At 43.8% G+C, this 61,041-nt stretch overlaps 2 protein-coding genes and 1 non-coding gene across 3 annotated transcripts in view; 2 read left to right on the top strand and 1 right to left on the bottom strand.

The window, feature by feature from the left end:
* Nucleotides 1–4,856: 4,856 nt before the first annotated feature.
* Nucleotides 4,857–38,377, top strand: LOC139159807 (zinc finger protein 354A-like). Its single transcript, XM_070737204.1, has 10 exons — nucleotides 4,857–4,971; nucleotides 7,044–7,123; nucleotides 8,637–8,837; nucleotides 14,288–14,310; nucleotides 18,178–18,290; nucleotides 21,504–21,554; nucleotides 24,580–24,668; nucleotides 26,513–26,636; nucleotides 30,539–30,655; nucleotides 35,905–38,377. The coding sequence occupies exons 2-10, from the start codon at nucleotides 7,085–7,087 to the stop codon at nucleotides 37,737–37,739; spliced, it is 2,592 nt and encodes an 863-aa protein (XP_070593305.1). The 5' UTR covers nucleotides 4,857–4,971; nucleotides 7,044–7,084; the 3' UTR covers nucleotides 37,740–38,377.
* Nucleotides 38,378–48,264: 9,887 nt separating this feature from the next.
* On the top strand, nucleotides 48,265–48,337 carry TRNAV-CAC (transfer RNA valine (anticodon CAC)). The gene has a single exon. It is a non-coding gene; the product is annotated as a tRNA-Val (tRNA).
* Nucleotides 48,338–58,291: 9,954 nt separating this feature from the next.
* The window catches only part of LOC139159826 (zinc finger and SCAN domain-containing protein 2-like), a 6,659-nt gene continuing 3,909 nt past the window's right edge, over nucleotides 58,292–61,041 (bottom strand). The window contains exon 2 of the mRNA XM_070737235.1: nucleotides 58,292–59,975. Coding sequence (XP_070593336.1) covers nucleotides 58,489–59,975 — 1,487 coding nt within the window. The 3' untranslated portion in view covers nucleotides 58,292–58,488. The remainder of the gene's footprint in view (nucleotides 59,976–61,041) is intronic.

The following is a 61,041-nucleotide window of genomic DNA, read 5'->3' as shown; positions in this document are numbered from 1 at the left end:
TGTATGCCGCCCCTCTCCGTAGACTCAGGGCGGCTCACAACAGTGATAAAAACAATATATAATGACAAATCTAATAGTTAGAATCTAAAATAACAATAGTACATTTAAAAAGTCTAAAAAGCAAGGAACCCCAATATATAAAAACATGCATACAGTCATATCATGCACAAAAACTACATAGGCAGGGGGAGATGTCTCAGTTCCCCCACACTTGACGACAGAGGTGGGTTTTAAGGAGTTTACGAAAGGCAAGGAGGGTGGGGGCAGTTCTAATCTCTGGAGGGAGCTGATTCCAGAGGGTTGGAGCCGCCACAGAGAAGGCTCTTCCCCTGGGTCCCGCCAGACGACATTGTTTAAACACGATCATGTTTAATCTTTCTTTGTAGCCAGCCGTCATTTTATTTCAAGTGTGGCATTTTTTTCCCTCCCGGCTTGGAACTGGATTAGATTTTTCTTCCAAAAAGTGCAAACGTCTCCTTTCCTGTTGCAGATAAATTAGCTAAAAAGGTTTCTATACTTAATTACCAGCCTTACCATTTGGGGACAGAAGGCCAAGACTGGCCAGTAAGACTTTCCTGAAGGCCTCTGTAGCCAATAACAGAGCTCTGGGTCGATCTGGAGCTCTGTTATCGGCTGCAGAGGCCTCTGGGAAAGCCTTGCCAGCTGCAGAAGAAATGGACAGAGGTACAGTATGTGTTAGGAATCTGTCCATAACTGTTGGGTTGGCAATATATTGGCTGCAGGTGTTGCAGACTGCCACAAGAGGGAGCTAGAGTCCATAGCTTATTTCTCTGAATCACCAGCTCTGTTTCTCTTTGTCTAAATTACTCACTGTTAGGTTTGTTCTGTGTTGTAGTTCTATATTATAGCTAAAATGTGTTTAAGCTTGATATCTTTGTTTGCTGACTATGACAAAGACAACTGGTAAAAAATACTTGGTAATATTTGTATTGTTATTCTGATATCATGTGTATGACTTTAGACTTGTTTATCTGAATATGTCATTTCTCAAAATAAACTTTAATTCAAGTTAATGTAACTGTGTGGCTAAGTAGTTGTTTACAATTAATCTCAATCTAAACATTTCTGTGTGTGCACAACTTTAATAAACAAGGATTACTCTGCTCATACATTAACAGTATGCAGAGATTGCAATTCTCTGAAGGTAAGTAGAAGGGTAGCCCCACCCTTTACATCCCCAACCTAGTTTATTTTTTACCCATGCACCCCGGAGTGGGAGGGGTCTTAATTCGGATTTATTTTGGGGGGTTAAGGCTTATACTGGGAACATATGTAAAAATCAAGCTAGGACTTACTTTCTGAGAAGGTCGTATATTTAGGGAAATATGGTATTTTAGTAATGAACCACCTTTTGGGAGGATCATCCTCTACCAGGGCTGTGAATATTTTATTTCTTCTTGTGTATTGCTGTTAATGATCATGTGCCTTCGCTTCCCAAATGTATATAAGTGCCGCATGAGTCTTAGTGATCAGTCAGGTCCCACAAAATCGACCTTCTCCAGGTCCCATCATTTGGCGGGGCCTACAGCTCATCTGTTTGGAACCCATATCACATCTCAGACATGAACACCCTTGAAAATGTCCAAAGATACTTCACCAGAAGAGCCATTCACTCCTCCACTCGAAAGAGAATACCCTACGAGACTAGACTTTCAATCCTGGGCCTAGAAAGCCTAGAACTAAGACGCCTTAAACAAGATCTAAGTATTGCCCACAAGATCATATGCTGCAACGTCCTGCCTGTCAGCGACTACTTCAGCTTCAACCACAACAACACAAGAGCACACAACAGATTCAAGCTTAATATTAACCGCTCCAAACTTGACTGTAAAAAATATGACTTCAGTAACCGAGTTGTCGAAGCGTGGAACTCATTACCGGACTCCATAGTGTCATCCCCAAACCCCAAACACTTTACCCTTAGATTATAGAAACATAGAAGTCTGACGGCAGAAAAAGACCTCATGGTCCATCTAGTCTGCCCTTATACTATTTTCTGTATTTTATCTTAGGATGGATATATGTTTATCCCAGGCATGTTTAAATTTAGTTATTGTGGATTTATCTACCACGTCTGCTGGAAGTTTGTTCCAAGGATCTACTACTCTTTCAGTAAAATAATATTTTCTCATGTTGCTTTTGATCTTTCCCCCAACTAACTTCAGATAGATAACTTTATTATCTACGGTTGACCTATCCAGATTCCTAAGAGGTCAGTAAGGGGCGAGTACAAGTGCACTAGACTAGAGTGCCTTCTGTCCCCTGTCCTATTGCTCTCCTATATCTCCTATACCTTTCTTCTATTCCTATATCTTCTCTTCTATTCTTTCATAGATACATTTTACTATGAGTATCTCCTCTATAACCTTCATCATGTATTTTACTATTTGTATATAGATGTATATATATATATCCACTAAAACTCTCATTGTGTATTGGACAAAATAAATAAAATAAAAAAATAAAAAGAGCATTATTTGTGTGGGGAGGGGCAGCCCTCTGGAATCAGCTCCCCCTGGAGATTCCTACCGCCCCCACCCTCCTAGCCTTCTGTAAGAACTTGAAAACCCATTTATGTCGCCAGGCTTGGGGTCACTAGGCCCCAGTTCCCGACCGACAAATGTGATGCTTGCTGCTGTCTGAATGTGAATGAATGGTTTTTAATGTTTTGGGGTTTTAGAGTACAGTAGTTAATAATATTAATGGGATTCTAGGTTTGATGTTGTATACTGTTTTCTATTGTGTTGTGAGCCACCCCAAGTCTTCGGAGAGAGGCCACATACAAATCCAATTAATAAATAAAACAAATAAGTAAAAGTTATGTGTGTATCAGGGGCTCTCGGGTTTGGTGACATCATCCCGAGAACGCACCTCTTTGTGCTGTGCGGAATAAACAGGCTGCAGTTTCCCACCTTGTGTGATAATCGGCTACTATGCACCGGAGAAAACCAAATTCAGCATTTGGCTGTGCCAATTCATGGTCTGGCTATCCCGTTGGAAGGAAAATCACATCTGTTTGCAAGGCGGGTTTACTTTTTAAAATGCCAGACAAAGGCAGTTGCTCGAAACAGAAGAGAACGTTAATTCAGAAGTTAATTCAGAAAGCACGATAGAGGCAGAGTGCCGGATCGGAGGTGGCTACAGGAGTCAAATTTCCTTAGGTAATTCCCTTGTTCTTTGAAAGCCGGTGAAATTTAAGAATTCTTGGGAAAGGTAATTGGCTAGTTATTTAAAAAGGCGACACTCTTAGGGACAGACATTCTGGCCAGGTGTAGTTTTCCCACTTATTTCCTATGTAATTAGAATATAAAATAGAAGTGATTATCTCATAAAGGAAAGGCTCTTTTCTTGATTAAGGGGTGGAAAATCCGTCAACGTTGAATGGAATATTCACTTGAACAGGCTGGCACCTTTTGGGCAATCCTTTTGTCAAGTTTGTTCCCTTTATGTAATTTAATTCTTAACTTTTTATTTTGAGCTGGAAATGATGGGAAGTTTAAACAAAGTGGGACAGAAGAAAAACTGATTGTTGGGGGAGGTTCCTTCTTTCTTTCTTTCCTTCCTTCTTTCTTTCCTCTCTCCTTCCTTTCTTTCTCTCCTCCTTTTTCTTCCTCTCTCCCTCCCTCATTCCCTTCCTTCCTTCCTTCCTTCCTTTCTTTCTTTTATAGAAACATAGAAATAGAATACCCTACGAGACTAGACTTTCAATCCTGGGCCTAGAAAGCTTAGAACTAAGACGCCTTAAACAAGATCTAAGTATGGCCCACAAGATCATATGCTGCAATGTCCTGCCTGTCGGCGACTACTTCAGCTTCAACCACAAAAACATAAGAGCATACAACAGATTTAAACTTAATATTAACCGCTCCAAGCTTGACTGTAAAAAATATGACTTCAGTAACCGAGTTGTCGAAGCGTGGAACTCATTACTGGACTCCATAGTGTCATCCCCAAACCCCCAACACTTTACCCTTAGATTATCTATGGTTGACCTATCCAGAGGTCAGTAACGGGCGAGTACAAGTGCACTAGAATGCCTTCGGTCCCCTGTCCTATTGCTCTCCTATATCTCCTATACCTTTCTTCTATTCCTATGTCTCTTCTTCTATTCTTTCTTAGATATATTTTACTATGAGTATCTCCTCTATAACGTTCATCGTGTATTTTACTATGTACATACCCATTAAAACCCTCACTGTGTATTGGACAAATCAATCAATAAATAAAAATTTTGGACAGAGAGGATCAGTAGTGAGTTCAACAACAACAACCACAACAGAGTTGAAACGGACCTTGGAGGTCTTCTAGTCCAGCAGGGGGCATAAATCTAAATCCTTCCACTCCCCATCATCAGTCAGGGCTGAAGAAGCTTCTTGGATGAGGAGCAAAACGTCTTCATAGAAAAAAAGAAACTAAAAAGTCCAGTTTCCTCTGGGGCGGGGGGGAGCGGCTTTGGGATACCCTTAGACTATCCATGGTTGACCTCACCAAGAGGTCAGTAACGGGCGTACATAAGTGCACCAGAGTGCCCTTCCGTCCCCTGTCCTATTGTCTCTCCTATATCTCCTATATCTTCTCTTCTATACCTATATCTTTTCCTGCTATTCTCTCATAGTTATATTTTACTCCTTTATTTTCTCCTCCATTCCCCCTTTAATACATTCTATCTGATTATATCCTCTATAACCCTCGCTGTGTATTATTGTGTCTTGGACAAAAAAACAAATATTGGTTGAGCTTTCCCTCTGGCCACCAGAGGGCGGAATAAAAAAATCACTACATCATTCTTTGGTCCTCTCTGTCTCCCTCTCCTCTATGGTGCCTTTACTGAGATTCCTGTCAGTTTTGCAAGGAGTTTGCAAGCTGCATCCGTTGTTTGCTGCCAGTTATCTGTTTCCATTGTCAAAGTGAGCAGGCATCCCACCGTGGAGGGAAGAGACTCAGAAAAGGGTATTTTTTTTCCTCTCTCTCTCTCTCCCTCTCTCTCTCTCTCTCTCCCTTGTTTTCTTTTTAAAACCGCGCCTCTTTTTTCTTTTCTTTTCACGTGCTGTGGCTCCCTCCAGACAGGTAGCGGCATTGTTTGGAGATTTATTCCTGATCAGAAAATTGAAGGTGATGCAGTTGGAGCCTCTGAACGGCTCTTAGAAAGAACTCTCTTTTTTTTGTTAATTCGAAGGATGGAAATCAAAGCATAATCTCTCTCTCTTTTTAAATGAAGTTTCTAGTCCTTCAGGTGGCTCTGGGTCTGATAAGCGGGGCTGTCTGCTGGTAATGGATATCCCTATGTGCTCCTGTTATTTTATTTTTTAAAATTTATTTATTTTGTCCAATACACAATAATACACAATGAAGGTTATAAAGGATATATTAGAGAAGAAATACGAAATATAGGAGAGACTATAGGGCAGGGGATGGAAGGCACTCTAGTGCTCTTATGTACGCCCCTTACTGACCTCTTAGGAATCTGGAGAGGTCAACCATGGATAGTCTAAGGGGAAAATGTTGGGGGTTAGGGGATGATACTACGGAGTCCGGTAATGAGTTCCACACTTCAACAATTCGATTACTAAAGTCATATTTTTTATAGTCAAGTTTGGAGCAGTTAATATTAAGTTTGAATTTGTTGTGTGCTCTTGTGTTGTTGTGGTTGACGTTGAAGTAGTCTTTGACAGGCAGGACATTGCAGCATATGATCTTGTGGGCAATACTTAGCTCATGTTTAAGGCGTCGTAGTTCTAAGCTTTCTAGGCCCAAGATTGTAAGTCTAGTTTCGTAGGGAATTCTGTTTCGGGTAGAGGAGTGAAGGGCTCTTCTGGTGAAGTATCTTTGGACAATTTCGAGGGTGTTAATGTCAGAAATGTGGTATTTTTTCTCATGTTGCTTTTGATCTTTCCCCCAACTAACTTCAGATTGTGTCCCCTTGTTCTTGTGTTCACTTTCCTATTAAAAACACTTCCCTCCTGAACCTTATTTAACCCTTTAACATATTTAAATGTTTTGATCATGTCCCCCCTTTTCCTTCTGTCCTCCAGACTATACAGATTGAGTCCATTAAGTCTTTCCTGATATGTTTTATGCTTAAGACCTTCCACCATTCTTGTAGCCCGTCTTTGGACCCGTTCAATTTTGTCAATATCTTTTTGTAGGTGAGGTCCCCAGAACTGAACACAGTATTCCAAATGGGGTCTCCCCAGCTTTATTTAGTTTTTATAGTTAACTATAAAAACTATTGTTGAAGGAACAGCTTTGTCACTAGGCCTGTTGGGATCGATCCCCCTGGGTCCATTTTCTGCCCAGAACACACAATTTGCTAGTCGGTGTGTGTTTCATTGGGCGTGGCACACACCAGGTGCGAACCCAGCTTTCGGCGACAACATTTCAAAGGGGAAAAATAAAAAATCAGGGCCTCATCTGTTTGGTGATTTAAGGATACAGGAAGAATCCCTGTTAAATCTGGATAAAGGCCAAAGTAATCCACCTTTCTTTGTTTTTTTTTCCCTTGCAAGATCTAATCTGAATCAGTCACCAAAAGTTTATTCTTCCAAACTTTCAGGTTCATTTATTTATTTGTTTTATTATTAGTGATTTAGAATATAGATTACAATGATAACAAGAATAAAAAGCAATAAAAATACCTTTGATAACCCCATAAAAAAAACCATACATACTTTCAGTCACTCATGGCTGGACCAAGGTGACAACTTAACGACCCCAGGTCTTAACGGCTTTCTGGTAGGCCAGGGATAGTGCGGATCTCCGGCGACGGTTGGTTCCAGAGCATTGGAGCCACCACAGAGAAGGCCCTTCCCTGTGGTCCCGCCAGCCAACACTGGTTTCATACTGGAGCTTATCATAAGAGAACTTCTCTCTCCGTCTCTTTCCAGAAAATAGCATTGGACTGTTCTGTGCATTGTTTTAATTTTTCAGAAGCCAAGAGGGTTTCCTTTTAAAATAGTTATTTTAATAAGAGCATTCAACTGGGGTGTGTTAAAGATCTTTAACTTTTTCGCGTTTTGTCCTAGATACTCAAGTGCTACGAGAGAATGTGAAAAAGAGCTGAGAAATGAATTTCCCTTATCTAAGGAAAAGCGAGGATTTGCTGGTAAGATCTGCCATAGCATTGTGAGTTTTGATCTTCTCTTCTTTGAATTTTTTTACAACCTTCTCATTGCAAGACTGCCCTTCGAAGTGGCTATTTGTCCAAAATTTGCTATGCGGTGCGTAAAAAATCATTTTTGAATTCAGAAAGTGCTTCATTCAAAAATGGGGAAGTACCAGCATGAATTTGGTTTAATGTTGTCTATATTGCACAAGGCTGGTTAAATCCAGGGGTTTTTTCCCCCAAGATGCAGAGAAAGAATGAATATTTGGTGGGGGGGGGAGCAATTTTCTATCCAATATACCAGAGGTGGGCAATTAATTTTGCCATGGGGCCGCATGAGAAATTGGGATGGTTTTAGAGGGCCGGATTAATATAATGAACTTAGTTCTACCCAATACTGTACTCTATATTATTGGGTGGAACTGAGTTAATTATATTATCATTATAAATTATAATTATATATTATATTATATTTATATAATTATATATTATAATTATATTATAATTATAAATTAATTGCCCACCCCTTCCTTCCTTCCTTCCTTCCTTCCTTCCTTCCTTCCTTCCTTCCTTCCTTCCTTCCTTCCTTCCTTCTCCAGATGGAGAGAAGCTTCTGTCTCTCTGATTTTCTCTGCCTTTTATTTCTGCTTTTGGGCAGTTCTTTACTTCTCTTTCAAAATATTCCTTTTAGGTGCCTCTCTTCAACTGACCTACATTGTCAATTGAGAAAATATAGTGGAGGCTTTGCCTGAAAGTAGCTTTGGATTCCTTTTCTTTCTCCTTTTTTCCCCCTGAGAGGTGGGGTGGGAGGTTTGCTTTAAATTTCTTGGAAAGGTCAATGAAACCAATGAACAATTTAAAAATGAGCATTTATTTATTTATTTGAGAGTCCAAAAATGGTCCAAACTTAGCAACTTTAAGACTTGTGGACTTCAACTCCCAGAATTCTTGGCGTTTATTTATTTATTTATTTATTTATTGATTGGTTGATTGATTGATTGGATTTGTATGCCGCCCCTCTCCAGAGACTCGGGGCGGCTAACAGCAATAATAAAACAGCATATAATAATAATCCAATACTAAAAACAGTTAAGAACCCATTATTATAAAAACCAAACATACATACAGACATACCATGCATAAATTGTAAAGGCCTAGGGGGAAAGAGTATCTCAATTCCCCCATGCCTGGCGGCAGAGGTGGGTTTTAAGCAGCTTACGAAAGGCAAGGAGGGTGGGGGCAATTCTAATCTCCGGGGGGAGTTGGTTCCAGAGGCCCGGGGCCGCCACAGAGAAGGCTCTTCCCCTGGGTCCCGCCAAGTGACATTGTTTAGTCGACGGGACCCGGAGAAGACCCGGTCCGGTGCCATGAAGGGCTTTATAGGTCATAACCAACACTTTGAATTGTGACCGGAAACTGATTGGCAACCAATGCAGACAAAGTCCACAAGTTGCCATGTTCAGCAACCCCCGGACTAGAGTAACGCAATGTTGTGCCGTTGTGACCTTTGCAGAGAAAAACTGAATCGGAGCGGGAGACAATTGTCTGGGAATGGAAAGAGCTGCAGAGATTTCTCCGAGATCAAGAAGAGGTCTTGTTAAAGCATTTGGAAGAGCTGGAGAAGGACATCATCGTGAGGCGAGATGAACACCTGTCAATCAATGGCCACGGCGAAACCTGCCAGGGGGGAAGAGGAAAGGAGCCTCTGTCAAAGGTGAGAACTTAAAACCAGCTTCGAAAAATCCCAACGTGATTTTTGGCCTTCTTGATTTCAACTCAAAAAGGTCTACCTGCTAGAATATGACCTAGAATGAAAAGGCATGAGAGACAATAAATACAGTGATGCCTCATCTTACAAACGCCTCGTCATACAAACTTTTTGAGATACAAATCCAGGGTTTAAGATTTTTTTGCCTCTTCTTACAAACTGTTTTCACCTTACAAACCCACCGCCGCCGCTGGGATGCCCCGCCTTCGGACTTCCATTGCCAGTGAAGCATCCGTTTTTGTGCTGCTAGGATTCCCATGAGGCTCCCCTCCATGGGAAACCCCACCTCCGGACTTCCATGTTTTTGTGATGCTGCAGGGGAATCCCAGCAGCACAAAAATGGGCGCTTCGCTGGCAATGGAGGTGGGGTTTCCCAGCGAGGGGAGCCTCAGTGAAATCGCAGCATCGCAAAAACACGGAAGTCCGGAGGTGGGGTTTCCCATGGAGGGGAGCCTCAGGGGATCCCAGCAGCACAAAAATGGGCGCTTCAGCTGGCAAAAGGGTTGAATTTTGGGCTTGCACGCATTAATCGCTTTTCCATTGATTCCTATGGAAAACATTGTTTCGTCTTACAAACTTTTCACCTTAAGAACCTCGTCCCGGAACCAATTAAGTTTGTAAGACAAGGTATCACTGTATTGTGGAATTTAAGCTATAGCGAGACAAAACGAGGTTGGAAGAGGCAGCATCAGATGAGTAACATATACCTGGAGTAAAGAGTTATATGGACAGAAAAGATATAAACATAAGAATTATAGGAGAGGCACCGTTAGATTAAAAATGTATGGCATAAACTTTCATTTCGATGTGGATTTGTGAAAAATTGTTATGATGTTTAAAGAAAAAAAAACCTAAAAATTTAATTAAGAAAATGTAGGGCATATATCAGTGATGGCGAACCTATGGCACGGGTTCCACAGGTGGCACACGGAGCCATATCTGCTGGCACGTGAGCCGTTGCCCTAGCTCAGCTCCAACATTCATGTGTGTGCCCTCCAGCTGATTTTTGGCTCTGGGAGGGCATTTTTGGTTTGCAGAGAGCCTCCGGGGGGATGGGTGAGGGCGTTTTTACTCTCCCCCAGCTCCAGGGAAGCCTTTGGAGACTGAGGAGGGCGAAACATGAGCTTACTGAGCCCACCAGAAGTTGGGAAACAGGCCATTTCTGGCCTCCAGAGGAATTCTGGGGAGTGGGGGAAGCTGTTTTTACCCTCCCCATAGAAACATAGAAACATAGAAGTCTGACGGCAGAAAAAGACCTCATGGTCCATCTAGTCTGCCCTTATACTATTTCCTGTATTTTATCTTACAGTGGATATATGTTTATCCCAGGCATGTTTAAATTCAGTTACTGTGGATTTACCAACCACGTCTGCTGGAAGTTTGTTCCAAGGATCTACTACTCTTTCAGTGAAATCATATTTTCTCACGTTGCTTTTGATCTTTCCCCCAACTAACTTCAGATTGTGTCCCCTTGTTCTTGTGTTCACTTTCCTATTAAAAACACTTCCCTCCTGAACCTTATTTAACCCTTTAACATATTTAAATGTTTCGATCACGTCCCCCCTTTTCCTTCTGTCCTCCAGACTATACAGATTGAGTCCATTAAGTCTTTCCTGATACGTTTTATGCTTAAGACCTTCCACCATTCTTGTAGCCCATCTTTGGACCCGTTCAATTTGGTCAATATCTTTTTGTAGGTGAGGTCTCCAGAACTGAACACAGTATTCCAAATGGGGTCTCACCAGCACTCTATATAGCGGGATCATAATCTCCCTCTTCCTGCTTGTTATACCTCTAGCTATGCAAGCATCCTACTTGCTTTTCCTACTGCCCGACCACACTGCTCACCCATTTTGAGACTGTCAGAAATCACTACCCCTAAATCCTTCTCTTCTGAAGTTTTTGCTAACACAGAACTGCCAATGCAATACTCAGATTGAGGATTCCTTTTCCCCAAGTGCATTATTTTACATTTGGAAACATTAAACTGCAGTTTCCATTGCTTTGACCATTTATCTAGTAAAGCTAAATCATTTACCATATTACAGACCCCTCCAAACATTGAATTATGGGTGTGGGCACTCGCGCATGCCCGATAGCGTGCGCACACTATTTCAGCACCCAAAGAAAAAAAGATTCACCACCACTGGAATATATCATCAGTTGTCAGGCCCAAAGTCATTATGTGAAGTCAAAGGTTGGGCTGACACAGTTTGGTAGTGTTAGAGGAACGGGGGGAGTGAGAGAGAGAGAGATGGCACCACACATTCCTTTCTGCAGATGCCATAGTAACGAACACAGGAAGGAATCAGGAATCCTGCATAAGATTGGTCGTCATGACTGCACTTGTGGGTGTGGGGACGTGAGATGGGGTTTTGACCCGGATGTAATCTAAGGGACTCAGAGTTGGAATTGTTGTCAGCGAACCAATTAGCATCTGAGAAATAAATTACTTCCATGCCTGTGCTTCTCACAAGGGTATGATTTATTAACAGCCATATCTGGATTCGACTTGAATCATTGGATTACATCCGGGTCAAAACCCCATATCGCATCCCCACACCCACAAGTGCAGTCATGAGGACCAATATATATATATCACATGTTTTTGCTGAATTTTTAAAATTAAGGGAGACTAGGATAGCGCTATTTCAGCCTTGTTCTGGCCTCATCAGCTAGCCACACCCTTACTGGGATTTGATCCAGCAGCTTCTGCCTTGTAAGGCAGAGAATTAACCTCTAGGCCACCAGACCTGATCCCTTCATCTCTGTACCAGGGAGGGGCTATATGTTTTTTTATGTCGGATCATCCTGGTATATTGAAGGAACGTCACAGCTCCTTTTTGCCTCTAGGCCCAACCCAGGGCCATTTCAAGGCAGTTAATTTATTCATAGCCGACAACTATATTCTGTATGTATCACATGTTTTTTGCTGAATTTTTAAAATTAAGGGAGACTAGGATAGCGCTATTTCAGCCTTGTTCTGGCCTCATCAGCTACCCATACCCTTACTGGGATTTGATCCTGGGGCTTCTGCCTTGTAAGGCAGAGAAATAACCTCTAGGCCAGTGTTTCCCAGCCAGGTGTGCCGCGGAGCTCCTAGGGAAGCTCCAGCTGGGCTGGGCGCTGCCGATGCCGGGGCGGGCTTTCCCGAAACGGACGGAGAATGCCCTCTCTCGCAGCCCCCTGGCTGGGAGCGCTTTCGCCCCCCCCCCCTCTCTCGCGCGCGCCGCTCCCCTTTTCTCTCAGCCCTCCCTGGCTTCGCTTCTCAATCCCTCCCTCCTTCCGTCTTTCCTTCCCCTCAGCCGTTCTGTCTGGGGGTCTCCCGCTCTTCCCTTCCCCGCCTCCCAGGCTTTGCCTTCACCACCCCCACCCCCTTTTTGGTTGGCAAGGAGTCCTTTGCCGCATCCTGCAGTTCGCACTCGGCTCGAGGCCACTTTCCCTGGCTGCTCTCTTTCTTTCTCTCTCTCTCCCGTGAGCCGGGGGAAGGAAAAAACAAACAAACAAAAACTTCTTGCAACGGGCCCGCGCGCGTGCTCGTGCCCGCGCTCGTCCCTTCAGCAGCGAGGGAGGGAAGTCAGAGGGCGAGGGAGCGAGCGAGCGAGCGCTCTTGTCCTCGGTACCCTCTGCAGCCTTCCTTCCTTCTTCTTTGCCGCCGCTGAGGGACGGAGAGAAGGATAGAAAGGAAAGAGGGAGGGAGAGATAGAAAGGAAAGAGGGAGGGAGGAAAGAGGGAGGGAGAGATAGAAAGAAAATAGATAGAAAGGAAAGAGGGAGGGAGAGATAGAAAGAAAATAGATAGAAAGGAAAGAGGGAGGGAGAGATAGAAAGGAAAGAGGGAGGGAGAGATAGAAAGGAAAGAGGGAGGGAGGGAAGAGGGAGGGAGAGATACAATGGAAAGAGGGAGGGAGAGATAGAAAGAAAATAGAAAGGAAAGAGGGAGGGAGGAAAGAGGGAGGGAGAGAGAAAAAAAATAGATAGAAAGGAAAGAGGGAGGGAGGAAAGAGGGAGGGAGAGATAGAAAGGAAAGAGGGAGGGAGAGATAGAAAGGAAAGAGGGAGGGAGGAAAGAGGGAGGGAGAGATACAATGGAAAGAGGGAGGGAGAGATAGAAAGGAAAGAGGGAGGGAGAGATAGAAAGAAAAGAGATAGAAAGGAAAGAGGGAGGGAGGAAAGAGGGAGGGAGAGATAGAAAGGAAAGAGGGAGGGAGGAAAGAGGGAGGGAGAGATAGAAAGAAAATAGATAGAAAGGAAAGAGGGAGGGAGGAAAGAGGGAGGGAGAGATAGAAAGGAAAGAGGGAGGGAGGAAAGAGGGAGGGAGAGATAGAAAGAAAATAGATAGAAAGGAAGGAGGGAGAGATAGAAAGGAAAGAGGGAGGGAGAGATACAATGGAAAGAGGGAGGGAGGAAAGAGGGAGGGAGAAATAGAGTGAAATGGAAGAAGAGATTTTTTTGTCCAAACTTTTCTTTAGCCCCCCCCCCCGCCTGAGAGAGAGAGAAAGAGAGACATAGCAAGAGAGAGAGAGAGAAAGAAAGAAAGAGATAGCAAGAGAGAGAGAGAGAAAGAGATAGCAAGAGAGAGAGAGAGAGACAGAGAAAGAGAGAGAGAGAGAGAGAGAGAGAAAGAAAGAGACAGCAAGAGAGACAGAGAAAGAGAGAAAGAGAGAGAATGAAAGAGAGATAGCAAGAGAGGCAGAGAGAGCGCAAGGGAGAGAGAAAGACATAGAGGGAGGGAAGGAGGGAGAGAGAAAGAGAGCAAAAAAGAGAGGAAGAAAGAAAGAGGGATGGAGAGAGAGAAAGAAGGGAAGGAAGGAATAGAGAGAAAGAGGGAGGGAGAAATAGAGTGAAATGGAGGAAGAGATATTTTTTTTGTCCAAACTTTTCTTTAGCCCCCCCCCCCCGCGCCCCCCCCTGTCCCCCCGTTCAGTGTTCCCCAGGATTTTGAAAATATGAATAATGTGCCGCGGCTCAAAAAAGGTTGGGAAACACTGCTCTAGGCCACCAGATCTGATCCCTTCAGCTTCAGGAAAGAACAGTGGAGAAATAACTAAAATTCAAGCAAAGCAACACGTCAAATAAAATAATTAATATTAAGTGGCAAAGGAAAATTCTCTGATCAAACACTCAAAAAAAGAAGTGGGGAAGCTTTTGTTTCCCAAATGTTGTATGTATATGTTTTGTTTATAATTTACTGATATGTCATATTTATTGTATTGTGTTTGTTTTTGTTTTTGGGGTTTGTTTGTTTTTTTCCTTTTCTGTTTATTTGTTGTTTGCTTTATTATCTATGAAAAATAATTTTAAAATAAAATAAAAAAAGAAAAGAATCCAAATTATTCCCAGAAGACCGTCGTGCCTGATACATTTTTCTTTCTTCCTTTTTTTTTTTTTGCTGCAGAGTCGCAGAAGAACAACCAAAGGGTATGTTTATATAATTGTGTCGGTGTATTCTATTCATTGGGTTGACCTCGGAATGATTCCTGAACTTTTATGTCATGACATTTGAAACATAGATTAGATTGGTCTGCTTTTAATTCCGTTTTTCCTGTTTTTCAATGTACAGTATTGTTAGCAACCAGGATAGGCAAGCATATTGTCCTCCTTTTCCTCTTCCTCTTCCTCTTTTAACAACTCCATAATTCCTTGCGGGATGGAGTCTGGGCAAGTGTTTACTGCCTGCATGATCTTCCTGTCGCCAATGTGGAGGGGTCTTTTTCCCTCAAGCAGATATATTCTCAGTTTGCCCCCCAGAGAGAGCAATATCTGCCTCTATCTAGGATTCAACTCACAACCTCCTGATTGTGAGGCGAGAGCTTAACCTCTAGGCCACCGCACCACTAATATAGGCAAAGCGTATAAATAAATTTCATAAAACAATAAAAGGGAAGTAAGAAGGAAATCTCCCAGGCCGAAAAAATATTCAGTGACAAATGCTCTCCAGGGTCTTTGCTCTGAATGGGCAGCCATTTTTATTATAGGAACAAAATGGAGTCACCTGAGGGAACTAAGAAGGAAATCTCCCAGGCCGAAAAAATATTCATGACAAATGCTCTCCAGGGTCTTTGCTCTGAATGGGCAGCCATTTTTATTATAGGAACAAAATGGAGTCACCTGAGGGAACTAAGAAGGAAATCTCCCAGGCCGAAAAAATATTCAGTGACAAATGCTCTCCAGGGTCTTTGCTCTGAATGGGCAGCCATTTTTATTATAGGAACAAAATGGAGTCACCTGAGGGAACTAAGAAGGAAATCTCGCAGGCCGAAAAAATATTCATGACAAATGCTCTCCAGGGTCTTTGCTCTGAATGGGCAGCCATTTTTATTATAGGAACAAAATGGAGTCACCTGAGGGAACTAAGAAGGAAATCTCGCAGGCCGAAAAAATATTCATGACAAATGCTCTCCAGGGTCTTTGCTCTGAATGGGCAGCCATTTTTATTATAGGAACAAAATGGAGTCACCTGAGGGAACTAAGAAGGAAATCTCCCAGGCCGAAAAAATATTCATGACAAATGCTCTCCAGGGTCTTTGCTCTGAATGGGCAGCCATTTTTATTATAGGAACAAAATGGAGTCACCTGAGGGAACTAAGAAGGAAATCTCGCAGGCCGAAAAAATATTCATGACAAATGCTCTCCAGGGTCTTTGCTCTGAATGGGCAGCCATTTTTATCACAGGAACAAAATGGAGTCACCTGAGGGAACTAAGAAGGAAATCTCGCAGGCCGAAAAAATATTCAGTGACGAATCCTCTCCAGGGTCTTTGCTCTGAATGGGCAGCCATTTTTATTATAGGAACAAAATGGAGTCACCTGAGGGAACTAAGAAGGAAATCTCGCAGGCCGAAAAAATATTCATGACAAATGCTCTCCAGGGTCTTTGCTCTGAATGGGCAGCCATTTTTATTATAGGAACAAAATGGAGTCACCTGAGGGAACTAAGAAGGAAATCTCGCAGGCCGAAAAAATATTCAGTGACCAATGCTCTCCAGGGTCTTTGCTCTGAATGGGCAGCCATTTTTATCACAGGAACAAAATGGAGTCACCTGAGTGAAGCGAAGAGCACACGATTGTGAGAATAATTCCTACAGTTTAGAAGTATTGATATTCACCCTTCTAAGTAGCATTAAGTAAACATAATGACCCATATACAGGCCGTTCTCAGCCTCTGACCACAATTATGCCCAAAAATTCCGTCATTAAGCAAGACCGCGAAGCGAATTTGTCCCTTTTTTACAATCTTTCTCGCCACAGTTGTTAAGTGAACCGTTGTAGTTGTTAAGTCTGTAACATGGTTTGTGAAGTGAATCCGGCTTCCCTGTTTGACTTTGCTTGTCAGAAGGTCAAAAAAGGGGGTCGCGCGACACAGCAAATGGTCAGAAATGTGAGTCGGTTGCCAAGCGCCTGAATTTTGATCATGTGAACACGGGGATGCTGCAGTGGTCGTAAATGTAGAACAAAAACTGTCGTTAAGTCACTTTTTTCAGTGCTGCTGTAACCTTGAATGGTCACCAAATGAATGGTTGTAAGTTGAGGACTATTTGTATTCTTTTGGCAAAAGAATATTTTATTGTATTTCTTTTGTTAACTGTACTTTTTTATTTTATTGTAAGCCACCCTGAGTCGTTCGGGATATTGGGTGGCATAGAAGTCATATAAATGAATAAGAGAGCCGGGGTGGCGCAGCAGGTATAGTGCAGTACTGCAGGCCACTAAAGCTGACTGTAGATCTGCAGATCAGCGGTTCAAATCTCATCACCGGCTCAAGGTTGACTCAGCCTTCCAAGGTGGGTAAAATGAGGACCCGGATTGTGGGGGCAATTTATTTATTTATTTTATTTATTTATTAGATTTGTATACCGCCCCTCTCCATAGACTCGGGGTGGCTCACAGCATACAATAAGACAATTCATAACAAATCTAATAAATTTAAAAAACATTTTTAAAAAACCCCATTATTAAAGCAGACATACACACAGACACACCATACATAAATTATATAGGCGGGGGGGGGAGGGGGAATGCCTCAATTCCCCCATGCCTGATGGCAGAGGTGAGTTTTAAGGAGCTTACGGAAGGCAAGGAGGGTGGGGGCAGTTCTAATCTCTGGGGGGAGCTGGTTCCAGAGAGTCTGGGCCGCCACAGAGAAGGCTCTTCCCCTGGGACCCGCCAGACGACATTGTTTAGTCCAGTGTTTTTCAACCAGTGTGCCGCGAGACATGGTCAGGTGTGCCGCGAAGAAGGAAGCTCAGGTTCTGGTCTCGCAACATTTTGCTGAGAGTGAGAGAGAGAGAGAAAGAAAGAGAGAGAAAGAGAGTGTGAGAGAGAGAGAAAGCAAGAGAGAGAAAGGAAAGAGAGAGAAAGCAAGAGTGAGAGAGAAAGAAAGCAAGAGAGAGAAAGAAGAGAGAAAGAGAGAAAGCAAGAGTGAGAGAAAAAGAAAGCAAGAGAGAGAGAGAGACAGAAAAGGAGAGGAAGGGAGAGAGAGAGAGAAATGAACAAAAAGGGGAGGAAAAAACAGAAATGAGAAAATGATTGAGACAGAGAATGAGAAGAAAGACAGAGAAACAAAAGAGAGGGAGAAGTGACTCTTGATTTAAAGCATATGATAAAAAGCACCCAAAGAATAAGAGAGAGAAAAAACCCAGCCCTCACCTGTTTTTGGAAATGGTTCAAGAGTGTGTATACACACACACACACACACACACACAAGGGTGGGGAGGAGACAGAGATGAAAAGAGAGATGAGAGTGTCTTAGGGTGTCATTTTGTGTCATTTTGGTTTGTGGTGTGCCCCAGGATTTTGTAAATGTAAAAAATGTGCCGTGGCTCAAAAAAGGTTGAAAATCACTGGTTTAGTCGACGGGACCTGAAGAATATGCTGGCTCTGTTAAAAAGTGCTATTGCTAACATGTAAGCCGCCCTGAGTATGTATGTATGTATGTATGTATGTATGTATGTATGTATGTATGTATGTATGAATAAAATAAATAAATAAATAAATAAATAAAATAAAATAAAATAAATAACATTAAATAACATTAAATAACATTAAATAACATTAAATAACATTAAATAAAATAAAATAAATAAAATAAATAAATATTTCATGCTTGCATACAGAATGTTATTGTGTGGTGATGAATCTGGTGTAGGCCGGATTTGAGTTTATTAGAGAGTCAAAATAGATAAGAAATAACAACTAGGAAATCAGGACTAGATGGAAATCAGATAAAGGCCATTGTCTCAATCCTAAAAGGCCTCATATCTCCCCCCCCCCCTTTTTTTATCAACAGGAAGAATGGAGCACATTATAAGTGTGAGAGAGATTTCATGGAGATGGAGTACAGGTTCAAGCGTTTTTCAAGAAAGAGGATGGAACTAAAAGAGGTTGTGTGCACATTTAAAGGTGAGTTCAGATGGAGAGAATAGAACAGAACAGAATAGGAGAATGAATGGAATAGTTGAAAGGGACCTTGGAGGTCTTCTAGTCCAACCCCCTGCTTAGGCAGGAAACCCTACACCACTTCAGACAAATGGTTATTCGACATCTTCTTGAAAACTTGCACTGTTGAATCATTCACAACTTCTGGAGGAAAGCTATTCCACTGATTAACTGTTCTAATTGTCAGGAAATTTCTCCTTAGTTGCTTCTCTCCTTGTTTAGTTCCTTTTTTTTGTGTCCTGCCCTCAGGTGCTTTGGATAATAGCTTGATTCCCTGTTCTTTGTGGCAACCCCTGAGATATTGGAAGACTGTTATCATGTCTCCTCTGGTCCTTCTTTTCATTAAACTAGACCAGGTGTAGGCAAAGTTGGCTCTTCTATGACATGTGGACTTCAATTCCCAGAATTCCTGAGCTACCATGATTGGCTCAGGAATTCTGGGAGTTGAAGTCCACAAGTCATAGAAGAACCAACTTTGCTTACCCCTGAACTAAACATACCCAGTTCCTGCAACCATTCTTCATATGTTTTAGCCTCCAGTCCCCTAATCATCTTTGTCGCTCTTCTCTGCACTTTTTCTAGCATCTCAGCATCCTTTTTGCATCGTGGTGACCAAAACTAAATGCAGAATTCCAAATGTGGACTTACCAAGGCCTTATAAAGTGGTATTAGCACCTTGCGTGATCTTGATTCCATCCTTATGTTAATGCAGCCTAGAACTGTGTTGGCTGTTTTGGCAGCTGCTGCACACTGCTGGCTCATATTTAAGTGGTTGTCCACTAGGACTCGAAGGTCCCTCTCACAGTTTGTTCTGTCGAGCTCTCTGGTAGAATCCTCCCGAAAATGCACAGATACAATTTCAGACACACACACGTTTGAAAATTCAAAACAATGTTCTTTATACCGAAAATTCAAATAAACGAAGCACTCTTTTTGTATAGCAAAGAGCACTTGTCTCCAAACAAACTGGTAATTTGTACAAGTCCCTTATCAGTTCTGTGATACTTAGCTTGCAGCTGTGAGGCAATTCACAGTCCTTCTTCTTTCACAAAGTGAAACACACTTTGCTCTGGTTTAGTTTCAAAGCGGGGGGAAATCAGCACACAAAGGTCAAAGTCAGCAAAGCAGGCACGAAACACAAGGATCGGATAATCCTCCACAATGGCCAAACCCACAGGCTGCTATTTATAGCAGCCTCACTAATTACCACTGCCCCACCCAACCACAGGTGGCCTCATTTTCTTTGATAATAATCTCTCAGTTGTTGTTGTTGCCTATGCATCGCTCTCTGCATGCGTCGCTGTATCCTTAACTCTTGTTCTGAATCCAAGGAGGAGCTAGATAATTGATCTCCTTCTGAGCTGTCTGCCACACTCTCCTCCTCCCTGTCACTCATGTCTTCTTGGTCAGAGGAGCCTTCATCAGCAGAGTCTACCGGGGGCAAAACAGGCCTGCAGCATGGGGATGTCTCCCCTACACCCACAGTTCTTGGGGCAGGAGCTGGGTCAGAACTAACCACAACACAGTTACTGTTAGTTTAGGAGCAGAAAGAGACGGGTTTGGTCCCTTCATAGCCATAGAAACTCCTGGGTAATTTGAGGCCAATCCGCTCCCTTTCCGTCCAAACTTCAGGGTCTGGTAGAGAGGAAGAGGGTTGGGCTAAGAGTGGGGAGACCCAGGTTTTCATTTCTCCCTCAGACATTGAAGCTTCAAGGGGGAGTTAGAGCTGGTCTCCACCCCCCCCTCCATCTAAGCCCAGGAGCCCTTACGATTAGTTGTAATGTCTTAATGACTTATGACCACGACCGAGCCCAAAACATAGATTGCTAAGCAAGACATTCATAAAGGAGTTTTGCTTCATTATACTACCTTTCTTTGCGCAGTTATTAAGTTCTCGCTGCAGTTGTTAAGTGGTCTTTCAGTGAATCCAACCTCCCCATTGACTTTGCTTGTTGGAAGGTCGCACAAAGGGATCACAAGCTGTTTGTTTGTTTGTTTGTTTGTTTGTTTGTTTGTTAATTAATTAATTAATTAATAAGATTTGTATGCTGCCCCTCTCCGTAGACTCGGGGCGGCTAACAACAGTAAAAAGACAATATGAACAAATCTAATATTAAAAGTAATGTAAAAAAAACCCAATTTAAGAAACCAATCATACATATGGACATATCATGCCTAAATTTTATAAGCCTAGGGGGAAGGGAATATCTCAATTCCCCCATGCTTGGATGACAGAGGTGGGTTTTAAGGAGCTTACGAAAGGCAAGGAGGGTGGGGGCAACTCTGATATCTGGGGGGAGTTGGTTCCAGAGGGTCGGGGCCGCCACAGAGAAGGCTCTTTCCCTGGGTCCCGCCAAACGACATTGTTTAATCGACGGGACCTGGAGAAGGCTCATTCTGTGGGACCTAACCGGTCGCTGGGATTCGTGCGGCAGAAGACGGTCCCAGAGATATTCTGGTCCGATGCCATGAAGGGCTTTATAGGTCATAACTAACACTTTGAATTGTGACCGGAAACTGATCGGCAACCAATGTAGACTGCGGAGTGTTAGTGTGACATGGGCATATTTAGGAAGGCCCATGATAGCTCTCAGAGCTACATTCTGCACGATCTGAAGTTTCCGAACACTTTTCAAAGGCAGCCCCATATAGAGAGCGTTGCAGTAATCGAACCTCGAGGTGATGAGGGCATGAGTGACTGTGAGCAATGACTCCCTGTCCAAATAGGGCCGCAACTGGTGCACCAGGCGACTTATGACCACACCCGAGCCCAAAACATAGGTTGCTACGCAAGACATTCATAAAGGAGTTTTGCTTCATTGTACTACCTTTCTTTGCGCAGTTATTAAGCTCTCGCTGCATTTGTTAAGTGGTCTTTCAGTGAATCCAACTTCCCCATTGACTTTGCATGTCGGAAGGTCGCACAAAGGGATCACAAGCTGTTGCAACTCTCGTAAGTGTGAGTCAGTTGCAAGCGTCTGAATTTTGACCACATCACGGTGGAGATACAGCAATGATCGTAAGTGTGGAAAAACAGTTGTAAGTCACTGTTTCTGTGTCCCTAGGTAATTTTGACCGGTCACTAAATGAACTGTTTATAAGTCAAGGACTACCTGTAGACACCCTGTAAGCTTAAAACATTCTTACTTTTCTCCTCTTCTCTTTCTCCCCTTTCAGAACTGCTGAAGCTGGAAATGGAGGAAGAGGCAGATGAATACGTTATACCAGGTAAAACTGTATGAACCCACTTAAAAACACACACACACACAAATTTATTTCTTGTCAGGGTTGGGCTGGTTATAGAGACGTCAGAAAGTGAAAATGCAAGGTGGAGAGTTCCAGGAAAGTTCTTCTCCCCCATTCCTCCAAATGTTCAAGGCTGGATGTTTCTTTTGTGATTGTCGATACCGTGTTTCCCCAAAATAAGATGCATGCGCGGAAGCAAATGTATTGGCAAAAACCACTGGAATCTTGCTCTCTCATGCATCCTCACGTGAGATTTGGCTTGCTGTGTCAGGAATTAAAAATCCCTAGGTAATATCATAATGCAGAAATTAGGCCTCGGGTAAGAATGCTGAGTCATTCGGGGCAGTTGAGCATGCAGCAACCTAGCAATTATGGGAAAAGTATTTAACTAGGCAAGAGCTCTCTTTGTCTGTTCGCTGTTAGCTGTGTGCTGTTACTGTTCTTGAGAAGTGTTGTGTTTGGGCCTGGGCCAGCCGTTGCTCCCACAGATGGGAGAGACACGGCACAAAGTGAATGAGAAAGCCTGGCTGACAGCCAGGAAAATGTGGCAGACAGCCAGGAAGACGTGGCAGACAGCCAGGAGGACGAGGCCACTGGTATGCAGGATTCAGCAGACAGCCCAGGGGATTTGGCATGCAGTCCCTCAGACAGTCTTTCGTCCCTGGATTCTTCTGCAGATCAATATATTGATCTGCGTAGCCAAAGAGCTATGCAAAGAAGGGATCGATTGAAGGAGTATTACAAGTCATCATAGGAGCACCTGGGCTGGGTGTGATTCTTATACTAAGGGCTGGGTGTGGTTCCCTTAATGAGGACTAAAGGTATAAAAGGGAACAAAGGCCTAAGGCAAACTGTGGCTGTTTATCTGTGTTATTTTGTGGTTCCTGCTCTGAAGTTTCTGTTCCGTGCCGTTGGAGTTTTCAACCCAGCTTTTTCAGACAAGAGGGAGGTGAAACCTCTGGGACTTGCTGTTTGCTCCAAAGATTCAAAAGGACTCCTGAAACGTCTTTGCTCATTCCAGGTTGTCTTTCTTTGTTTTTTCCTGTGTTTTTGTATGCAGTTGAAGTAAGCCTTGCACTATCATTGTTTTCGGACACTAAGAACTGTTTTGAGTAACCCTTTTTTGTTTGTTTAATACAAGTTTGCTGATTAGCAGAGCACGTGTGTGTTTAATTTCTTTTCCTTGGACTGTTACGCATTGCCTGAGCCCAGTCAGGCAGAATAAGAAGTGTGCTCTGAAGAAGCTGTAATGCTGTATAAGTTGGTTCCTGTGAGTTATTGAACTAAGATAGTTGTAGCAAGGTACTAGTAAGATACTAGTTCGTTGTATGTATGGTATAGATAGTAGCAGTAGTATAAAGAAGTAAATATATTTTTCCACAACTTCCTACTGCGGCTGTGTTTCATTGAAGACTTCAACTCCATTTCTACTGGTCTGTGGCTGGCTGGATGGTTGGGTTGGTGGGTTGGCTGGACTGGTTTGCTGCTTGGGCACAAACTGGCTAATCTCCGCAAATGCAGCCCTGATATGCTGCACATGCGCAGAAGCCAAATCTCTGGGCGACGGCTTCCGAGGGCGCTCCAGTAGAAGGTAAGTCAAGCGGCCCATCACCGCACGGCTGCCTTTGTTGTCCCCAAGCGGACTCAGCCTGGATGTATGGGGCATGTCCCTCCCTTTCCCCGGAAAATGGCGGGGGCATTGATCCCTCTAACGTTAGACAACGACGCGTGGTAATTGGAAACTGCTGCGCTCCGTTCTCTAGTCACATGCGCAGGGACGCAGTTGTGCAGCCTCTGATATTAGAAAATGGTGTGCAGCAGTTGGAAGTTGTGCAGTTCTGTCATTATGTGACCGTGCAGCCGCGCAGCTTAGAGGGAACGTTGCTGGGGGGAGGGCGCATGCCCTGAAAAGTCCTGTTGGGCTTAATATCAGGACATGTCCTATTTTCAGGAAAACACGGTATTTTGTCCCATCCCGTGCCCTCCTCTAACAACTTTTTTTTAGTCTTTTCTATCCCTGTGTTGCAATGGGCTGCTCCTGGATGGATGAGTGCAGAGTGAACTGACAGATAAATGGAATGAATTTCTGAAGATTATTATTATTATTATTATGTCAATACAACTCAGCAAACGAGATCACTATGCTGGATTTCGTATTTCATCACCAGTCGGGTGCTTCCCAAGCACCTAGGACTGCGTGATGTAGCGGCGAATTATGTTTGCCAATCCCAGTAAAGTGGCCTTTTGCAATTGACAGATGGAGATTTTGTCAATTCCGATGGTTTTCAAATGTCCGTTGAGATCCTTTGGCACTGCGCCCAGCGTGCCAAGTAACACTGGGACCACTTTCACGGGCTTATGCCAGAGTTGTTGCAGTTCGATTTTTAGATCTTCATATTTCACTAATTTCTCTAGCTGCTTCTCCTCAATTCTGCTGTCTCCTGGGATTGCGATGTCGATGATCTATACTTTCTTTTTCTCCACGATCACAATGTCTGGTGTGTTATGCTTCAGAATTCGGTCAGTCTGAAGACGGAAGTCCCACAGTAGTTTTGCTTGCTCATTTTCGACCACTTTTTCGGGCTCATGATCCCACCAGTTCTTTGCCACTGGTAAATGGTAGTTCTGGCACAAGTTCCAATGGACATGTGGACATGTGCCACAGCATCATGTCTATGCTTGTAGTCAGTCTGTGCGATCTTTTTGCAGCAGCTGAGTATGTGATCGATTGTTTCATCTGTTTCTTTACAGAGTCTGCACTTTGGATCGTCTGTTGATTTTTCAATTCTGGCTTTGACAGCATTTGTTCTAATGGCCTGTTCTTCTGCCGCCAGTATTAGTCCTTCTGTCTCCTTTTTCTTCTTCTTCTTCTTCTTCTTCTTCTTCTTCTTCTTCTTCTTCTTCTTCTTCTTCTTCTTCTTCATATTGTTATTATTATTATTAATAATTAGATTTGTATGCCGCCCTTCTCCGAAGACTCCGAACATTGTCTGCTTTTTTTCCGCAGGAGCCCAAGAAAAATCCACAGGGTACTTTCGCTTTCTCCAGTCCTGCAGAAGAACTGGAGGGAGACTGGCTTTGACAAAGGAGGCTCAGGTGAGGGGCATTCCAGGTGAGAAAGGGGAGGAGCCAATGATTGCGAAGAATGAATATTGGGATGGCTGGCAGATCTAGGGTGGCGGCCAAATCAAAATTGCAGGAAGTCTTAGACTCACAGCAGTTCAATTCAATTTCAATTCAATTTATTACATTTGTATGCCACCCTCTCCGAAGACTCGGGGCGGCTCACAACAATAATAAAAACAATATTCCAGCGAAAACAAATCTAATATTAAAAAGCACATAAAACCCTATCCTATTTAAAAAAGCAAACAACATATACACACCCAAACATAAATATTTTTAAAAAGCCTGGGGGAAAGGTGTCTCAACTCCCCCACGCTTGGCGGTATAGATGGGTCTTGAGTAATTTACGAAAGACAAGGAGTGGGGGGGCAGTTCTAATCTCCGGGGGGAGTTGATTCCAGAGGGCCGGGGCTGCCACAGAGAAGGCTCTTCCCCTGGGGCCCGCCAAATCTTCATTTAGTGAAGGTTACCTTGGCCTGAAAAAAAGTTATTTATGGCTTTATTTCACACTTAACGACCATTGCGGCATTCCCCATGATCACGTGATCAGAATTTGGGTGCTTGGCAACTGATTCATTCTTATGATGGTTGAGGGTCACGGGATTTAGCTTTTGCGACTTTCTGACAAGTGACGTCAGTAGGGCAGCCAAATTTACTCATGACTAACTTAACTGAAGCGATTCACTTAACAGCTGTGGCAAGAAAAGTCGTAAAATGTTTTGCTTAGCAGCCTAAATTTTGGGCTCAATTATGGTCGTAACTTGAGGACTCCCTGTAAATAAGTATATGGATATGCAGGGGCAGGCTACCAATCCCAGTGATACCAGAAACTGCAGTTTAATGTTTCCAAATGTAAAATAACGCACTTGGGGAAAAGGAATCCTCAATGTGAGTATTGTATTGGCAGTTCTGTGTTAGCAAAAACTTCAAAAATTTAACATATTTAAATGTTTCGATCATGTCCCCCCTTTCCCTTCTGTCCTCCAGACTATACAGATTGAGTTCATTAAGTCTTTCCTGATACGTTTTATGCTTAAGACCTTCCACCATTCTTGTAGCCCGTCAATTTTGTCAATATCTTTTTGTAGGTGAGGTCTCCAGAACTGAACACAGTATTCCAAATGTGGTCTCACCAGCGCTCTTTACAATCTCCCTCTTCCTGTTTGTTATACCCCTAGCTATGCAGCCAAGCATCCTACTTGCTTTCCCTACCACCTGACCACAATGTTCATCCATTATGAGACTGTCAGAAATCACTACCCCTAAATCCTTTTCTTCTGAAGTTTTTGCTAACACAGAACTGCCAATACAATACTCAGATTGAGGATTCCTTTTCCCCAAGTGCATTATTTTACATTTGGAAACATTAAACTGCAGTTTCCATTGCTTTGACCATTTATCTAGTAAAGCTAAATCATTTACCGTATTACAGACCCCTCCAGGAATATCAACCCTATTGCACATTTTAGAGTCATCGGCAAATAGACAAACCTTCCCTACCAAACCTTCCCCTATGTCACTCACAAACATATTAAAAAGAATAGGACCCAGAACAGACCCTTGTGGCACACTGCTTGTAACCTGTCTCTGCTCAGAATACTCGCCATTAACAATAACTTGCCACAGTTGTTAAGCGAATCCGGCTTCCCGGTGGACTTTGCTTGTCCAGAAGGTCACAAAAGGCGATCGATCACCTTGCTTGCCTCTGATTGACCACCTGTCTCACTCTATCGCATAGAACAGGTGTTTCTTTCGTTTGAATGACTCCTGCAGTATTTTGCCTGTTGAATAATCTTCTGGTTGCTTCCTTCTAGCCCGTGTCCTTCGAGGAGGTCTCTTTCTGCTTCTCCCCGGGTGAATGGTCCCTCTTGGGCCCCAGTCAGAGAGTCTTGTACGAGGAAGTGATGCAGGAGAATTATGAAAACGTGACCTCTCTCGGTAAGTATCTCTAGGTTTTGTTTCTTCTGCTAGAACCTTCCAGATATGCTGCAACGTCCTGCCTGTCGGCGACTACTTCAGCTTCAACCACAACAACACAAGAGCACACAACAGATTTAAACTTAATATTAACCGCTCCAAACTTGACTGTAAAAAATATGACTTCAGTAACCGAGTTGTCGAAGCGTGGAACTCATTACCGGACTCCATAGTGTCATCCCCAAACCCCCAACACTTTACCCTTACATTATATACGGTTGACCTATCCAGATTCCTAAGAGGTCAGTAAGGGGCGAGTACACGTGCACTAGAGTGCCTTCCGTCCCCTGTCCTATTGCTCTCCTATATCTCCTATACCTTTCTTCTATTCCTATATCTCTTCTTCTATTCTTTCATTGATATGTTCTATTACTATACCTTCTTTTCTATTATTTCTTAGATATATTTCACTATGAGTATCTCCTCTATAACCTTCATCATGTATTTTACTATGTGTATATAGATATACAGTATACCCACTAAAACCCTCATTGTGTATTGGACAAAATAAATAAATAAAATAAAATAAATAGATATACTGACCCCTCGTACCCTGGACACAAACTGTTTCAACTGCTACCCTCAAAACGTCGCTACAGAGCACTGCACACCAAGACAACTAGACACAAGATCAGTTTTTCCCCCGAACACCATCACTCTGCTAAACAAATAATTCCCTCAACACTGTCAGACTTTTTACTAAATTTGCACTTCTATTTCTACTAGTTTTTCTCATCATTCCTATCATCCTTTTCCTCCCACTTAGGACTCTATGACTGTCACTTGTTGCTTGTATCCTAAGATTTTTATTAATATTGGTTGTTTCTTCATTGCTTATTTGACCCCTATGACAATCATTAAGTGTTGTACCACATGATTCTTGACAAATGAATCTTTTTCTTTTATGTACGTTGAGAGCATATGCACCAAGACAAATTCCTTATGTGTCCAATCACACTTGGCCAATAAAATTCTATTAGAATAGAATAGAATAGAATAGAATAGAATAGAATAGATGTTGGGTTGCAGCCATCCAATTATCGGCTGGGGATTATGAAATGTCTTGGAAGTTGCTTGACTGACTCATAGAATCTTCTTCATGGGGACCTTGAAGGCCTTCTAGTCCAACCCTTTAACCAACCCTTTGACCTTGGGCCCTGTAGAGAATTAACCCCCAGTCTTTAAAATGAGTTTTATTGTTTATTCCTATTTTTAATACATTAAATCTGTTAATGAAAATCCATTTAATTTCTTCCCTCTTTTCTATTTGTATTGTTTTCTTGTAGCTCTGGTTTCTCTTACTACCCTTATTTTTTGTTGCCCTGTCGCCTTTTTTCCTGTTTTCTTTTATCTCTTCTCTTTTTCTCCCTTTCCTCTGTGTCTTCTTCTTCCCTACTTATACTATCTTAATCCTTATTTACTTTCCTCCTTGGTTTCTTCTTTACTTTCCGTCACGAAATATCTTTTGTCAAAATCCTGGGGCTTTTCAACTGAATCTAATTTCACTTTTTTTATTTTTTGTTCTTGCCAGGTTATTAAAATGCCTTGTGGTGAGAAAGGCATAGTTGTATTAGAAGTCGAGTGTTTTGACATCATCCATAGCCATAACTGAGAATCGCTCACCAAAATCCGTAAATTCGACTTTTCCCTCCCTTAACTGTCTTTCATGGCTGGCTTATTTTATTTATTATTTATTTATTTATTTATTTATTTTATTTATTCATTTGTCCAATACACAAATACATAGGAAGAAAAATAGACACGTAGTAATATATCTAAGGGTAAAGTGAACTTAGAGGAGAGGATATGTGAAAGAAAGTCCAGAAAGTGAGCAAAAAATACAAGGACTTTGGGGAAATTCAAATGTCGGCACTCAACACGTCAGGAACTCAGTGTTTGTTCCCGACAAATGCCCCTCCTCAAAGTCTCATTCCCCAGGTGTGCCTTGTGAAGATGGGTGGGGCACTATTCTCCAGAGTAGCCTGCTCGGTCTGCGCTGTTTTTGCCTTCTCTCCACTCTCCATGCTCTTGGATCAGGAGTGGGTGGTCCTAATCCTGAAAGACCCTTAACAGCCACCTTGCTTACCAATGGAAATTCCGATCCCAATTTTGACCATATCTCAAGGATTACCTGCTTAATGTCCATCTGGCCCAGCAAACACAGACCATCCCTTGTCAATGAACTTTTGAATCTGACTCACCCCAAAGTCACTTTGTAAAAATTATGTTTTCCAGTTTTCCATTTCCTGCCTGAAAAGAAACAGTCAGAAATCTGCATATTGTTTCAGTAAAAGCCTTCCCATATATTTTTTTCTAAAAATTGCTCTGAAGTTTTTTTATTATTGGATGTGATTGATTGATTGATTGATTGACAGACATATCAACAAACTGTCCTCAACTCTTAGTGTCCACATACATTTCCTCCATAATATAATAAATTGTGAATATATTTACTTTCTTTAAATATATTTATTTAATTCGACTTCTATGCCGCACAATCCCGAAGGATTCAAGGCGGTTTACAACAATATGTACTATGTTGTGAGCTGCCCCGAGTCTTCGGAGACGGGCGGCATACAAATCTAATAAATTATTATAATTCATTATTAATATAAAGTACAATACAATAAAAAGAAGTAAAATGTACAGTCTAAAACTATAAAACCCTAATTAAAACCCGTAATTAAACTACCCATTTAGCCTGGATGCATACCATTCATACAATTTGGCCATGATAGGTGACAATTCAGTTATTTTGGGTTTTCCCCAAGGATTTTCCCTCCCATTATTATTATTATTATTATTATTATTATTATTATTATTATTCAGATTTGTATGCCGCCCCTCTCCACAGATTCGGGGCGGCTAACAACAATAAAAAGACAATGTAAGCAAATCTAATATTAAAAATAATCTAAAAAACCCCAATTTAAAGAACCAATCATACATACAAACATACCATGTATAAATTCTATAAGCCTAGGGGGAAGGGAAAATTTCAATTCCCCCATGCCTGACGACAGAGGTGGGTTTTGAGGAGCTTACGAAAGGCAAGGAGGGTGGGGGCAACTCTGATATCCGGGGGGAGTTGGTTCCAGAGGGTCGGGGCCGCCAGAGAAGGCTCTTCCCCTGGGTCCCGCCAGATGACATTGTTTAGTCGACGGGACCCGGAGAAGGCCAACTCTGTGGGACCTAACCTAACCAATCTACCCTTCCCAGAGTTCATGGCAGACTTTCACCACATGGTAGCATCTGGTGGCAGCTGACAAAGACATTTAATTTTGCTTTTAATTCTACACTCAACGTTGCTGTTTATGTATTTATTTATTAATCAGATTTGTATGCCGCCCCTCTCCACAGACTCGGGGCGGCTCACAGCAATAATAATACAATGTAAACAAATCTAATATTTAAGTTTAAGTTAATTTAAAACCCCAATTTAAAAACCAACCATACATACTAACATACCATGCATAAAGTTTATAAGCCTAGGGGGAGGGAAAGTCTCAATTCCCCCATGCCTGGCAACAGAGGTGGGTTTTAAGGAACTTATGAAAGGCAAGGAGGGTGGGGGCAACTCTGATATCTGGGGGGAGTTGGTTCCAAAGGGTCGGGGCCGCCACAGAGAAGGCTCTTCCCCTGGGTCCCACCAAACGACATTGTTGACGGGACCCGGAGAAGGCCCACTCTGTGGGACCTAACTGGTCGCTGGGATTCGTGCGGCAGAAGGTGGTCCCGGAGATATTCTGGTCCGGTTACCTTGTTGTTACCTTGTTGTTGTTCATTTGGTGCTGAGACCTAGAGAAGGATGGTTAAATAAAACAACCTAGATTTTATTTTCTTGGGTTTTGTTTTTGCACTAGTTCTCTCGCTCACCGGTTTGGGTCCAAACTCCTGGATGGAGGAACAAGGCGAGGCCGTTTCGGGTCTGCGCTCTCAACTATCTGAGAAAAGGGGCAGTCAAGATGTCAGCACCGCAGGTGGGGAAAATGAAGCGTGGGTCATTGTGATAATCCAGGTCACAGCACAAACAGCCGGCAGTTCAAACCGTCCCTTTATTGTGCCAAATTTCCCCAAACGCTCTCAAGTTTCTGGCCAGTCCCAGAGCAAAGGGATGACAAATTCCCATTCTGACCTCAAGCAGCCTCTGGCTCCAAATAGTCCAGCCCAGTGTTACCGTGTTTCCCCGAAAATAAGACACTGTCTTATATTAATTTTTGCTCCAAAAGTTGTGCTACGTCTTATTTTTGGGGGGTGCCTTATATTTCTCAAATAAGACAAATTCACAGGCAGAAAAGCTGACACCCCCAAAGAAAGTGTACCATACGGTACAGTGATTACGGTACGGTACCTGTCAGTATGGCACCCACACACACAAACGACGGCACTTATATGGTACAACAGTATACTCCCGCTATTGCAGCTTCCGGTCACTAGAGGAACTACAGTCTACACACTGTAGTGGAGACTGTAATGGCGGTGAGACAGCAACAGACTGTGTCTGCTGTACTGGACGGTACAAAGCGATGGAAGGGGCCAGCAGGGGACGCCACATTATTACGGTACCGCTATGAACAGCTTTGAATGGTACCATATGTTTTTCCACCGTACCGTATGTAAACTTGACTACGCCTTATTTTCGGGGGGTGCCTTATATTAGCAAATTCTGCAAAACCTCTGACATGCCTTACTTTCGGGGTACGTCTTATTTTCGGGGAAACAGGGTATATGCCTCAAGGCTGCACAGCAATAAACCCAGCAGGGCCAATCAAAGATGCAAAGGATCCAGGCAAAAAAGTCCAGAAAGTCAGCAAAAAATGCAAGGACTTTGGGGAAATTCAAATGTCGGCACTCAACACGTCAGGAACTCAGTGTTTGTTCCCGACAAATGCCCCTCCTCAAAGTCTCATTCCCCAGGTGTGCCTTGTGAAGATGGGTGGGGCACTCTTCTCCAGAGTAGCCTGCTCGGTCTGCGCTGTTTTAGCCTTCTCTCCACTCTCCATGTTTTTGGATCAGGAGTGGGTAGTCCTAATCCTGAAAGACCCTTAACAGCCACCTTGCTTAGCAATGGAAATTCTGATCCCAATTTTGACCATAACTCAAGGATTACCTGCTTAATGTCCATCTGGCCTAGCAAACACAGACCATCCCTTGTCAATGAACTTTTGAATCTGACTCACCCCAAAGTCACATTGTAAAAATTATGTTTTCCAGTTTTCCATTTCCGGCCTGAAAAGAAACAGTCAGAAATCTGCATATTGTTTCAGTGGAAGCCTTCCCTTATATTTTTTTCTAAAAATTGCTCTGAAGTTTTTTTATTATTGGACGTGATTGATTGATTGATTGATTGATTGACAGACATATCATCAAACTGTCCTCAACCCTTAGTGTCCACATACATTTCCTCCATAATACAGTAGTACACCTAGATACGAGCATAATTCATTCCATAAGGGAGCTTGTGTCTCGAGGCAACTCGTATTCTGAAACAAATAACTTTTCCCCCTCCGAGATAACCAAAAGCAAGGATTCTAACCAAAAGCAAGGATTCTTGCGCCACCTAGTGGACGCTCGGCTCGTATCCCGAATTTGAGCTTGGGAGTAGAACAGAAATGTCTCTCCCCTCCTAGCTCGTATCTGGAAATACTCGCATGTAGAGCAGCTCGTATCTAGAGGTACTACTGTATAAGAAATTGTGAATATATTTACATAAAACTAAATGAAATACTGCTGGAGTCACTGAAACTTACCTTTCCTGTTACTTTCCTAACAGTTTCAAAGTGGAATTTGACATAATGGATACTTATCAGAATTCAAATTAAGTTGCTTAAGTAGACAACAGAGCTGAAAGGCAGGATGCTAATCAAATAAACAAATGAAATAATGTAAAAATACCAAAGATTGTAGTTTTCGGTTCCGTGTCTAAATTTTTATAGATTAATCATTTTAGGGAGTGTTTCAAGCTGAAAATCTTTCCAAAATAAGATAATTCTGTGTGGGAAGTAGGGTGTTTCAAACTTTTAAATCACGTGTTTCCGATTCAAAGTGTCGGTGAAGATTCTCAGTAATCTACATACAACTGTCTGGAAATGGAGTCATGGCAATTGGACTTCTTCATTTTGCTGCTTATCCAATGTTCTGTCGGGCTCTCTGGTAGAATCCTCCCAAAACTTCACAGATACAAATTTTAGACACACACACACACGTTTGAAAATTCAAAGCAATGTTCTTTATAATGCAAATTCACTTAAACCAAGCCCTCTTTTGATATAGCAAAGAGCACTCGTCTCCAAACAAACTGGTAATTTGTACAAGTCCCTTATCAGTTCTGAGATACTTAGCTTGCAGCTGTGAGGCAATTCACAGTCCTTCTTCTTTCACAAAGTGAAACACACTTTGCCCTGGTTTAGTTTCAAAGCGGGGAAAAATCAGCACACAAAAGGTCAAAGTCAGCAAAGCAGGCACGAAACACAACGATCAAATAATCCTCCACAATGGCCAAACCCACAGGCTGCTATTTATAGCAGCCTCACTAATTACCACAGCCCCACCCAACCACAGGTGGCCTCATTTTCTTTGATAATAATATCTCAGTTGTTGTTGCCTATGCATCGCTCTCTGCATGCGTGGCTGTATCATTAACTCTTGTTCCGAATCCAAGGAGGAGCTAGATAATTGATCTCCTTCTGAGCTGTCTGCCCCACTCTCCTCCTGCCTGTCACTCATGTCTTCTTGGTCAGAGGAGTCTTCATCAGGAGATTCCACCGGGGGCAAAAAAGGCCTGCAGCATGTGGATGTCTCCCCCACATCCACAGTCCCTGGGGCAGGAGCTGGGCCAGAGCTAACCACAACATCCAAGAAGAAGCTGCTTTATCTGAAGGAGCTACTTGGATAGGCAGCGAAATATCTTGGGCTGGCAAGAAAAGAAGTCCAAAACAGAACAGAATAACAGAGTTGGGAGGGAAGTTGGAGGTCTTTTAGTCCAACCCTCTGCTCAAGCAGGAGACCCTACATCAGGGGTGAAATCCAGCAGGTTCTAACAGGTTCTGAGAACCGGTAGAGGAAATTTTGAGTAGTTCAGGCAGCCGGCAAATACCCCCTCTGGCTGGCCCCAGAGTGGGATGGGAATCAATGAAGGGACGCTCGTCTTCGGCGGTGTGCCTTCCGCGGCTGTCCAGTGGGTATGCGCATGCCTATTGGCGCAAGGTTTGCCTTCTGCACATGCGCAGCAAGAGCGATATTCACTACCCCTAAATCCCTCAGGAGAGAAGGATTTAGGGGTAGTGATTTCTGACAGTCTCAAAATGGATGAGCAGTGTGGTCGGGCGGTAGGGAAAGCAAGTAGGATGCTTGGCTGCATAGCTAGAGGTATAACAAGCAGGAAGAGGGAGATTGTGATCCCCTTATATAGAGTGCTGGTGAGACCACATTTGGAATACTGTGTTCAGTTCTGGAGACCTCACCTACAAAAAGATATTGACAAAATTGAACGGGTCCAAAGACGGGCTACAAGAATGGTGGAAGGTCTTAAGCATAAAACGTATCAGGAAAGACTTCATGAACTCGATCTGTATAGTCTGGAGGACAGAAGGAAAAGGGGGGACATGATCGAAACATTTAAATATGTCAAAGGGTTAAATAAGGTTCAGGAGGGAAGTGTTTTTAATAGGAAAGTGAACACAAGAACAAGGGGGCACAATCTGAAGTTAGTTGGGGGAAAGATCAAAAGCAACGTGAGAAAATATTATTTCACTGAAAGAGTAGGAGATCTTTGGAACAAACTTCCAGCAGACGTGGTTGGTAAATCCACAGTAACTGAATTTAAATATGCCTGGAATAAACATATATCCATTGTAAGATAAAATACAGGAAATAGTATAAGGGCAGACTAGATGGACCATGAGGTCTTTTTGTGCCGTCAGTCTTCTATGTTTCTATGGTGATTTTCGCCGATATTTTTGCTTCTACGCATGCGCAGAAGCAAAAAAACAGTGAAAATCGCCCAAAACTCACACATGCGTCCTCATGCAAGATTTCACTTGCTGAGCATGCGCAGAGGCCAAATCTTGCGTGGAGACGCATCGTGGGTGTGCAGCTACGTGCTCACCCCAGAATTTCCTACCGGAAAGGAACACCTGACCACCCCTGGCTGCTGTCCACCATTGGTGGGAATGGAGATTTTGCAATATCCTTCTCCCAGGAATGGGGTGGGAGTGGAGATATGGCAGTATCCTTCCCCTGCCACGGCCACCAACCCCACCGTGCCCACCAAGCCACTCCCATAGAACTGGTAGTAAAGAAAATTTGGATTTCACTCCTGCTCTATATCATTTTATACAAATGGCTGCCCAGTCTCTTCTTAAAAACTTCCATTGTTGGAATACAGTAGTACCTCTAGATACGAGCTGCTCTACATGCGAGTATTTCAAGATACGAGCCACGAGGGGAGAAACATTTCCGTTCTAGTTCCGAGCTGAAATTCGGGATATGAGCCGAGCGTCCACTAGGTGGCGCAAGAATCCTTGCTTTTGGTTATCTCGGAGGGGAAAAACAACTTGTTCCAGATACGAGTTGCCTCGAGATACCAGCTCCCTTATGGAACGGATTATGCTCGTATCTAGGGGTACTACTGTATTCATAACTTCTGAAGGGAAGCCAATTCCACTGATTAATTGTTCTAACTGTCAGGAAATTTCTCCTCGGTTCTAAGTTGCTTCTCTCCTTGATTAGTTTCTACCCATTGCTTCTTGTTCCACCCTTGGGAGTTTTGAAGAATAGTTTGACTCCCTCCTCTCTGGCAGCCACTGCTGTCCTATCAGCCCTATTCCTTCTTTTCATTAAAGCAGACATACCCAACCCCTGCAATTGTTCTTTGTATGTTTTAACCTCCAGCCGCCCTAATTATCTTGTGGCTCTTTTCTGCACTCTTTCAAGAGTCTCTACATCTTTTTTTTTTAAATACAATGACCAAAATTGGATGCAGTCTTCTAAGTCTGGTCTTACCAAGGCATTACAGGTCCAGTTGCCATGGCTCAACTTCCAGACTGATTTAAAGTGATTTGAAATTTAAAACACTTTGCATATCCTTAAGAAATAGGTTTAAGTGATGAGCTCTGATAGCATGATGTGAATGAACGAATTGCTTTCAGATCCTGTATGATATTTGGGGGTCAACTGATTCCTGGGGTGAACTTATTCACTGAGTAGTCTTTTCTATTGTTTATGGTAGCATCTCAGCAGCAAGAGAAGAGCAAGGAGAAAGAGGTGATGGAGAAGGAGAAGAGACAGACTGAGAAGGAGATGGAGAAGGAGAAGGAGAAATTGGAAAGGGAGAAAGAGGTGATGGAGAAAGAGAAGAGACAGACTGAGAAGGAGGTGGAGAAAGATAAGGAGAAGAAGAGACAGATTGAGAAGAAGATGGAGAAGGAGAAGAGACAGACAGAAAAGAAGATGGAGAAAGAGAAGGAGAAATCAGAAAGGGAGAAAGAGGTGATGGAGAAAGAGAAGAGACAGACTGAGAAGGAGATGGAGAAAGATAAGGAGAAGAAGAGACAGATTGAGAAGAAGATGGAGAAGGAGAAGAGACAGACAGAAAAGAAGATGGAGAAAGAGAAGGAGAAATCAGAAAGGGAGAAAGAGGTGATGGAGAAGGAGAAGAGACAGACTGAGAAGGAGATGGAGAAAGAGAAGGAGAAGAGACAGACTGAGAAGGAGATGGAGAAAGAGAAGGAGAAGAGACAGACAGAAAAGAAGATGGAGAAGGAGAAGGAGAAGAGACAGACAGAAAAGAAGATGGAGAAAGAGAAGGATAAGGAGAAATCAGAAAGGGAGAAAGAGGTGATGGAGAAGGAGAAGAGACAGACCGAGAAGAAGATGGAGAAACAGAAGGAGAAGACACAGACCGAGAAGAAGATGGAGAAACAGAAGGAGAAGAGACAGACAGAGAAGAAGATGGAGAAACAGAAGGAGAAAGAAAAGGAGAAAGAGAAGAAAACCAATCCCCATCCAGCAATTGTTAAGAAAATTGTAGCACAAGGTGCCTTGAGAAAAGACTCGGGGCTTCGCCCAGCGGAGCTCAGAACATATTCTCGACGCAAATCTGAAAGGAAAAAGGAAGCTGGAGAAAAGACCAGAGAAGAGAAATCAATCATTTCTCCAGTTGACCGTCAAAATACCAGCAAAGACCTCCTCCAGCCAGGAACCGGCAAAGGAAGGAAACCAAAACCGTGCCCCATATGCGGGAAGGAATTTAATCAGAGTCTCCTCCTCCAGAAACATAAACAGATGCACCAAAGGACCACGGCCTACAAGTGTTCCGACTGCGGGAAGGTCTTCAGCCAGTCCACCCACCTTACCAAACACAAGAAAGCGCACCAAAAGGAGAAGCGTTTCCGCTGCTCCGACTGCGGGAAAACTTTCCATCGGAGCTCCCATTTCCACGTCCACCGACGGGCCCACAAAGGGATCAGGCCTTTCAAGTGTCCGGTTTGCGGGAAAAACTACGCCCGGATGCCCGACGTTCGGAGGCACCAGAAATCCCACACGGGGGAGAAAACGCACCAATGTTTCGACTGCGGGAAGGGCTTTGGCTCATACTCGTCCCTCATCAAGCACGAAAGAATCCACACGGGGGACAAGCCGTACAAGTGCTCCCACTGCCCAAAGAGTTTCTGCCAGAAGACACACCTCATCGTGCACAAGAGAATCCACACCAAGGACAGGCCCTTCAAATGCTCGCGTTGCCCCGCAGGCTTCGTTCAAAGGGCGCACCTGATCTCGCACCAGAGGTCCCACACGGGAGAAAAGCCTTTTCGTTGCAACATCTGCGGCAAAAGCTTTAAACGCAACTCCACCCGCGTGAAACACGAGAAGAGGCACGAGAAGGAGAGTACGGAGCCTTCGCTTCCTCCAAACGCTTCGTCGTCGCCAACACTTCCTCCAAACGCTTCCCCGTCAACGCTACCTCCCAACGCTTCGCTTCCTTTCGGCGCTTCCCCCTCTCAAGGACCAAGCTGGAGGTCCAGGTTGAGAACTACGGGAAGACTTGGGAAAGCGGCTGCTTAACCCTTTCGGGGAAAAAAAGAAGGAAAGAAGAGCTGCGGATCTCACCTGGGAAAATCTTGGATAGGATTTCCCAGTTAATTTGGGGGAGGAACGGTGGAAGACTTCAAGTAATGTCGGAAAAAGCCATGGTAGAAGAAAAGAAGATTTAACCTTTCTTCTCTCCTGGCCAGGCTGGTGCAGTGGTTAGAGTGCAGCACTACAGCTACTTCAGCTAATTGCTGGCTGTAGTTCAGCAGTTCAAATCTCATCACCGGCTCAAGGTTGACTCAGCCTTCCATCCTTCCGAGGTGGGTAAAATAAGGACCCATGGTGCTTCTTTCCTGCCAAACAGCACAGAGATGCACGTTGGAAAAAATTCAGGAATAGCTGTCCTGCCATTTTTTCCCTACTGCAAATCTACCAGCTACGTAGGATTTAAATCCGAGAAATTAGTTTGTGGGGAATGAGTTAGGTATCTCTGCTCCCATTTGTTCTGAAGGATTTCGGGTTGATTTTTACACACAAATTATCTCCCAAACATTGAGCCATTAAATGAGCGACTAGGGTCAGGGTGTGAGGGAGGGGGAGGGAGGGAGGAAGGAAGGAAATAAAGAAGGAAGGAAGGAAATAAGGAAGGAAGGAAGGAAGGAAATAAGGAAGGAAGGAAGGAAGGAAGGAAGGAAAAAAGGTCAATGAAGTTTCAAATGCATAGGAAGGCAACCAAATATCCTCTGGATCAGGGGTAGGTTTCTCTTACTTTCCCTACCAGTTCGGAATTGTACCCTTCGCATCGGAAATGTGCACATTACATCTGGGTTCTGACCCTCTGCACATGTGCAGAAGCCTTTGTGCATGGGCAGACAGTTCATTGCCAGCTGCTTTCAGGCAGCGGCGACTTGGGGAACTGGTTCAGGGGTGTGGCAAGTCGGTCAACACTACCAATTCGGTGACCGGGGCCAAATTCCCGCTACCAGTTCGCCCAAACAGGTCCGAACTGGTAGAACCCACCACTGCTCTGAATGTTTTTAGCTTCATCCTGCATAGATTTTTGCTACTAGTCAGGGATGCGTTGAGATAATAGCAGGGGAGGGTTTGTCCCCAAACATCTGGGAAGCATCAGGTTGACTATCCTGCACCGGAAGCCACATCTGCTCCAAGTACATTTCCAAATTTCCTGTAGCTCTGGCTAGTGAGGGCAGTCAGTCCTCAGGGGAGCTATGGTCTAGTTTCCATGGTGAATTTTGTTTACACTTTTTTCCCTGTGATCATTTCCCCCTTTTTTCTCAGTGTGTTTAGGGGGGGGTGTTCCTGTCTTACCAGCTGAAACTATAATAGATGAATGAATTCTTGACAGAGTTATGATCGGGGTTAAGTTGAGGATTACTTCTAATGCAGTGATTATCAACCTTTTTGGAGCCGCGGTTCATTTTTTACATTTACAAAATCCTGGGGCACACCAAAATGACACAAAATGACACTCTAACACAGTACATATTATACATATAGTTAATAATATAGTTTCTAAATGTATTTATACTCACTTTGTGTGAATAGGATAGACATAACCAGCTGAGGCTGAGGCTTCATCTAGTGGTGGCCACATTTACCTCCAGTCCTGACCAGGATTAGAAATCGGGACCACGGGGAGGAGTGGCACCTTCATCTACTCGCCACGGCCACGCAATGACAAGTGTGCGGCAGCCCGAGTGGGGACCTTCCTGGGTGTGGATGAGAGGCGGCTTGCTATTGGTTCATCGCTAGTGTTCGGGATGAATCCTAGAAGGTGATTGGTCAGTGAGCGTTCCCTGTGCCTCCACTCTTCCTGTCGCCGATAGCTGGAGGGATTCTGAGGGGAATGTTTATGTTCGGATGGAGGCAGCTGGCAGTAGGCCGGATAAATGGCCTCCGTGGGCCCTATCGGGCACATGGGCTGTAGTTTGGGGACCCATATTTAATTTCCTCACGGCACACCTGACCATGTCTCACGGCACACTAGTTGAAAAACACTGCTCTGAGGCATCCAAAAAGTACTTTTTTAAAGGAGGCACTTGAACGTTCTAGGTTTTTTTTTTCTTTTGAAGATGTTTCTATTGTCATCCAAAGAAGCTACTTCAGCTCTGACAGGAAAGTGGGGAATGAAAAGATTCCTCTCTATCAGGCCCGCCACAAACTGGGCCGCACAAGCAAGTAAAGTCCCATCCGCACACATGCGGGATCCAGGCAGTACACAAAACTGCATACACACACACACACACACACAAATCGGTCTACAGGAAAAACACCCTCCACTGGACCAGTCCCTGGTGCTAAAAGTTTTGGGGGCCGCAGCTACACAAAAGTTTGGAAGTGGGCCCGACAATGAAAACAGATCATGCTAACACAATGCAAGTTGTCCCACTTTTGTGCATACATTTTGACATCGCAAGCCTGTATGAAAGAGACATAGCATCTGTGGCACAAATACAATGCCGTTTTGGGCCCTCTTGTGACCCTTGGTCCCCTTTACAGAACCATTAATGGACTTTGGTTTCACTTTGAAGTTATTTTCCTTCAGTTGGACTTGAGGTGAGATGGGAACCCAGCTCCTTTGACCTCATTTCCTGTGTTGGGTGAATCTGATGAACTGTGGCTTGTTCATTGTAACCATCATGGTTCACCCGTGGAGTATGTCTGTGGAGATGCTGGGTCCTCCAGGTCCCAGTTGTCCCAAAGGTGTTTTTTCAAGAGGCAACTGGACTTCCTTGGGTTTTTTTTTAAGACATTTTGCTTCTCTGAGCAGCTTGTTCAATTCTGACAGGATGGTGGTACAGTAAATAGAATCCAGTCAGAGCTGAAGAAACTTCTTGGATGAGAAGTGAAACATCTTCAAAAAAATAAGAAGAAGAAACTCCAGTTACCTCTCGAAAAAAAGCACTTTTGGGACAACCATGAAGTAGCATAATATGTTAATGTATCACATTTATCTCCGAACCTTAATTTACTACGATAAGAGGGCAATTCTTCAGTGGGTCGAAATCTCTCTTCTGTTCAGGTTTGAAGGAGACTAAAAAAAAAAACCCTCTGCAGCTTTATATCTGTATCTTTTCTGAAAATAATAATACTGTGCATGTACTCTGTTGCTAGACTTTTCAAGCGGACCAGTTTGCTAGAAGAAGGAACGTTTAAACCTTCAGAAATTGCAATAACTTAATAATTCTCGTGGCCTTTTTTGTTGTTGTATGAATTGTCATAGAGAAGACGTTAGAAAAGTTAAGATTGGCAGCTAATTCTCAATGACCCCAGGATGGAAACGGATGAAAGAGAAAAGCAACTTAGAACTAAGGAAAAGCAACTTAGAACTTAAGGAAAAATTTCCTGACAGTTACAACAATTAATCTGTGGAACTCCTTGCCTCCAAGAAGTTGTGGGTGCTCCGAAGTTGGCTGGCATGAAGCAAAACTAATGGATTTACAGCTCAGGGTTGGAGATTTTATTAAAACGTTGTTTTTAAATCCAGCTTCCAATGGGACCGGCTGTTCTTGGATGCGGCTATTTCCTGAGGTGAATCGGAATATACTGTAGCTTGAATGAATTATAGTGCCCTATACTTATTTTATTATAAGCGTTCTGTAAATTTTACTGTGTTTTCTTCTAGTAGCAACATGGGATCCTTGTTGTGTTATTGGTTGCCTGTTGGTAATTAAATGAATTTTTGCCTTGACCCGAGACAGTAGATTCAAGGCAGGGCCGGGTTTCACTTAATTTTGCTACTGGTTGACGCTTCTGGGCATGCACCGAACCTTCTGCACATGTGCAGAACATCTGTGATGTCATCCGGGCAAGTGGGCGGAGCCTCCCGCTGCTGCAACTGGTTCGCCAAACCGGTGTGAACCAATAGAAACCCACCACTGATTCAAGGGTGTGTACAGGTACTCCTCGACTTACCATTCCTTTAGTTCAGAGTTACAACAGCCCTGAAAAAAATGACTTATGACCGTTTTCCACATTTACGACCAGTTACATTTGGGTGCTTGGCACTGACTCACATTTATGACGATTGCAGTGTCCCAGAGTCACGGGATCCTTTTTGGTAACCACCTGACAAGTAAACTCAACGGGGAAACCCAGATTCAATTAAAAAACAACCGTGCTATGAAGTTGACAAACTCAACGATTCACTTAACATCCCTGGCGAGAAAGGTCGTGAAAGGGGGTAAAAGTCACTTAACAACTGTCTCACTTAGCAACAGAAACGTGCTTTATTGTGGTCATATGTCGAGGCCTACCTGTATGCTGCAGCTTGAATGAATCATACCCTGTTTTCCCGAAAATAAGTCACCCTCGAAAGTAAGACATATGAGAGGTTTCGTAGAATTGCCTAATACAGTGACACCTCGTCTTACGAACTTAATTGGTTCCGGGACGAGGTTTGTAAGATGAAAAGTTTGTAAGACGAAACAATGTTTCCCATAGGAATCAATGGAGAAGCGATTAATGTGTGCAAGCCCAAAACTCACCCCTTTTGCCAGCTGAAGCGCCTGTTTTTGCACTGCTGGGATTCCCCTGAGGCTCCCCTCCATGGGAAACCCCATCTCCGGACTTCCGTGTTTTTGTGATGCTGCGATTTCGCTAAGGCTCCCCTCTCTGGGAAACCCCACCTCTGGAATTCCGTTGCCAGCGAAGCGCCCGTTTTTGCGCTGCTGTGATTTCCTTGCTGTGATTTCCCTACAGCATCGCAAAAACACGGAAGTCCGGAGGTGGTGTTTCCCATGGAGGGGAGCCTCGGGGGAATCACAGCAGTGCAAAAACGGGCGCTTCGCTGGCAACAGAAGTCCGGAGGGAGGGCATCCCCGTGGTGGGTTTGTAAGGTGAAAATAGTTTGGCAGAAGAGGCAAAAAAATCTTAAATCCCGGGTTTGTATCGCAAAAAGTTTGTACGACGTGGGGTTTGTAAGACGAGGTATCACTGTATAAGGCATCCCCTGAAAGTAAGACGTAGGAGACGTTTTGTTTCACAGCATTCCCAAACAGAACATATATAAACATTGCTGTCTATAAATTGCATCCCAAAAAACTGCATCAATCAGATTTAAAACACATCCAACACACATCCAACATGCAGCTGTGTGTTTGGATGCGTTTTTGCTGCAGCAGGATCGCACCCTACACGCATCGGCGACACCGTTCCCTCTAAGCTGCATTTTTTCTTCATTTAAAAAAAATAAGACATCCCCTGAAAATAAGATGTAGCACATCTTTGGGAGCAAAAATTAATATAAGACGCTGTCTTATTTTCGGGGAAATAGGGTACTATCCTATAGCCATTTTGTTATAGGAGTTGTGTTCACTAATTTCTAATTGTACTGTATTTCTGTAATAGCATTTTGTGTAAGTGTGGGGTCCTTGTTACGAGGCCAGTTAGTTGTTTCTTGATAAATAAATGAGTTTATGCCTTGATCTGAGGCAGTAGAATCAAGGGTATGTGCATTTTCTTGCGTTTCCTTTCTCAGCTCATGATCTCATTAGACCAGGGGTCCCCAACCACCGGGCCGCGGACCAGTACCGGGCCGCGGGGCATGTTGCACCGGTCCGTGGAGTCAGCAGCTGCCGGCCCTCATGCCGCCACCCCCTCCCTCCAGCGCTTCTCCTCCCGCCAGGCAAGAGGCCTCGGGAGGCAGGTTCTGCCGGCCACAGGACGATGGATGGGACAGAGGGGCGGGAAGGACCGAGAGGCTCAAGCCTCTTTTGGCTTCTGCCGCGGGGCGCTTTTGCGTTTTTGGCTGGGGGGAGGCAGGAGGGCCAGCCTGACCCCCTCTCTCCAGCGCTTAGCTCCCGCTGGGCAAGAGGGCTTGGGAGGCAGGTTCTGCCGGCCACAGGACGATGGCGGGAAAGAGGGGCGGGGAGGACCAGCACCCCCATGCTTAATCCCGCCCCCAACCACGCCCCTTTCCGCCCCCACTGGGCCATAGAAAAATTGTCTTGCTGAAACTGGTCCCTGGTGGAAAAAACGTTGGGGACCACTGCATTAGACCCATGATGGCGGAGCTATGGCACGGGTGCCACAGGGGGCACGCGGAGCGATATCTGTGGGCATGCGAGCCATTGCCCTAGCTCAGCTCTAATGTGCATGTGTGCGCTGGCCAGATGAATTTTGGCTCACATACCTCAGCTCCAGCATACAACGGGGTGGCATACAAATCTAATATATTATTATTGTTGTATTATTGTTGTATTGGAACAAACTTCCAGCAGACGTGGTTGATAAATCCACAGTAACTGAATTTAAACATACCTGGGATAAACATATATCCATTGTAAGATAAAATACAGGAAATAGTATAAGGGCAGACTAGATGGACCAAGAGGTCTTTTTCTGCCGTCAGTCTTCTATGTTTCTATTATTATTATTATGTCAATACAACACAGCAAACGAGATCATTATGCTAGATTTCGTATTTCATCACCAGTCGGGCGCTTCCCAAGCACCTAGGACTGCGTGATGTAGCAGCGAATTATGTTTGCCGGTCCCAGTAAAGCGGCCTTTTGCAATTGACAGATTGAGATTTTATCCATTCCAATGGTTTTCAAATGTCCGCTGAGATCCTTTTATTATTATTATTATTATTATTATTATTATTATTATTATTATTATTATTATTATTATTATCATCATCATCATCAATACAACACAGCAAATGAGATCACCATGCTGGATTTCGTATTTCATCACCAGTCGGGCGCTTCCCAAGCACCTAGGGCTGCGTGATGTAGCGGCGAATTATGTTTGCCGATCCCAGTAAAACAGCCTTTTGCAATTGACAGATGGAGATTTTGTCAATTCCGATGGTTTTCAAATGTCTGCTGAGATCCTATTATTGTTGTTGTTGTTGTGTGCTTGCTGGCCAAATTTTCAGCTGGCCCTGCTCACGCCACCTCTCCCCTCCCAGGAGTCTTCATGGGGCCTGTTTTGGATGCCAGGTAAGTATAGGCCAGTGATGGTGAACCTATGGCATGGGTGCCACAGGTGACACACGCAGCTATATCTGCTGGCACGCGAACCGTTGCCCTAGCTTAGCTCCAACGTGAATGTGTGCCGGCCAGCTGAATTTTGGCTCACGTAGAGGCTCCGGGAGGGTGTTTTTGGCTTCCAGAGAGCCTCCGTGGGGATGGGGGAGGGCGCTTTTACTCTCCCACAGCTCCAGGGAAGCCTTTGGAGACTGGTAAGGGTGACACACAAGTCTACTGGGCCCACCAGAAGTTGTGAAACACTCTGGGGGGTGGGGAAAACTGTATATGCCCTGCTCAGGCATTATTATTATTATTATTATTATTATTATTATTTATTAGATTAGTATGCTGCCCCTCTCCGTAGACTTGGGGCAGTTCACAACAATAATGAAACAATGTACAACAAATCTAATATTTAAAAGTAACTAAAAACCCCTTATTTAAAAAGCAAAACATACACACAAACATACCATGCATAAACTATATAGGCCCGGGGGAGATGTCTCAATTCCCCCATGCCTGACGGCAGAGGTGGGTTTTAAGGAGTTTACGAAAGGCAAGGAGGGTGGGGGGCAATCCTAATCTCCGGAGGGAGCTGGTTCCAGAGGGTCGGGGCCGCCACAGAGAAGGCTCTTCCCCTGGGTCATGCTGGACAATGTTTAGTCGACGGGACCCGGAGAAGGCCAACTCTGTAGGACCCAACTGGTCGCTGGGATTCGTGCGGCAGAAGGTGGTCCCGGAGATAATAATAATAATTTAATAATAATTTATTACATTTGTATTTGATATTCTGGTCTGATGCCATGAAGGGCTTTATAGAATTGAATTATGGGTGTGGGGACTTGCACATGCGCAATATTATTATTATTATTATTATTATTATTATTATTATTATTATTATTATTTATTAGATTTGTATGCCGCCCATCTCCATAGACTCGGGGCGGCTCACAACACAATAAAAACAGTTCATGACAAATCTAATAATTTACAATTTAAAATATTTTTTAAAAACCATTATTAAGCATACATACATACAAGCATACCATACATAAATTGTATAGGCCCGGGGGAGATATCTCAGTTCCCCCATGCCTGATGACAAAAGTGGGTTTTGAGGAGTTTATGAAAGGCAAGGAGGGTGGGGGCAGTTCTAATCTCTGGGGGGAGCTGGTTCCATATGCTTGCACGCTCTTGGCATCTGAGGGAAAAAAGCTTCGCCATCACTGGTATAGGCCTTGTGAGGAGGCTCTAGGAGGGCACTTTTGGCCTCCAGGGGGCCTCCCCACGCTCCAAGAACGCCTCTGTAGCCTGGGGAGGGTGAAAAATGAGCCTAACGGGTGGCCCACTGGAATTGGGGAAATGGGCCCACTTCCGGCCTCCAATGGCTTCAGAGAGGCCTGCTAGGCCCAAAATGAGGTGTGTGCCTGGGTCATGCACATATTTATGGGGGGGGGGGGGGGGGACAGGGCAGCATGTGAGGTAGTCAATGCTCATTCACAGGAGGCGGGGCACATGGGAGGGCATTAAATTACGGGTGTGGGCACGCACAGGCATGTTATCGCACACGCGTGCAGACTTTTGGCACGAGGAAAAAAAGGTTCGCCATCACTACACTAGACCATTTCCTTGCCTGAAATGGCACGGGGCCTCCCACTTGAGCAGTGGGGGTTGGCCTTTATTCCGATTGACTGATTGATGGGCTGAAGAAAGGGTCTGAAAATCATAGACTCCTATGACGCGCGTGGCGTGTCAAGGGGCTGAACCCGAACCCACACCTGGATCCAGTGCAGAATGCTTTACTTAGGTCCTAAATCTTAGGACAGAAAATGTGTCCTTGAGCCGCCCTGAGTCCCTGGGGTGGCAAACAAACAAACACAAATAAATAAATGATGGATGGAGGAATAAATGAATAAATAAATATGGTGCAGGAGGGGAGGTGAACCCAACATTTTTTGCCCATTCTTTATACCAGTGTTTCCCAACCTTGGCAACTTGAAGATATTTGGACTTCAACTCCCAGAATTTCCCAGGGCTGGGGAATTCTGGGAGTTGAAGTCCAAATATATTATTATTATTATTATTATTATTATTATTATTATTATTATTATTATTAATTAGATTTGTATGCCGCCCCTCTCCACAGACTCAGGGCAGCCCACAACAATAGTAACACAATGTACAATGAACAAATCTAATATTTAAAAAATATCTAAAAACCCATTAATTTAAAAACATACAACACAAGCATACCATACATAAAACTATATAAGCCTGGGGGAGATGTCTCAATTCCCCCAAGCCTGGCAGCAGAGATGGGTTTTAAGGAGTTTCTGAAAGGCAAGGAGGGTGGGGGCAATCCTAATCTCTAAGGGGAGCTGGTTCCAGAGGGTCGGGGCCGCCACAGAGAAGGCTCTTCCCCTGGGTCCTGCCAAGCGACATTGTTTAGTCGACGGGACCCGGAGAAGGCCAACTCTGTGGGATCTCTGTGGGACCTAAGTTGCTAAGGTTGGGAAACACTGCTTTATACACCGCTCAAAAAAATAAAGGGCACACTCAAATAACACATCCTAGATCTGAATGAATGAAATATTCTCATTGAATGATTTGTTTTGTGCAAAGTTGAATGTGCACAACAGCATGTGAAATTGACTGTCAATCAGTGTTGCTTCCTAAGTGGACAGTTTGATTTCACAGAAGTTTGATTTACTTGGAGTTATATTGTGTTGTTTAAGCGTTCCCTTTATTTATTTTTTTGAGCAGTGAATGTAATACTGTATAACCTTTAACAAAATATGAATTCCTTTTATAAAAATGCAAATACAGTACTGTAGATAAATAGCCTCCATAAATAAATAATAAAACATATAAATTTGATAAACACCTTACCTAGGCATAAATTATACCGATAATTTTATAAAATTAAATGTATTGGTATAAATGCATAAATAAATCAAGAAATACCTGTAATATATCAGCTATAAATCAATATTAATTATAAGAATAAAAATAAAAATCATTTGTATGCATAAATATCAAAATGATTGTTAATTTAAGGCATGAATAAATGCGTAAAAGCACCCCCAGATCTAGCAGCTGCTCCCACACTCGCAGAACCATAGAGTCACAGAGCTGGAAGGGACCTTAGAGAGGGGTCTGCAATCTTGGTGGTTTTAAGACTTGTGGACTTCAACTCCCAGAATTCAAAGCTGGCTGAGGAATTCTGGGAGTTGAAGTCCACAAGTCTTAAAACCGCCAAGGTTTGAGACCTCTGTGCCAAGGCATCTTGCACAACGGCTCGTCCAAACTTCCCGCGCCCTCCCTGCCCCGCCCAGCAAAACTTTTGCATCTTGCATCTTATTTTTTAAGGGGTTAAGAGGGTTTAAGGGCAACGGAGGATTATTCCAAAAGCAGCCGGAGATTTCTCGTTTCAGCAGGGGGAACCCGGATCTCAAAGTCTCCGGGCATTTCTCAGGTTGATCTTAGTTGCTGTGGTGACTGTTATCAACGCGCAGACGCAGGAATGGGAAGCCCGAAAGGAAGGCAGCAGTCGCGCCGGCGTTTCTGTAGTGTAGTGGTTATCACGTTCGCCTCACACGCGAAAGGTCCCCGGTTCGAAACCGGGCAGAAACAGCGCTAATGTTTTTAGTTTAGTTATTAGTTGTTTAATTTATTATTTTATGTTACTTTATTATAATATTTCATTTCATTTCATTATTTTATTTTTATTATGTTTATTTTCCTTACCTATTTTTCTCTTCTTTCCCCTTTCCTTTCCTCTCCCTTTTCCTTACCTTTTCATTATTTTCCTTTGCTTTCCCCCCTTTTTTTCCTCTCCTCTCCCTTTCTTTCCCTTTCCTCTTCTTCTTTCCTTTCCTTTTTCCTTCTCTTCTTTCCCCCCCTCTCCTCTCCTTTCCGTTTCCTTTCCTGTTTCTTCTCTTCTCCTCTTCCCCCTTCTTTTTTCTTTCCTTTTTTCCTTTCCCTTCCCTTTTCTTTTCTTTTTCTCCTCTTCTCTCATCTTCCCCTTTTTCCTTCTTCTTTTCTTTCCTTTCCCCATCCCCCTTTCCTTTTCTCTTCTTTTTTCCTTTCCTTTCTTCCTTTTTTCCTTTACTCTCCTTTCCCTTTTCCCCTACTTTCCCTTTTCTTTTCCTCCTCTTCCCCCTTTTCCCCTTCTTCTTTCCTTTCCTTTCCCCATCCCCCTTTCCTTTTCTCTTCTTTTTTCCTTTCCTTTCTTCCTTTTTTCCTTTACTCTCCTTTCCCTTTTCCCCTACTTTCCCTTTTCTTTTCCTCCTCTTCCCCCTTTTCCCCTTCTTCTTTCCTTTCCTTTCCCCATCCCCCTTTCCTTTTCTCTTCTTTTTTCCTTTCCTTTCTTCCTTTTTTCCTTTACTCTCCTTTCCCTTTTCCCCTACTTTCCCTTTTCTTTTCCTCCTCTTCCCCCTTTTCCCCTTCTTCTTTCCTTTCCCCATTCCCTGTTCTGTCTGGGTCCCTCCGGAGGCCAACACCAACCCAAAAAGAGAAGCCAGACACACTGGTACAAATCAAAGGCAGTTTATAGAATTCAAAGCAAACACAGGTAACAGAAAAGGTCCTTACACACAGGAACACGCTGGAACGTCAAAGATGTTTCACGAAGGCCATGAAGTAAAACAGGATTCTTGCTGTCAAAAACAACGCTGGAGATAACAAACATAGGCCTCCCCCAAGTCTTCCAGTCTTCTAGGCCAGTGATTTTCAACCTTTTTTGAGCCGCGGCACATTTTTTATATTTACAAAATCCTGGGGCACACCACCAACCAAAATGACACAAATCTAATTAATTAATTAATTAATCAATCAATAAAGAAATAAATAAATAAAGAAACACACACACACACACACATACATAAATAACCCCCTCATATATACAATCCCATGTAACATCCCCTTATAAATGCAGTCAATCATCAATCATCCCTCCTCAAATTTATACCGCTCTCTCATTTCTGGGTACTTCTCCTGTCTTTCCCCCTTTTCCCTCTCATGTTTCTCATTTCTCTCTCTTCCTCCCTTTTTCCCCCATTCCTTCTCCCTCTCACTTCTCCTCTTTTTCCATCCCTGTCTCTCTCCCCCCTTTATGCGTGTGTGTGTATACACACTCAAACCATTTCCAAAACCAGTTGAGGGCTGGGTTTTTTTCCTCTTTTATTCTTTTCAAAAACAGGTATGGGCTGGGGGGGGGTTCTTATTATTTGGGTGCTTTTTACCATATGCTTCAAGAAGCCCCCCTCTCTCTCTCTCGGTTGCTCTCTCTCGTTCTCTCTCTTATTTTCTTTCTCTCTCATGCTTTCTCTCTCTTGTTCTCTGGCGGGATTAGTCATCTGTTGTCCTCTTGATGCTGCTGACGTGATGCCAGGGACAAAATGCCCACCCACTCCTGAGGGAAAAGACGGACTGTTTGGGATGGGAATTAGCATCTCTCCTGCCGCGTTAAGTAGGCAAGGCAAGGCAGAAACTCGCCGGACGCGGAGCCCAAAAAAAGCGCCTCAGGAAGGCAGAAGCGAAGCGCCCCCACCGCCCGCTCGCTTTCCAACGCTGCGCCCGTTGCGCCGGGCTCTTTGCCTGAATCCGCCTCCTTTCTGAGGCTCGAGCGAGCCTCCTTCACCGGCAGCCGGGGGGTCGGCTTCGCCCCCTGCCCAGCCGAAAGTGTGTGTGTGAGGGGGGAGAGCTTGCTTCTGCAACCGCATGGCCAGAAAGAAGCGGGATAGCAAGGCGGCGGCATTCTTCTGCCTGGCCTGGGCGCTCTGCTTGGCTCTCCCGGGCTTCCCGCAGCATGTAGGTGGCCGAGAAGACCGAGCAGGAAGCGCTCGGAGCGGCTAGCGGCCGGATCGCCAGCGCCGCTGCAGCCACAGCTGTGGGAGGAGCCGCGCCCCAAGAAAGCCGGAGAGAAGGACGGATCGGGCGGGGACAGCCACAAGTGGAAGCCTCAGCCCTGGAGCTCCCACTTGCAGAAACCGCCCCTCCCCCCGCTATTGCCCGCCGCTATTAGCGAGGAGAAGCCATGCGCGCGAGGGGGCCGACTTTCAAAACAACCTTTGCTGGCCTCCGCCTCGCGGCACACCTGACCATGTCTCGCGGCACACCAGTGTGCCGCGGCACACCGGTTGGGAAACACTGTTCTAGGCCACAAGCCAAGATCAGAGACGCCGAGAAGCAAAGCAGGTACACAGAACTTCCAGTTGATAACGCTCCACATGGCTAAAAGGCTTGCCTGCCTTTTAAACCCTGCTGAGGAGAACCACACCCAAACCCAGCTGTTGCCAATTCAGTGATGCCAATACCTTTCTAATTGGTCCCGTCTCTGAGCTGCACGTCTCTGTCTCATGTCAATTATAGCCTGTGCTTCCTCATCCAATGAGGCCAGGCTACTGGGTGGGGAGAGGCCCCCCCCCCCTGGGGCTCTCAGGCTGCTCCCCCTCATCCTCCTCCTGACTTTCCTCTCCCCCGTCTGCCTGGTCCTCCCCCTCCTGTTCACTGTCCTCCTCCTCCGGGCCTGGATCCAGCAGAGACGCAGCCGGTCCCTGAGCAGCCTCAGGCTGAATCACAACAATTCCCCTTTCCTTTTCTCTTCTTTTTTTCCTTTCCTTTCTTCCTTTTTTCCTTTCCTTTCCTCTCCTTTCCCCTTTCCCCTACTTTCCCTTTTCTTTTCCTCCTCTTCCCCCTTTTTCCTTTCTTTATTTCTTTCCTTTCCTCATTCCCCTTTCCTTTCTTCCTTCTTTTTTCCTTTCTTCCTTCTTTTTTCCTTTCCTCTCCTTTCCCCTTTCCCTTTCTTTCCCTTCCCTTTCCTTTTTCTCCTCTTCTCTCCTCTTCCCCCTTTCACTTCTTATTTATTTATTTATTTATTAGATTTGTATGCCGCCCCTCTCCGTAGACTCGGGGCGGCTCACAACAATAACAAGAACAATGTAAAAAACAAATCTAATAATTTAAAAAAACACTAAAAACCCCATTATTAAAAGCGAACACACACACAAACGTTCCATGTATAAACTGTATAGGCCTGGGGGAGATGTGTCAGTTCCCCCATGCCTGACGGCAGAGATGGGTCTTAAGAACTTTACGAAAGGCAAGGAGGGTGGGGGCAACTCTGATATCTGGGGGGAGTTGGTTCCAAAGGGTCGGGGCCGCCACAGAGAAGGCTCTTCCCCTGGGTCCCGCCAGACGACATTGTTTAGTTGATGGGACCCGGAGAAGGCCAACTCTGTGGGACCAAACTGGTCGCTGGGATTCGTGCGGCAGAAGGCGGTCTTGGAGATATTCTGATCCGGTTCTCTTCTTTTCTTTCTCTTTTCTTTCCTTTCCCTTTCCTCATTTTTCCTCTTTCCTTCGCTTCCCAAAGCAACGCATTGTTTTTTCCCCGAAATTAGAATGATGCCCCATATAACATATGTAGAGGAAACATTATTTTAAGTAGGTACATACTATACCTACCGTAGGCTGCATTTTAACTTTGTTAACCACGATAATTTCTCCCAAAGGTCGACCACATAGCGGTTTCTCACTTTTGGCAAATTTAAGATGGGTGGATTTCCAATCCCAGAATTCCCTAGCCAGAATGTTGAGGTAAAGCTGGCAAGATTGACAAAACCACCTCACGACAAAGAAAACAAAGGGGTATTTTTGCTTATTGTTTATTATACAGTATTTATTATTTATGTATTTATTATTTATTAGTTAATTAGAATTCTATACCGGCCGACTCAGGGTGGTGTACAACATAATAGATACAGTACAAGTACATATAGAAATCTAATATTAAATATTAAAACTAAAAAAATCTAAACAAGTTTAGATGTTTTTAATATTAGATTTGTTCCATTGTAACATTGTTATTATTATTGTTGTGAGCCACCTTGAGTCTTCAGAGGGGTGGCATACAAATCTAATAAATTATTATTATTATTATTATTATTATTATTATTATTATAACCCAATTTATAATAATAATAATAATTATTATTATTATTATTAAAGCCCAATTTATAATAATAATAATAATAATAATAATAATAATAATAATAATAATAATAATAATAATAATAATAATAGATTTGTATGCCACCCCTCTCCGAACACTCAGGGTGGCTCACAACAACATAAACAGTGTACAAATCCAATTTTAAAAAAATACAATTTAAAATCCTTATAATAAAATAATCACACAATCCAATCAAACCATAACCTTGACAATTGGGACGTGTGTTAATTTCCCCATGCCATTTATCCTAACACATTCATCCCAGCGGGGCCTAGCCACTCATAACTTCGGCCGGAGTTAGATCTCAGCACTCATGGCCCCCATGCCCACTGGCAGAGATGAGTCTTCAAGGCTTTGCGAAAGGCCAGGAGGGAGGGGGCAGTACATATCTCCAGAGGGAGTTCATGCAAAAGGGCTGGGGCCACCACAGAGAAGACTCTTCCCTTAGGTCCCGCCAGACATTGCCTGGCCACTGGGACCTGCAGAAGGCCGACTTTGTGGGACCTATATAACAAATTATGTATTTGTTAAATGCATATTTATTTTTTATTAATCTAGCTCAGTGATGGCAAACCTATTGCACATGTGCCACAGGTGGAACACAGAGCCATATCAGCCAGCATGCAAACCATTGCCCTAGCTTATCTTCACTGGCCAGCTGATTTTCAGGTCATGCAAAGGCTCTGCCCTTGCCTCAGGGGGGCAAGGGAGGGCATTTTTAGAAACACAGCAACATAGAAGATTGACGGCAGAAAAAGACCTCATGGTCCATAGTCTGCCCTTATACTATTTCTTGTATTTTATCTTAGGATGGATATATGTTTATCCCAGGCATGTTTGAATTCAGTTACTGTGGATTTACCAACCACATCTGCTGGAAGTTTGTTCCAAGCATCTAATACTATTTCAGTAAAATATTTTCTCACGTTACTTCTAATCTTTCCCACAACTAACCTCAGATTGTGCCCCCTTGTTCACTTTCCTATTAAAAACACTTCCCTCCTGAACCTTATTTAACCCTTTAACATATTGTTTCAGTCATGCCCCCCTTTTCCTTCTGTCCTCCAGAGTCCAGACTATACAAATTGAGTTCATTAAGTCTTTATGCTTAAGACCTTCCACCATTCTTGTACAGTATTTATTTATTTTATTTATTCATTTGTCCAATACACAAATACATAGGAAGAAAAATAGACATGTAGTAATATATGTAAGGGTAAAAGTGAACTTAGAGGAGAGGATATATGAAAGAAAGAAAATATATATGATAAGTGAGAGAAAGGAAAGACAATTGGACAGGGGACGAAAGGCAGCCCGTCTTTGGACCCATTCAATTTTATCAATATCTTTTTGTAGGTGAGGTCTCCAGAACTGGACACAGTATTCCAAATGGGGTCTCACCAGCGTTCTATATAACAGGATCACAATCCCCTTCCTGCTATGCAGCCAAGCATTCTACTTGCTTTCCCTACCACCTGACTGCACTGTTCACTCATTTTGAGGCTGTCAGAAATCACTACATCATTTTCTTGTGCTAATCAGACTGCTGAAAATGGATGCAAGGAGGTAAGTCAATAACTATAAATGCCTATAGAATGTTCAAATTATTAGATTTGTTAAAAGCTGCTATATTATGGTTCTAGACAACTTAACAAAATGAAGTTGTTTTTTTGAAATAAATGCTTTATCTGAAGAGGCCCAGTACTACTGTATCTTTTTTTAAATAGCAGAGAATAAGGTATACTTCCAGAAAGCCACATCAATTTTAACAGCATCTGTACAAGTATAATCTGAAATGTAACAATGCCCTGTTTTAGTATTAAGATAAGGCAGCTGAGTTAAACCCTGACTTAGCCATGTTTGGAGTAGATCTATTTAAATAATTGGGAGGAGTTAGTATGACTACATTTAAGAAAACTTTCTGGCATTAATATACTGCCATAATGTACATTTCACCAATTCTTTGCTATTTCTATGGGCCAGGCACACACGCACAGAAAGACACAGTGAACAGTGTACATCATTTGTGCTGTTTGCTAGGAGACAAATTGATGGGATGCAGAGGAAGATTCCCCCCCCCCTGTTTTCCTCCCAAAAAACTAAGGTGTGTGTTATACTCCAGTGCGTCTTATAGTCTAAAAATACAGTAGGCCAAATGGGGAAAAACAACACCAAAATAATTAAGACATTGTCCAGTCTCCTGAAATGCTGCTGCACATCAGAATGTACCACACTGCAGGTAATCCTCCACTTAAAGCCATTCATTTAGTGACCATTAGAAGTTACAACAGGACTGAAAAAAAGTGACTTGTGACCGTTTTTCACATACACACATGACTGTTATAGTAACCCCATAGTCAGATCAGCAAAATTCAGACGCTTAGCTCCGGATTCATATTTATGATGGTTGCAATGTCAAGGCGATCACGTAATCAACTTTTGTGACTTTCTCACACGCAAAGTCAACAAGAAAGCCAGATCCTCTTAACAACCGCGTTACTTATTTAATGACTGCCGTGATTCACTCAACGACTATGGCAAGAAACATCATAAAATGGGGCAAACATTCACGGAACAACTGTCTTGCTTAACAACCAAAATAATAATAATAATAATAATAATAATAATAATAATAATAATAATAATAATAATAAATTTATTGTCATTGTCAAAACAACGAATTGTCATTGGCAACTAAAGTCGTGTGACACCCAGAGACCAGTCCCACCATACATAAAATAAGAATAGGTAAATTTAAAAATAGAATAAAAAATAGAATAAAAAATAGAATAAATGTGGGGCTCATCTGTGGTGATAGGTTGAGGACTCCCTGTAGCCTAGAATTCTTCAGTTGTTATTATTATTATTATTATTATTATTATTATTATTAATTAGATTTGTATGCCACCCCTCTCCGAAGACTCATGATGGCAGTTTCTTCTCTTTAAAGAGCTGGTTTGTAACAATAGTCCTACGGGACCTTCTGAATGAACCACAGATCCGTCTCCCTCAAACTTAGCATCTCAGGCCCCCAATTTTCAGCCATGGTTGAGCTATCACAAGGAGCTCCAAAGTTGGGGGAAAACCATCATCCATCATCAAGTTCAGTGTCAGAACAGTGGTTTGGTTTCCTTTGCAGTTTCTGAACACAGGTAAGAAAGAGAGAATACGTAAGCATATCAGAGAGGAGAAATTCAGGAAACAAGACTTGAAATAAAAACCAAAACATGTGGGACCTGAAAAACAGTTATGATGATTAGTGTCATCCTTCATTTTATTCTACCTCTATACTCAGTTTTCTATACCCTCCCACCAGTATCTCCAATAATCACCAAATATGCTTAGTTCTCACTCAGCTATTTTGGGGGTGAGATTTACCGTATACCTCCCAGATAAGGACCCACAGAATCGGTCTTCTCCAGGTCCCATTGGCTAAACAATGTTCGCTGGCGGGCCCATAGGGAAGGGCCTTCTCTGTGGCTGCTCTGGCTTTTTGGAACCAACTTCCACCCAAGATCTGGACCCTACTGGCTTTCCAAAAAGCCTTAAAGTCCTGCCCCATGCACATGCGCACACTACCCCAATGCTCCCTCATGAATGACTGCCCCCACCCATTTTGGTCCTAGCACTTCTCCCTTTAGCCTCCTGGGACTAAAAATGGGCCGGAGGGGGCGCTCCATTTTGGGCCCAGCAGCCCTCCCTACTGTTACAGGTGTTATGTTTTTATTCCTCTTTAGCATTCATCTCCATTGTTTACTGATGCATTTCCTGCCTCTCTAGGATTTACCTCTATCTGCTCCTGTGAGGCACTTCCTGTTCCTGTTGTTTATATGTACTGTACAGTATTTATATTCTCAATGGCTTATACAGTGGTACCCCTACTTAAGAACGCCTCTACTTAAGAACTTTTCTAGATAAGAACTGGGTGTTCAAGATTTTTTTGCCTCTACTTAAGAACCCGAGCCTGGAAAAATTTCCCAGCAAATTTGAGAGTGGCATGAAGGCCCGGCCAGTTTCCTGCCATTCCCCCTTTAATCCCGGCCTTCTCGGGCTTTTCTGGGCTGCCAGAGGAGCCTTTCGGTGGCGCTTAAGGAGGCTTTGGCAGTCCAAAGCGAACGAAGCATTTACCTTTCTCTGCCTCAGAGTCCCTCTTTTTTTTTTTTTAAGCCCTAAAGTTTTGGATTTTTTTTATTTCCCCTCACCTCACCTTCTTCCTTTGGCAGCGACTGTCCTCCTCCCTCTTCTTCCTCCTCCCACCCAAATTCCGAGCTTTTATTTCTTTCCTCTGCGCATTATTTGCTTTTACATTGATTCCTATGGGAAGAATTGCTTCTACTTACAAAGTTTTCTACTTAATAACCTGGTCACGGAACGAGTTAAGTTCTTAAGTAGAGATACCACTGTATAGTGTTTTAACTAGATTTTGATTAAAACTACTTGAGACACCTACAGCCTCCTGTGACCCAAAACGACCCTGTGCTCCCTCCTGCCCCTGCGTATGCCTGCATGATTCCCGAGCATGCGCCCACCTCTCCATCCCCAAAATCAGCTGGCCGGTGGGAGGCACTTACATATATGATAGAGTTGAGCTGGGAGACGCCTTGCGTGCCCGCAGAAAGGGCTCTATTTACCAGCTGTGGCATGTGTGCCATAGGTTCACTATTACGGACATAAGCAGTACTACCTTAACTGCATGTTCAGATACCCCAAGCCTGAATATTTAAGAGATTCTCAATCATCCAGAGTCACGGCTGTTTCAAAGATGCTGATGACCAACCTTCAGAGTGCTAGCAACCAGATGACTGCAAAGAATATAATTCCTTCTGTTCTCCACCATTCAGTCAGAACTGAAGAAGCTTCTTGGTTGTGAAGCGAAATATTTTCAAAGGAAAACCCCCCAAGAAAGTCCAGTTTCTAAGCATTAATGTTGGACATAGGAGACTTGAGGTGGTTCTTTCAAGCTCTCCAAAGACAATCACTAACCACTGTCATAAAGAACATTATGAAGAGGCTTCCTGGATCTGACAAAATATCTTCTCTAGTGAATGCAGAAAATTTGTCTTCCGCATTCCAAAAACTGTGGTAGCACAGCGGTTAGAATGCAGCAGTGTAAGCTATTTCTACTGACTGCCGTCTGCCAGCAGTTCGATCCTGATCAGCTCAAAATATTACTCAGCCTTTCATCATCATCATCATCATCATCATCATTTATTGGATTTGTATGCCGCCCCTCTCCGTAGATTTGGGGCGGCTAACAGCAATGATAAAACAACATGTAACAAACCAATAATAAAAAACAACTAAAAACCCTTATTATCAAAACCAAACATTATGTAATGGCCTAGGGGGAAGAATAGCTCAACTCCCCCATGCCTGGCGGTATAAGTGAGTCTTGAATAGTTTACGAAAGACAGGGAGGGTGGGGGCAGTTCTAATCTCCGGGGGGGAGTTGGTTCCAGAGGGCCGGGGCCACCACAGAGAAGGCTCTTCCCCTGGGGCCCGCCAAACGACATTGTTTAGTCGACGGGACCCGGAAAAGGCCAACTCTGTGGGACCTTATCGGTCGCTGGGATTCCTTCTGAGATCAGTAAAATCAGAACCCTGATTGTTGGAGGCAATAGGCTGACTCTGTAAACTGCTTAGAGAGGGCTGTAAAGCACTGTGAAGCAGTATATAAGTGCTATCGCTATCCTGGATCTCTTTACGGTTGTATTTCTGACTTCTGCATGAGTTTTCACACATGCACTGGATTCAAATCCAGAAACATTATCTATTTTCCCCCTTCTTTATGGATTCCCTGATGTCTAATAAGGGTGGATTTGTGGCTAAACCCCTTCGCACATTGGGAGCAAATGTAAGGTTTCTCTTCTGTGTGATTTCGCTGGTGTCTAACAAGGTGGTGACTGTAAACAAAGCCTTTCCCACATTCCGAGCACTTAAAGGGTTTCTCTCCAGTGTGGATTCTCTCGTGCATCTTCAGCTGGGACGGCCTGTTGAAGCTTTTCCCACATTCTAAACATCCATAGGGTTCCTCGCCCTTGTGGGTTCTCTCGTGATTATGAAGGCTCGACGTCTGGTTGAAGCTCTTCCCGCACTCAGGACATTTGTACGGTTTCTCTCCCGTGTGGATTCTCACGTGGACAACCAGGTTCGATTTGAGGCAGAAGCTTTTCCCGCAATCGGAGCATCTGAACGGTTTCTCTCCGGTGTGGATTCTTTCGTGTCTCCCAAGGCTTGCTTTCTCTCCGAAACCTTTCCCGCAGTCCGAGCATTTATAGGGTTTCTCCTCCGTCAGCATTTTGCCTTCTGGAAGGTGAGTCTGGTGGTGCTTCATAAAATACGAGATTTGCCGGAAGCTTTTCCCACAGTCTGGACACTGGTATGGCTTCTCTCCGGTGTGAGTCCTCTCGTGTTCTTTCAGGTTTCCCGCCTGGCTGAACCTTTTCCCACAGTCACAACATTTGTACGGTTTCTCTCCCGTGTGAGTCCTTTGGTGGGCAATGAGGTTAGAGCTCGTGCTGAAAGATTTCTCGCAGCCGGAACATTTATACGGCTTCTCGCCCGTGTGAAACCGGTAGTGGGTGGCCAGCTCAGAATTCTTGCGGAAACTCCTCCCGCAATCCAAGCAAGCGTACGGTCTCTCGCCCGTGTGGGTTTTCTCGTGTTCTCTCAGGGACCCAGACCGGCTGAACCTTTTCCCGCAGTCGGGGCATTGGTACGGTTTCTCCCCCGTGTGGGTCCTCACGTGCAAAACAAGGCTTCCTTTATGGCTGAAGTTTTTCCCACAATCGGAGCACACGAACGGTTTTTCCCCTGTGTGGATTCTCGCGTGGGCGATCAGGTTGCCCTTTTGGTCAAAGCTCTTGCCGCAATCCAAACACCTGTACGGTTTCTCCCCAGTGTGGATCCTGTGGTGTCTAATCAATTTAAAGTGGGCGTTGAAGGATTTCTTACAGTACAAGCACCGGTAGACGGCCTGCTCGTCTTGAACCGCGTTGCTGAGGGAACTCTTCTGCTCACATTCGCGGAGAACCTCCGGGCCAGGGTTTTCATTTTCCCAGGAAGTGATGCAGTTAGCTGCAATCTTTCTCTCCAGAGAGTTCCCTCGATGCCTCCACAGTCCTTGGGCACTTTTCACAGGCTCTTTGTGTACAACATTGCTGCACGCATTCTCTTCGGTTGCTCCTTCACGTAGTTCCTCTTCTTCAGGTTTCCACTGACGGTCCTCATCTTTTACCTCAGACACGTAACTTTTGCCTAAAACAATAAGCAGAGGTTGTTGTTTTTTTAAAATATATATATAGGTAGTGCTTAATTTATAACAGCAATTGGGACTGGAATGACCTGTGACCTTTTTTCCCACTCTTGACCACACCATGGTCAAGTAATCAAAATTTTGGCCCTCAGGAACTGGGCCCGAATTTTGACGGTTTATGACAGTTGGTCTGTCATGGGGCCATGTGATCTCCATTTATAACTGTTAGTACAGGGTACAGGGTTGTTAGGGATTGCCATTCTAAACTGCATATTGTACACTTGTACCAAACTTGTACTTAAAAGAGTTAATATTCACTTCCTCATTGAAGCTATAAAAGCTCATTATTCTGCTCAGTCATTTCCTTTTCACTTTGCCTGAGAGATGGGGGAGTTGTGTTTACGCTTTGTGCGTATCTTCTTGTATAAGCTTCGTGCTTATTATCTATACAGTAGTACCTCATGATACGAACCCCTCGTCATATGAACTTTTCGAGATACGAACCCAGGGTTCCGAAATTTTTTGCCTCTTCTTACGAACTTTTTTCACCTTACGAACCTGCCGCCGCCACTGGGATGCCCCGCCTCCAGACTTTCGTTGCAAGCCAAGCCCCAGTTTTTGCGATCCTGGGATCCTGATGCTCCCCTCCATGGGAAACCCCACCTCCTGACTTCCACAAAAACGCGATGCTGTAGGGAAATCTAGGCATACAAATCTAATAAATAAATAAAAAATCCCAGGAGGGGAATCCCAGGATCGAAAAAACAGGCAGAGTGGGGGGACAAAAACAGGAAGAAAAGACTCATGGAGCTCAAGGTAGGAGAAAGGTGTGGGGGAGATGAGCAAAGTGGGGTGGGAAAAAACGCGAAGAAAAGACTCATGGAGCTCAAGAGAGGAGAAAGGTGTGGGTAAAATGAGCAGGACAGGGTGGGCAAAAACGGGAGGGACCCATGGAGCTCAAGAAAGGAGAAAGGTGTGAGGGAAATGAGCAGGACAGGGTGGGCAAAAACAGGAGGGACCCATGGAGCTCAAGAAAGGAGAAAGGTGTGGGGGAAATGAGCAGGACAG

The sequence above is a fragment of the Erythrolamprus reginae genome, chromosome 2 (genome assembly GCF_031021105.1).
Source record: "Erythrolamprus reginae isolate rEryReg1 chromosome 2, rEryReg1.hap1, whole genome shotgun sequence".
Taxonomy (NCBI): domain Eukaryota; kingdom Metazoa; phylum Chordata; class Lepidosauria; order Squamata; family Dipsadidae; genus Erythrolamprus; species Erythrolamprus reginae.
The sequence above is the reverse complement of the archived record's forward strand: the minus strand, read 5'-3'. Positions and strand labels throughout refer to the sequence as shown.

Coding starts and splice junctions, on each gene's coding strand:
- LOC139159807 (XM_070737204.1), top strand. CDS start 7,085: ATGAATTTCCCTTATCTAAGGAAAAGCGAGGATTTGCTG. Junction 7,124..8,636: donor GGAAAAGCGAGGATTTGCTG/GTAAGATCTGCC, acceptor TGACCTTTGCAG/AGAAAAACTGAATCGGAGCG. Junction 14,311..18,177: donor CGCAGAAGAACAACCAAAGG/GTATGTTTATAT, acceptor TTTTATCAACAG/GAAGAATGGAGCACATTATA.